Source organism: Lygodium microphyllum, chromosome 7, assembly GCF_053477565.2.
Source record: "Lygodium microphyllum isolate KBCC chromosome 7, Lygodium_microphyllum_v1.1.10, whole genome shotgun sequence".
NCBI lineage: Eukaryota > Viridiplantae > Streptophyta > Polypodiopsida > Schizaeales > Lygodiaceae > Lygodium > Lygodium microphyllum.
This window is the reverse complement of record NC_141141.1, coordinates 26,327,272-26,399,360: the sequence shown is the minus strand read 5'-3', so window position 1 is coordinate 26,399,360 and position 72,089 is coordinate 26,327,272. Positions and strand designations below refer to the sequence as shown.

The window sequence follows — 72,089 nt, the reverse complement described above, 5'->3', positions numbered from 1 at the left end:
TTATTTCTAAACCTCAAATCAAGCATAATGATATCTATAATCATGTTAGGGTGTATCTTAGCAACAGTGTGTCAAGTTAATCTATTTTCTAGTGAAAAGCAAATAGTTTACATTGGCCAGTACTAAAGTTTATGGACTAGTTCCATCACGTTGATCAATTCAAAGAAATGCAGAACAAATATATAGTATTTGAGATATTTTGGCACATTAAAGTGCAAAATGTTAGTATCTTTAGTTGATAAGGATGAAATTTAGACAATAATCAATAGAAACTAATGAGAATCGTCATTTTTAAGGTTTCTTTAAGATTTACAACACTAATCATGATTAATGGGATAGATGTTTATATGAGGAATCCATGTACAAATGTTTAAATATCAAAGTGTGTAGTCTTGAAGTCAAATCGAATATACTAAATATTTGATCAGATAATGATGACTACCTTTATCCCCTTACAGATTATGGAAAAAGTACTTCAAGATTAGGAATTATTTGCCACTATGATTAGTCTTAGGATGGTTTGAGGATCTAGTGATTATGAGATCTAATCAAGATTAGGATGACTACATAATCGCCTAAGTATGAGTTGTGTAGTTAATGAAAAGATGAGTGAACATAGCACTATACCTTGAGAATCAATGACTTGGTTATTCAACTAAAAGTTTAAGCACCAAATGAGTTTGATCCTCGATGGTTCAATCAAGAGACATATTAATTAGGTTGTGCACATCATGTTTAGCTTGACTTAAAGGATATGGAATCTTATCTACATGTGCTTGTATGTACGCTTGTGTGTGTGTGTGTGTGTGTGTGTTTGTGTGTGTGTGCGCGCGCGCGTGCGCGTGCGTGTGCGTGCGTGCGTGCGTGCGCGTGCGTGCGTGCATGCGTGTGTGTGGAGAGAGAGAGAGAGAGAGAGAGAGAGAGAGAGAGAGAGAGAGAGAGAGAGAGAGAGAGAGAGAGAGAGAGAGAGAGAGAGAGAGAGAGAGAGGGAGAGAGGGAGAGAGAGAGAGAGAGAGGGAGGGAGGGAGGGAGGGAGGGAGGGAGGGAGGGAGGGAGGGAGGGAGGGAGGGAGGGAGGGAGAGAGGGAGAGAGAGAGAGAGGGAGAGAGAGAGAGAGAGAGAGAGAGAGAGAGAGAGAGAGAGAGAGAGAGAGAGAGAGAATACTTAATGCCACATTTCATTTACCTATGGTCGTGCATCATAAGCACATAAATCCATTTAATAGTATATCTTAGTTGATGAAACTTTATAAAGTGTGCTCATTTTCATGCACACATGGTTGGATATATTTTACATGCATGCACATGTGCACGTACATGTATGTCCATACATAGGTGATGCATGCATGCACATGCACATATGTGGGTAGATGTATGCATACTAACATGAATACAAATCCTTACCATATAAAAAAGTAACAAGCATATTCGTATATATTTACAAGTGTAAGAGCAAAGATGAACTTGCTCGTGGCATTGGATGTGAAACTTCTTTGCGAAAATTATTCCTTTTGTTGAAGTTATTGCCATGTTTAGAATGACAATTTATTATAACCAATTCAAATGGGGAATTTCACCCATCAACAATTGGTTAGGCAATGACATAAGCATAGTTCATTTAGATAGCCCGCATTAATGCTCACATATTTCCTACTTTTGATTTAGCTTTTATTAGTCACATGTCACACACATACACACACATGTGGGTGCACATGCACACACACACAAAATGTGCATGTGATGCCACTGGGCACAAATCATAACTATTGTGGGACCTACATTAAAGGTGCATGCAATGGATACATGAACTATTTTAGGCCCTTTATTAAATGTGCCTGTGATGCCGTTAAGCACAAATCAAAATGGAGACATAGTTTCATCATATGATTTGCCCACTCTTTGTGCTTCATAATCCATCATGTTGAGAAAAACCTTCATTGGATGGTCACTAAGAGAATCTATGACTACTTCATCAAGGCATTATTGCTATTTGCTTATTTTAGGGAATTGGTATTTTTTTCCATGAAGAAAGCACTCATGCACAGAAATGGTAGCTTGCTCACAAATTTGCAAGGTGAGAGCATCAACTTTATTGATAAATGTCTACTCCTTTGCAATAGCAACAATTTGGATTCTATGCCACAAGGCAATAAAAGATCATACAATCCCATGGTAGCAAAAGAGGGCATGCCTCCTCCAAACCAAGAAATCTGGGATACATGAATCTTATTTTATATGAACTCTTAAGAACCCCACATCTACAAACTTGAAACACAAAGATATATCCTCAAAAGATTGCAACAATACCATTAAGAAATTACTATAGTAGATTTTTTTTATAATGCAACCTCATGAAAGGAGCTTTCTTGTTTCAAGAAAAAGTTGGAAGATTGCATCACGTATTTATTTGCCCTTGATGTATCCCTCCCTAGTACAGTTGGTCCTCAATCTCCTTTGTTTGGACTTTTCTCCCTCGTTGAAACAAGCATTGTATGATCCCAAAGAATGTTTTTTGGATAGAAAAGTTCACTCTTGCTTTTGTCATCTTTATGATCCAAGGTTCATTTTATATGAAGAACATAAACATGTGGTTAGTAGAAGGAGTCTTGACATTATCGAAGATCCCTTGATAAAAAATTTGCTCAATTTGTGTGTAAAACATATACCTTCTAGTCCCCCTAATATTCATGTTGCAAAACAAGCTTTACTTAATGCCTCTTTGTCATTCATCGAAATCGCTAACTTACAAATCCCTAAGCTAGTAGATTCTTTTTCTCAATTCATCCAAAACAAGCTCGAGCATTTAAATTGTTCTCAAAATCTTCAAGTTGAAAAGGTTATACCATCCTTACTTACAAAACAATTTTTCATAACTAGGTCTAATAAAGTACCTAATAATCCCTCATTCATATGTAAGAAATTTTAAATACAACAAGATATGAAAATTATTAATGGGCTAGATTTTATCCACACATCCCTTCTTCAGGGGGGGCATCCAAAACATTTTGCAAGGTCTCAAGGAAAGCTTGAACCTTCATATCCCATCTATTTCCTCTTCTCTTCCATTCCTCATGGTTGCAAATTGTAAATTGCGCACACCAAACTTTACATGGCTAACAAATGCCTCTTGCTATCTTTATTTTATGATTGAGACTTTATGTTCCTCACCACTAAACTCATGCAATGGCATACTTCAAGCCATAAGTGGGACCTTCAACCAAATAATTTTCTTAACCATAGTCTTATGTATCTAAACCTGACAAAGCATGTATCTTATTCACATGCAGATTTACAAGTTCAATCCATCACACTTAGCTCATATAAAAGAAATCATCTTCAAGAGACAAAGGCATCTATGCACAAAGTTTAATGTCTACAAGTATAATGATCCATCACCATTTGTGCTCTCGTTTTGGGAAAACTATATAGCTTGCCCATGCTCAAGAGGTGACTAGTCACACCCTCTCATCTTCTCCCAATCTTAACAACTATTAGGTTGAGCTCACCTACAAAATCTGCTTTGAACTAGCTGCTCATATAGCCCCTTCTTTCATCTATACATACACTACTTGGATGTCCAGTTTCAATTAGATTTCCTCTCAAGTGGCTACTGTGGACCCTTCTTCTCACCTACTCCTTCACATACAAATTTACAAGTTCAATCCATCACACATATAAATGAAATCATTTTCAAGAGATGAAGGCATTTATGCTTCTTCTACTTCAAAACTAGGTTCCATCTACATGATGGGGAGGGGATAATAATTGAGGTGGTCCACTAACACTTGCAACTTTTTAATGGTTCTTAGTGGTCGATTGTGGTTTTGAAAACCAATGCTCAAGTTGTTACATAGCTCCTATGTATCATTTATACATACTCGTCAAATTGATGATGGTTCAATCTAACTTATGTGATTTGCACACTATCCCATCAATAACTTCTCCTTGCTGATTTAACTCAATTTCTTGATCTACATAATCCATTTCTTTGCTTTATATCAAAAAAATTTAGGTTAACTAAAATTCCATTGGTAACATGCACACAGACGCTGTGTGTGTGTGGTACATAAAGGGCATTAGAGATGTAAAAAAGGCACCCTAATAGATCTAACAATGCTCATATGGGAGGCTTTTCACTACATAAAGGGTGCCATAAACATTATAAAAGCACTTTGTGGAATAAATTTGTTGTCTTACATCCACAATCTTTTAAGATGTCACATAATGGGTCATGGCTCACTACCAATTAACTATATAGAAAATAAAGTAAATTTTATTGGAATCTATGTGAACATAAAACAAGTTTCATAGCCCCAATTCTCTACTAAATGTCTTGATTTTATCCTTTCTTATTTCATATACTACACTTCGTACAAGTTTGTGTAACTAACATGTGAGAAGCTTTACTTGTTGCTTTTGAAACTAGTCACACAAGCTTTCTTTGCATACATCTTCAACCTCAAGTTCCCACTTGAAAGCTTTGATGTGAAACACAACCAACTTGTTGCTTTTCCCACTTTACTTAGGTTCATAAATAGCTCAATTGGTCATTGCATATTGGTGGAAACAAGGTATGAATCATTGGTAAGGAATTGAAATCAAAGCAAACGAGGTAAACTTAAAAAGTGTGAATGTTGTGATTCACACAATATAGAATCATATATGCTACCAGTCAATGGTTCAGCACTCTCACAACAAGTAATATAATGGACCAAATCAAGCAAAGCTCCTTATTAGATGACATAATGTCTTACCTACTCTCCTTTTTTGTTGCTATTGAAAGACCTGATGATAGATCAATCCTAAGAGTACTACTTCTTGAAATGGATGTAATTAAGGTAAGCTCAAAATAAGAGTATAAGATAAGTGCCCTTTAGGATATGTCTTCATTATCACATGGATGATGGACAAATGCACTTATCTAGACCCAAACATGCCATGACACACAAATTTACTACTCATTAGTAAATCATGTAGTGGGAAAAATCAAGTTCTAACATTGTCTACCTACAAGTTGTTATTGATTGTGTCCTCTAGATTAAGTTTTCACATCAATGATGGAAAAGAAAAAACAATCTATGAATGGGAGAAAGTATGTGTAACTTTTTAAAGTGTCAGTTTCACAAATAATCATACATGAATGATATGTTCATAAATGTCATCACAATTCTATATAGACAAAAAATTGTGTAAGGTCCAAATCAAGGAACTCATCTCACTAGATCAAATTGTCCTAGAGTGACCCACTAAGAGTCCTCCAAGTTCTTATTGGTTGATATTGGTTGGTCATAGAGCATTGTCAAGGCAAAAAGACTCTATATAACAGTATTGATTGTGTGAGGATTTGATAATGGAAAACCAAGTACACAAGTGCCTCATATTTGAGGCTTATTGCTTTCATGCTTGAAGGCTCAATAGTAAAGTTAAGGTGATCCCAAATACTTGTAGGTTTTACTCATATTTCAATTTTCAAATGTTGACACTCCCCTTAATGTATTCCAACTATTATTGCAAAGATTGAAGTGCATTCAATATAAAAGTGAAGGAAAAAAACCAAACCCATTTTAAGAGGATAATCCTATGAATGATGGCAATCGATAGATACACCATTTTAGATCTTTAAACACGGTATTGTTTGCTCACAAACAAGAGGTTTAGGTTAGGCACTATGTCATTCTCTTATAGCTTTGTTGTTGATCGTAGTACTATTTTGAGTGATACATTCAAACTAAAAGTGAATGTCTTAGATGTATTTCTATTTTGACTCATTAGGTGAACCTTAGATCTCACAAATCCTCTAGTCGAGATTTTGTGTGCATTTCCAGATGCAGTTTCTACATATAGCAATTTGCCTCACCTATCAGACATTGTCCACTATAATGCACAAAAAGGAACATAAGGCACACTTGTAAGTGATGGATTACTAACACCTTGCATGATACACTTGATCCAATATCCATAGCATCAAGTAAGCCTATGTTGATAATAGTTGACTTATGCTTCTACATCCTACAAGTGAGGGGAAACATTATAAGGAAAAGAATGCTTTCAATTGAGAAAGCCAAAACATAATAATGCCATTGTTTTCTCACCAACAAGTTGTATAGGTTTAGCTAGCACAATATCCACTAGTAGCTTTTGTTTTTGTTTTGTTTTGTTTTTTTTTTCAAGAAAGGCATTAAAGTTGTATTAAAATAAGATAAAAAGCAATATGTACACACTTTTGGGATCCAAAATTTGGCAATAAGGAAGAGCTAGGATATCATCAAGATAGTCAACTTTTTTGTCCAAGTAGGCTAAAGGGAGGATTGGTGTATACAAGGCTATGGGATGCATTATAAGCTTTCAAATTTTATGGGAGCAATAGAGAGAGGGGTTTGGGCTAGAGTGGGGCCTATTGCCATTAAATGGCCACATAGATTAGTAACAACAATCTGCACACTGAATGATGGTGAGAACATGATACAACTCCTCCACTTTGATTTGAGGAGCATCTTCATTTGTTTCTTGGTCAAAATGGGATGGACCCTTGCCTTTATTCTACTACACTTGGTCCTTGGCTTGAATCACGAGCCCACAGTGATTGGCCAAGACTTGCAAAATAAACTCTTGTTTTAAAGCACAAGTAGAAAACTCAAAAATACATTTAAATATTGAATCATTATGTTGCCATGGCCCATAGGCTATGGGCTCTTATGAAGGTCCAATAAATAGTAGGTAGCCCATTGGATTCACCTAAAAGGATTCATTTCTAGGTAAAAACATTCAAGTGAAAGGCTTTGACAATGTCTTGCATGAATTAGAGGATTTCTTTGTTGTACCTACAATGAATGAAGAGGTGAGCAATAGTTTAAATTTCTTTTGGGCGTAAAGGTAGTGCCTAGCCACCCATGTATCAGTTACACTGGCAATACCCACATACTTGCACACTTCTATACTGCAAGTGGTGGGCAACCATCACTGTCACTTCATTCTTTATTCTTTCAGTGACATTTGAATAAAAGGAAGGCCGGTCACACATTGTGATTGTTGGAGTTCCCACATATTGTGTGTCTCTCTCTCTTGCTCTTGCTCCTTCCACCATAGCTCTTGCTTCTACACTATGCTTCCACTTCAAGGCTCACCTCCCTTCAACTGGTATCAAAGCCATTGCATCAGATTGAGGAGCTCAAGCCCGGTTGCTTCAACTTGTGGAGAAAAGCTTTAGTTCACAGTTTCAATGGCAGCCATGGATTCTTCACCTCAAGGTATGCATTGAGCTCCATCTTCTTCCCCACCTTCTTCCCGACTTCTTTCCCCCTCTTGAGGCTTGATCTTATAGGATCTTCTTAAAGGTCATTCATCATTGTTCTGAGCCCTACTATGGGTAGCAAATTCAATACCAATATCAACATTACTTGTGCTTATTTGTTGTTCCTCATCTATGATAGTCTCAGCTCCATTCTCCAGTTCCTGGCACTCCTCTCAACACTTGGCAATCTTTGGAATCTTTCTCGACATCAATCTTGTCATCTTACACCTCATTCAAAGCTCCCGAGATTAGCCATTGATTCACACTTTGTGACAATTTGATGTCATACAATTCAAGATAGCACTTCACTCATTGTCTAGAGGTCACTTATGCTTCTTGGGATGTCTATTTGATGCCAAATCATCTAGGGATGTTATGCCAATGTATTGGAATGCTATGGGACTGATTTGAGCACTCCTTTGCTTAGTTTTACAAAGGTATTTACTTCCATAATAACCCAAGATGAAGCTCATTTAATGAGCGAAATACATGCCTATTGCTTCCATGTGCTTACCGACTACTTGGATTGATATACCGATGCATATGGTTCATGTTATATGCTTAGTTATGCTTCCAGATTGTTTTGAGCTAAGATTGGAGCTTTGAATCTTGACATTGATTGTCATTCACTATTATGTATGGTTATTTGATGCTCCAGTCAAGTGCTTTGCAAGTTACTTGGGTCAAATGCTCCCATATATATGCTACTTGGATCTTGGATGTATATACGCCTTCCACATGATGTTTTGAGCTATGTTCGCTTGTTTGGCATTCGATTTTTGTTCCAATGGGAACCACTTCCTGACTTTTGGATATTACGTTGAGCATTTGGTTATGTAGTTGAGCTTGAGGGTCTATGAGACCGTGGGACTTGGTGACATGTATATGCTCTTGTCATGCTTTATGTACATAGTTGATGCTTAGTGGGATGACTTGACATTACTTTGGGCCAACACCTCTATCACTGTCATGATGTTGTTAGTGATCTAGGTATCTTGGTTGGTTATTTATTAAGCTTTTGTTACATTGCTTAGTCTATTGTGCCTCTAGTTGGACTCTTTTGTTACATGTGAGATCCACTCTATGCATGATGGTTATGCCTATGGGATGTATCTCAATCTGACACACTGATTCTTTAATAGTTCTCAATGCCAGTCACATATTCACTCGCTACTAGTTGGAGCTATTTCTTGGTAGTTATAGTTTATCTTATATCAGTGATTGCCCCTCCTTCACATTGATTTCTTATTGATGTAGTTCATCTTCAACATGCAATTACATGATTGCCCCTCCTTCACATTGATTTCTTATTGATGTAGTTCATCTTCAACATGTAATTGCAGTTTATTGCAGTATTTACTCAAGCAATCACCTTCATTTGACTGTTCTTTGCATTGAGTTTGTGGAAAATTCACTACTTGCTCAATATCTTTTGATAAGAAAGGCTCCAAAAATGGCTTCAATTTGATGATGGCCTAGTAAAATAGCAAGAAGAATATTGTTCCTTCTAGAATCTTGTCAGCAATACCAAAATGATTATTATGGTTTGTTGTATAGACCCTACCCTATGACTAGAATCTAACTATAGTCCTATATCCTATTCTTTATAATTAAAGCCATGCTTGAAAATTACAATAGATTCCTTTGTTTTTAGCTTGATTTGAGACTAGTTTTAGGGTTGTTGTCTCTGATGGGTAGTTCGCATGGGAATTATGGAAAAATATTTGCAACGTCTATGATAAATAGAGCCCTGCTTCTCTGATGTATTGGCTAAGGAAACTCATGGACCTTCGCATGAAAGAATGCACTTCTATGTCAAATCACTTAAATGAGTTTCATTCCATTATCAGCCCTTTGTCTTTGCAAGGGATTGAATTCAAGGGCACTCTTCTTCCCTAATCCCTCTTAATTACACTACTTGAATCATGGGATACCTTTCGCATTGCTATATATGCCAATATATCTACTGATAGATTACAATTGTAGGATGATGTAGAGGGTGCACTCTTGATTGAAGATGTTAACAAAAAGAATATTGATGTTTTCTGCACCTCTCATGCTTTGATAATTAGAGGTAATAATGATAGGAGTAGTAATGATAGCCGTGGTAGAGAGACTCTCAACAGTCTTGCTCCTAGTCACGTGGATAGTCTCATAGCAAATCCCGTGGCCGTAAGTCTTCATTGACTTGTCACTACTGCGGGAAATCAGGGCATATTCGGTTACATTGCCATAAGACACGCGATGGCAAGTACAAATAAAATGGCAATTATAAAGTACAAGACAAAAATGATGATCATAGTATTGTCCCTAGCAAGTCCAGTGTTAAAGATTGAAAAGATTAATATTGTGCAGACTGATTTTGATTATGATTTTATACTTTTAAATTCTTCTCTTGATACTTCACAGCTGACTGATGCTTTTTCATGGTATACTTAGTGTCGGTTGATAGATTCAGGGGCTTCTTTTCATGTGACCCTTCATAGAGAGTGGTTTCACTCTTATCACTATTTGACTTGATATGTCCATTTTGGTAATGACCTAGCATTGGAGATAGTTGGTATGGGTGATGTCTAGCTACAGTTTCGTTCAGGTTGCATGTATACTCTCCATGATGTACATCATGTACTGGCTCTCACACGAAGAGCCTTATCTCTTCTATTAGCACTTTGGATGGTACATATTATGTAGTTTCTTTTGGTGATTCCTCATGGAAGATTACCCATGGGAATAGTATCATTGCACATGTATCTCTATCCCTTGCTTGTACCTCGGTCAATTGACCATATTTTGGCAGTGCATGTAGTTTCACTCCTATCGCAATTTAATTGGATCTATCCATTTTGGTAATGACATGGCATTGGAGAAGTTGGTATTGGTGATGTGCAGCTACAGTTTCATTCAAGTTGCATGTTAACTCTTCATGATGTACATCATGTATTGGCTCTCATGAAGAGCCTTATCTCTACTAGCACTTTGAATGATATAGGTTACGTAGTTTCTTTTGGTGATTCTTCATGGAAGATTACCTGTGGGAATCTTGTCATTACATGTGGTGCTAAGTCCAACACTCTCTATCCCTTGCTTATATCTGGGTCAATTGACCATATTTTGGTAATGGATATAGTTCCACATGTATCTCTATGGCATTTTCACCTTGGGCATATGTACTTAAAAGGAATGAAAATGCTTACTTGTTTGCAGCATCTTCCATCCCTTGACTATAAGTGCTTTCAGTCTTGTGATCATTGTTTATATGGCAGGCAGACACATAATACGCTTAAAAAGCTAGGTATGACACACATGCGTATGCCATTGGCTCTTGTTCATTCGAATGTATGTGGTCTCATGCCCTTCAAGTCATTAGGTGGCGTGAAGTATTTCGTTACCTTCATTGATAACTATACGCATAAGGTTTGGGCATATCCTATTAAGTAAAAATCATAAGTCTTGGCTACATTTAGCATTGGCATTCTTTGGTTGAGAATCAGTTTGAGTATAAGCTAAAATGCTTACAGTCAAATAATGGGGGTGAGTATGTCTCTAAGGCCTTTGGGTAGTTTTGTGATGAGAGGGGTATTAAGCATCAATTGACCACCTCGTACACCCTACCCCAAAAAGATATGGTTGAGCTCATGAATAGGACAATTTAGGAGCAAGTTCACAATATGCTTAGCTAGGCATGCTTACCGCAACATTTTTGGGTTGAGGCAGTTACTACTGCTTACACTTGATAAATTGGTTCCCACATATACTCCTCTTCATTATCAAGATATAGAGAAGATATGGTCTAAAAAATCTTCCTCGTATGCTCATTTGGGCGTCTTTAGTTGTGAGAATTTCTGCCATGTATCCAAGGATAAGCGAAATAAGTTAGATCTTAAGTCTAGAAAATGTATCTTTCTTGGTTATGGAGATATAGGTGAGATGGGCTATCACCTATGGGATCCGTAGGCTTGGAAGGTTATCTGTGCCCATGATGTTGTCTTCCATGAGAAAAAAATGCGTCCGGATTCCTTTTGTTTTTCCAAGCTGAAGTCAACATGTTTCAACCCAACACATTGAACGAGGCTCTCTTTGGTGCATGATGCTATAAAGGAACAAACTAAAAATCAGCGACAATTTCCAGCTTTCATAGGAAATAATATGGGTAACAACAACTCTCATTTTAATTCTTTTCATGCCTCCAACTTTCAATTTGAAAAGAATAGTCCTAATTATTGACCTTGGATAATCAATTTTTAAAATCATGTAGGCCAACCTACTTCAAATTCTAATCCCAAGATTTTTAATATGCCTTCTAATTTGGCTGTCATTTGAACCTAAAAATGTTAATTCAACAATCTCAAATACCAAATCTAAGAATGTAATTTGTTATAAATACAATCGCTCTAGTCACATTACGAGTCATTGTTCTATGGGTATTACTTGTGATTGGAAAAAGTCTATTGCACATTTAAATTATCTTGGAGTTAATGAAGCAACTGAAGACCTTGAAGCAATGCCTAATTTTGATGAAGCCACACTCATGGGAGAAAATTCTAATGGCGTTAATGAGCTTGCTAGTAAATTTTCTATCCATGCTTTATTGAAAATGAAATGTAAATTCCATAATAATGAAATGACTATCTCACATATGATAATGGTAGTACACATAATTTTATTTCAAAAAATGTAGTCAAAAAATTGTAACTAAAATTTGTTTTGTCCATTTATAAAATTAAGGCAATATTTTTAAGGCAGTGATATAATGGAACTATAGAAGTACATGCATTAGAAATTTGCATTAGACCCTATAGGAGAAAACAAAACTTTCTAGCAGTACTATTACAATCTATCGATATAATTTTAGGTATACCTTGGGAGCATCAATTTAATTCTAACATTGATTATGACATGAATTTTATGCATATTCAACATGAAGATAAAATTCTTTTTCTTGAAGGACTAACGGTGAGCACCTTCAATGGTTCTCCCTTGTGTGCACATTGATGGGATGAGCACCTTGAATGGTTCTCTATTTAGCACAGGGCACATTCCTCAGAGTGAATTACTTTTCATCTTGGGTAGAAGATCGATGGGGATGCCTATCCTTTCCAAGCGTGAGATTTGCAAGTGTGAATGAGGGTAAAGCTATACGTGGATGATGCCATAATATTCATATCTCAAGTACTAACATGTATGTGATTTGATTATTTAAGGGAATTCCAATGATTATTTAATTTATTATGACTAGCTGCATTTATTTAGTTAATTATTTTTAAACATTATTTTTTTAAATTTTTAGCAATTAATGTGTAGAGCAAGATGAATTGGATGTACACAAGTGTAATTTATTCCATAGACATCTTTATTGAATTATTTAAATAGATGCATTGTAGTTTAAGGCATGCACACACCCTCTTTGTAAATATTTATTGATATTTGAGATTCTAGGAGATATATCAAAGATATTCTATAAATATTTTATGGCTCTCAGCAATTGTGGGTTGTGCAATGGATTGCAACTATCTTTTTAGTGAACTTAAGCTCTTTTATGAAAATAGTGATTGTAAAGGGCTTTTCTTTGGACAAAGAAATATTCATTTTAATATTATAAATACAGCATGGAGGAGATGACTCTCTATGTGCAAGTACAGATTGCACCCAATAATGTGTCGCTCAATTTTGCTTTACTCTTATTAAGTCTATTTTGAGTTTTATGAGCCATGCTTTCACTTTTATGAGTAAAACAGAGTGAGGGAGAGTTTCTTTTTCTCGCTACACGTAAGCCTCACATTCGATCTATACAATAGTACAACCAGCTAGATAGCTTTCAGCAACATCTAATGCCCTAGTGGCCCAGGTCCGTGATGCTCCATAGGATGTACAGACCCCACAGCTAGCTTTAAGGTGGTCTACTAGAGATAAATGACAGCCTCCTGCACAATTAGGTTCCTCTATGGATTATGTTATGTTGATAGATGTTGGTGAGCCTCTTACTTATGATGAGCCCATGCGCTGAGGTGATAGTCACTCTTGGGAGAGGCCCATGCAATTAGAGTATAAGTCACTGCCGAAAAATCATACGTGGGATTTGGTTCCTTTGCCTAGTGGTAAGCGTGCTTTGCAATGCAAGTGGGTGTACAAGTTGAAAAGTACCCTTGGACACCCCAATCCGAGATACAAGGCCAAATTGGTTACTAAGGACTTCAAGCAAGAACATGGTGTAGACTTTGACAAAGTCTTTTCTCTTGTTGTGAAGATGACTACCCTACACTTGGTACTAGCTTGACTTGGATTTTTATTAGACGGATGCCAAGATGGCTTTTCTTCATGGGGACTTGCATGATGAGATTAACATAAAGCAATCTAAGGGCTTTGTAGAACATGATAGGGAACACCTAGTGTGTATATTGAGGAAGAGCCTTTATGGCCTTAAGCAGGCACCTAGGGAATGGTACCACAAGTCTGATGCCTTTGTGCATTCACAAGGATACTCCTATAGTGATATGGATCCATGTTTATACATGAAAAAGGCTTGTGATGGCAGCCTTATGATTTTGCTCATCTATATGGATGATATGTTGATTGTTGGGAGTGCTCATGATAAGCTGGATACCTTGAAAGGTCAACTCAAGAAGAGCTTTGAGATGAAGAACATGGGACATGCTTGACATATTCTTGTGATGCTCCTTATGCATGATTGCTCTAAGGGGCTCCTCTACTTGTCATAGAGAAGGAGTACATCTAGAAGGTCCTTGAGTAGTTTTATTTGTCGAATGTTAAGTTTATTGGTTGTCCTTTACCTTCTCACATGAAGGTTATTCAGGTCAATTGTCCACAATCTAATGAGCAAAAGAGTGAGATGGCCAAGATCCCTAATGCATCCATGGTGGGTAGTTTGATGTATTTCATGATAGCAACTCATCCTAACACAGCATTTGTAGTGAGAATTGTGGCATGCTATATGGCTACACCTAGCCAATGGGATTGGGATACTAACAAGGGTATCATGAGGTACCTAAAGGGCACACTAGCTATGTATATTTGTTATAGTGGCTAGGATACATGAGTCGTGGGGAATACACTGACTCTGATTATGCAGGATATGCTAATAGTAGGAAGTCCACCTCTGGCTATGTCTTCACCTTTGCTAGAGGTGTTATTTCTTGGATGTCTAAGGTGTAGAAATGCACGAATCTATCTACTATAGAGGCAGACTATGTTGCAGACAACACTGAGGCTTGCAAGGAGGCTCCCTCATTAGACCATTTGGTGATAGCCCTTGGCATTACTTATATGGTCCCTACACTACATTCGAATTTTATGAGTGCTATTCAATTGGCCAAGAATCTGATCTTCCATGCAAAAACAAAGCACATTGAGGTACGTTACCACTTAATTCAGGAGGTCATTAAGGACAAGTCCATTGAGCTTGTCAAAGTCTCAACTAACCAAAATCTTGTAAATCTGCTCACTAAAAGTCTCTCAACGGAGCATTTTGCCTTCCTTAGGAAGTTGGTAGGTGTTGGATGAGATGCCATCTTTCCTCATCCTATCGTGCTTATGTATATTTGTACTTTGTCACTTTTTTCTTTTTCTCTCCTCACTAGGGTTACACTAACATAGTATCCACATACCCACACACTTGTACACTGTAGGTGGTGGGTGCCCATCATTGTCACTTCATTCTTTATTCTTTTAGTGACATTTGAATAAAGGGAAGGTCAATCACACATTGTGATAGTTGGAGTTTCCACATCTTGTGCCTCTCTCTCTCTCTCTCTCTCTCTCTCTCTCTCTCTCTCTCTCTCTCTCTCTCTCGCTCTTACTTGTTCCATTATAGCTCTTGTTTCTGCTCCATGATTCCACTTCAAGGCTATTCTCCCTTCAATTTCCACCTTACATCTAGGGCATCTCATATCCCCCTTGCCAATCTTAAGGGCTTTCCCACTTGTTCATACCGCCTTATGTATTACCAATCACATCAAAAGTAAATTTTTAGGGGGGATGATCAAAGATTATAGGTGTGACGCATGAAACTCCCATTGGAACTTATCCCATGATAGATGCCAACTGTCATTTAGTTCATTTATGAGTATAGTGTTGGGTGTGTTAGGTTTGGAAGGGGTAAAAGAGGGGTGCCATTTTCCTAGACTACTGCTTTGGAATTGAATTTGTTTCTAAGTTGGATCAATTTCACCAAATGGGGATTCCATTGGTTGACCCTTTGGAGGACCAACGAAAGCTCATATGCAATTAGTTTATAATTTTTGTTTAATTTTAGTTGGGACTATCCATATTCTATGTGCTTTGTGGTTAAGTGGTATGAATTGCTAAATGAGTCTTCTTTTTGGCCATCCATGTAGGAAAAATAAGGCAACAAAAATAATAAATATATTCAAGACTTTTCTTCAATGAGTTCTTCCTTTTGCCCTATAGAATGTGGACCCTTCCAATTCCCCTCACTTAGAACCAACATCAGAATTGATATCATATTTGGAATCATAACAATGATCACTATGAAGACTTAGTTCTAGCCTCTATGCTCTTTCTCGTTGATGGGAGTGAGTCTCATTGATCTTTCTCTTAGACCAAATAGGCTTGGCTCAAAATGGTAAAATGCAAGTTCTTATTTGAATCTATAACCCTATCAAGCTTTGGATCATGGGGTAGGCAATCAATTTTAACCCATGTGGAGATTTTTGCTTGAGACTAAGTATGCGAAGCTAAAAGTGGCAAATGGGAAGCTCCTCTCTAGACTTGTAAGTTAAAATTATTGTGTGGTCTTGAAGGGTGGTTGATTACTTGGTATTCATAAGCTTGAAACAAGTGGACTAAGGAGGGAGTTTTGGATACAATCTTGTCCCATGTTTTGGAGAAAGTTTTGACTTTGTTTGGGATCCTTTGTAAAAAGAGCAACTCTTAAAACGTTACTAGTAAGATGCTAGAGATATTATAGCTAGCCTGGCTTGCAATGCTACTCAAGGGATTGGCATCATTACAAAGCTCGCAAAGATATACCATGTATTTATTTTTACATTAAGAAAAAGTAGACTATGAAGAGAGCCTTACATGGCACCTAATTGGACTTTGAAAGGTGGTCTTTTTTGAATCTTATGGTCAGCAAAAGTCCCCTAATAATAACCGCAAATCTTTTTTGCTCCATTAGGACCTACATACCAGTGTTGTTCCACTAATACAGATAGACTGATGAATGCTGCAAATCAGATATTCTGTGTGTACCAATCTCCCCAGAATTCCAGTCGCTGAGACTTGACTTGCAATCAGTAGCGCCAGCAAGGCATGGAAGGCAAAGCTAAACCTGACTGAGCAGACACAGAGGCAGAGTAGCAGCAGGCTGAAGGGCAGAGGGAATAGGCAGGTGGAGACAGACAGACAGGCGGAAGGGCCGGCATGGCTTCTCACTTTCTCCTACTCATGTGACAACCGCACTACACCCTCATCAGGGCATGGCCTCTCCCTCATCTGGGTCCCCCCTGCAGTCCCCCTGCCACCAGGTTTCGTCCCCTGTTCCTGCTGTATGGACCCGCGAGGAGGACAAGCTCTTTGAGACTGCGCTTGAGTCGCTCGACTTGGGCTCACCCGATTGCTGGCAGGGGCTTACTGCTTTGCTGCCCGGTAAGGATGCAGCTTCTGTGAAGAATCATTTCGACGCCCTGGTGGAGGATGTTGAATCCATTGAAGCTGGGTTGATAGCTTTTCCTGCGTACCCAGACACAGAGGAGGTGCCGGGTGCAGAGAGCTCCCGGGGCAAGAAGGACGGTAATCCGCGCCTAGGCCAGGCTGTGCCAGGGGCCACAGCAGTCTCCATTGGAAGTGGAAGTGGGAAAGGTCCTTCTGCAAAGTCATCTGAGATAGAGAGGCGCAAAGGCATTCCTTGGACAGAGGAGGAGCACAAGTAAGTCATTACTGTTAGGATGTTTTTGAAACAGTTTTGCGATTTAGTATGAAATTTAGCAGATAGTACTTTGAACACTATCCAGATTTATGATTCAAGAAAACTATGCGTTACAATTACACAAGACATTTTGATCTATTTACATTAAGCTAGCTGCACAGAGGATTGTTTACCTCTTACATTATCACCACAGGGTGGACACCAGTCGTCAAGAAGATTATCACCATTTAGAAATTAACAAGGGTGGACTATTTTACCTTTGGTGACTATTTAACCTGTTAGCTAGCTGTTTGGAGGATTATTTTACTGGTTACATTGTCACCACAGGGTTGACGCCAGTCTCAATCAAATGGCTTTTTATTTTCTTATTGGAAAAGGAGAAAGGGTTGGGGGGGGGGGGGGGTTCTGCTTGATCACTGTGCCACCTCTCCAAGAAGAATCATTTTGAGGTCGTTGCAATGTCCAAATTGATTCATATAAATATTTTCACTGCTAGCATTTTTGATAGGTAGTGTCAGACACCTGAGAAAAAAATTATGCTTATGAAAATGGTGAGACAGAGTATTATGATTGTCCCATTTCACCAAAAAAGTGCATTAAATAGGTGTCAGTGCTGTCTACATAATGGTAGATTATGGACAAGGATGAATGCAGACTGAATGGGGGACAAATCTACATGATAAGAGGCATCAGGCACAAGTAGGTCAATGTGTACCCAGCACAATTTGCACCAGAGGCTTTGGAATGGATGGCTATTGTTTTTCTCTGTAAGGTTTAAGGCTCAATCAAATTTCAAAACTGTAGCATGTTTTCTGCTGAATAACAGGTTAGAATTCAATGTATTTTCTACAAGGTTGAGGAAAGTTGAAACCACTGGCTGAACTGAAGGCACAAAACTGCTCACACTTTCAGTGGTCTGCCCTCAATGGATTGGGACAGGTGATGACTACTGGAGCCTGATCAGGTGGACATGTTCACTGGCATTAACTGCAGTTGAAGCACTTTAACACAACTGCAAAGGGAGGGAGGGAGGAAATTAACAATGCATGGGGTCACAATAATCCTCTGAAGGGTCTCTTTTGTGATAGGGCCAAGGGGAGGACTTGCCTGTTTTATACTTGGGGATGTTTTATATATGATATGGGCCATGACTGAAGTGACACCACAGTGAAGATCCTCCACACTCACATTGGAAAGAGCAATGCACCTATTCAGATAGAATTGGTGTGACTGTGCAGGAGCCTCACTCCCTGCAATATTCCCTCACAAGTTGAGTGTAAGAAACTATGATGCAACACAACTATACTGAGTGCTAGTGTAAGCAACTATGATGTTACATGACTATGCTGAGTGCCATGGCCCACGCCAGTGGAAAGAGAATTTGAAGGTGGGACTGTTATAAAGTGAGGTTATCTTCAAATTTTCCATTTTCCATTGTAGATCATAGATATCTAATATTTGAAACTGCTAGAGATGCAAAACTGCTGAATGTCATGCTCGCTGAGCCAAGTGTGGCAACTGCCAAGGAGATGGACATCAAACATAGACCTTATGTTGAGTGATGGCTTCAAAGAAACTGAGAAACACTGAAGAAGAATTAAATCATGCTGAATGAATCATATTGGTACAATGGAGTAGAGCTTGAAGATAATTGTAGTATCCTAGTTGATTAGGCAATAGCACTTGGAAGGAATTTGCACTATGAAGGGAGTGGAACACAATCCTTCAGGCAGAAGTGTTGACGACAAGGAAAGAGTTGCTCTATGAAGGGAGAAAAACATAATCCTTTGGGTAGTAGAATGTTGGGATAGACATTGGAAGATGAAGGACAATAGTAGAGGGAACAAAACATAGTCCTCAGTGTTGAAGATGAAGGATATATTGAAATCTCTCTAGGTCGATGGCTTCTTTGGGCAGCCCTTTATGACTAAGAAAACACAAAAATAGAGGCATTTGATATAGGGCTGATAAAGAGGATGTAACTTGTTGTAGATGGTTTGAATTTGTTGCAAATGAAGCCTTCATAAAGTGATTGATGTGAAGTGATACGAGGGTTTGCAATTAAAAAATATAGAATGTATGAACATGACTACAACACAAGAACTTAGACAAGAACGCAATAAATGCAAGAATACAAAATACAAATATATGGAAGGGTGCACAAATCCTATTCTTTTTAGGGAGTTGTTGCCAGATGGGTTTGGTTTCTTTAGTATGTTTGGCTTTGTTTCAGGAAAGGATGTCACCCTTGTTTTGAGTTGCCTTCTCGGCTTGAGAGTTATTGCCACCTCCAATGTTCCCCTTTGCAATAGTTACCAAGGCCCCCTTTGAATAGGAAAATGGGGTCTTCTTGTGGACTTGGTCATGCATATTGGCATAAGGCAAGAACTAGCATTCAAACTTATAGAAGGTTATAATCGGGGCAAAAAAATGATGTGTTGCATAAAGCGGAAGTATTTAGAAGGCAACATGTTTAAGAAGAATGTAACCTGATCATCATATGACGTTGGGGAGTCAATAGGGGCGAACTTGGTGAGTAGCCACCTATATTTCACCAGCTTCGCTTTTAGGTTATCCCCTTCCTCAACAAAACACTCTTGCAACTCATAATCAAGATTGATACATTGGCTTGATCTCGTGTGGCATACAGGAGCAGCAATGGAAGTGTAAACATATGCTGTAATAGACTGCTAAAACACAAGACAAAAGAGAAAGGGAAAGAAAAAACACTGAAGAATACAATACAAATGAGAACTTAGATGTATGCTCAAGAAATGGAATCCGTATATCCAACACGAGACAGTCGCATACAATAGTGAGTCACTGGCTGCATGGGCATTGGCACTGGCTCCTCTCTCCATAGAGTCTCCACATGTGTGATGGCAAATGAGTGACTGAGTGAGGAGGAGGAGCCTGAATATATAGGACAAAAATATGTCCTCAATATGATTAGGTCGGCTAGCAATAAATCCTCAATATGACCATAAAATGATACAAATAAAAATGCCTAAATAATGTGCCTAGACTTTGCATGCATAGACTCACACATGAGCTGATATATCTGCTAACACCCTCTCTCAGATCATGGGTTATCTGATACAATACAATGGTACAATGAGAATGAATCATAAAGGCACTGGCTCCTCTCTCCACAGAGTCTCCATACGTGTGATGGCAAATGAGTGACTGAGTGAGGAGGAGGAGCTTGAATATATAGGACAAAAATATGTCCTCAATATGATTAGGTCGGCTAGCAATAAATCCTCAATATGACCATAAAATGATACAAATAAAAATGCCTAAATAATGTGCCTAGACTTTGCATGCATAGACTCACATGAGCTGATATATCTGCTAACACCCTCTCTCAGATCATGGGTTATCTGATACAATACAATGGTACAATGAGAATGAATCATAAACCATACAACATAGAACCACCAAGTAGAACCATGGATAACCAAGCAGTGGGTGATCAAGCCACCACCAAGGTACCTCGGAGAGAACCTGATGTCGATGTCAATCATACTAGCGCCGGAAAATAGAGAAGATCATAGCATATCTTTGTGTCTATCCCAATGTCTCTCAGTAGCATACATGACCATCTTGTCAAAAATGCCTTCGGAACATATGTGACCATGGATTCCTAGCCTTTGGCTAGACCGCCAAAGTGTCCTCTCATGTGAGCTCATGACTAGGAACCAATCCCACTCTCTGTCAAACAAACAACTCACCATGAACCTGGATGTCAATACTAGCTCTAGGATTTGAAGCTGCTAGACTTTAATAAATGCGTCAGGGAAGTCCCTCTTTGGATCGTGTGCATCTGTATAGATGTATAGAGGAGGCGCGGCTGCCCCATCTCACCATCCTCTCATACTCCCTCTTTGGCATTGGAGAATCGCGAGGGATGTCGTCGTCACCACCACTAGAAAGCAGCAGAGGAAGGGGCCATCAATCCCTTCTCGTGATCCGAACAAGCTGATTCTTTCCGCGCCTTGGACTTCTCCTTGATCGGAGGATCGGAGTCTGATGATGACTTGTCGGAGGAGTCCCCATCCCGCTTCGTCATCTTTTCCTTCTTCCTGAAAGCCGCTAACTCTTTGCAGTCCTTTCGTAAATGATCTTTCTTCCCACAATGGTAACACTAGGTCTTCGACGACTTCTTCGAACCCCTCTTTGAACCTGCAAGAGCCTCATTAGAACCTGACGAAAGCCTCACTTGTAATTGCAATGATGCCTCATGCTCAAGCAACATTGAGGTCATATGTGTAAAACTGACAGGAGTCGATGATGTTTGCGCCCTCAAAGCATTCACTACTCCATTGAACCCCGAAGGGAGTTTGGAGAGTACGTGTCCAATAAGATGAGCCTTTGGAAGGTTAGACTGCATTTGACGAAGTTGGTCCTGGTTTTGGGTCACACGAAGTAGAAAAGACTGGATAGTATCTTTGGCCTTGAATGGAATTTGCTAGAGCTGTCCGTAAAGAGAACCGCCCTCATGGTGGAAGGTGCCGTGTATAACAGTTGCAACTTTGTCCATACTTTAGAACATGTTTGGCTGGTAGGACTTCTTTGGAAATACACCGAAGTAAGGCCAAGTAAGCACATGCATCGTCCGAATCCCATGTAAGCACCGCTTCCTTATGGTTGTCTTCATCAAAGTCAGCTGGAACAGGAGAAGGTCACTGAGGATGTTCAATAGCTTCGCAAATCGCGTACCATAACCGCTTTCGTATAAACCAAGCCTTCATTAGAGCACTCCATGTAAGATAATCAGGTCCATGTAACTTATGATCATTGGATGTGCACGGAGGAGCCATCTGTAGAGAATTTAGAAGAGAAGTAGGCGGTACAGATGCTGACATCAGCAAAAACACATGAAAAACAGGTCTGCTGGTTGGAACAGAAGTCACCTGATCAGCAATGGTCAAAATAGTCCTAAAATCAGCAAAGAAAACACAACAGGAGCATAGAACTTGAAATCTGATACCATGTTTGAAGTGGAGCAGCAATGGAAGCGTAAACATATGCTGTAATAAACTTCTGAAACACAAGACAAGAGAAACGGAAAGAGAGAATTGAAGAACACAATACAGATGAGAACTCAGATGTATGCTTGGGAAATGGAATCCATATATCCGACACGAGACAGTCGCATACAACAGTGAGTGACTAGCTGCTTGGGCACTGGCATTGGCTCCTCTCTCCGCGGAGTCTCCACGTGTGATAGTAGATGTTTGACTTAGTGAGGAGGAGGAGCTTGAATATACAGGACAAAAATATGTCCTCAATATGATCAGATCGGCCAGCAATAAATGCTCAATATGACCATAAAATGACACAAATAAAAATGCCTAAATAATGTGCCCAGCCTTTGCATACACAGACTCACACATGAGCTGATATATTTGCTAACAACATAGTGGTCAAGGAGGCTGCTCCAATAATGCTAGGCCCTAGGGAAAAGTGTTGTAATTGAGAATTTAAGGAAATAACCCCTACATTAACTTGACATTGGTTGTAGCATTGCGAGCTTTCTATTGATGAATGTGGTCAGGGTGGGCCAGCTGAGGGTTGAGCATAGGCTTCTAGGTCCCAAAGACCATGAGACTCAACCACTTGTTGCATTAGGTTAGGCCAAGTGGTGAAATTCGACTATTGAAACAAGTCTTATTCGTGAAGGCATTCTTGGCTGTAGCAATTGGAGTGGTAATGCTAAAGAAGGAATAGTAGGGGCAAGACAGGTAAGATCAGTCGAGTGGGAGAGTGGAGTACACTTAGGAATGAATCCAAGAGTGCTCACCATGCATGCTAGATGCATGCATAGTGGATTCAAAGGTGGGTTTGGGTATGGTAGGTACATGAGGAGCCCAAGGAGGGGAGAGAGGGACTTTCTAGGTAGTAGATGAAAATTCCTTTGCGGGAGTGATCCACTGAGTGTGTGATGGCCCGTTGCGCACCATAAATAGAGGATGGATAGCCTTGCCTTTGAGAGGTCCATGGAAAGGGTGGTGAAGGTCCAAGGGGAGTGAGGGGTTTACCCATCATAGACTTCCTAGGGTAGACATGTCTAAAGCGCTGTTGCTATCAATCCTGTAGGTTGCAAACGTAGTATAGGTTAAGCCCCCAAACCAATTGCGGATGTGGATAAGGGATAATATTAATGGATGGAATTCCCACTAATGATGTACCGTGGTGCAGAGTGATATTCATATGTGGTGGTTAGCTATCATATGGTGTTGAAAATGAAAAAGTGCTAGAAATAGAAACAAATGTTCCTAATCCTAGTGTACTTGATGTTGGCCCAAGCATGAAGTAATTGCGCGATTGATTGAAAGAGAGTGAAAGATAATCAATGAATTAATCAAAAAGCTTGGAACTTTGGTTGAGGAAGTGCCTCCATGAAAAGATCTGCCAAGTTGTCTTTAGTGGGTATGTAAGACAACTCTATTTCTTTAGTTGGCATTCACTCACGAACATAACGGTAATGAACTTTTTGTGCAATGGCCAAAGCACTCAGGCTGTTAGTGTAGATAAGTGTTAGAGTTGTTTGGTGCACATGAAGATATGCAAGTAACTTGTGGAGCCAAACACACTCCATTGTGGCTGTGAATGCTGCTTTGTACTTAGCTTCACACTTGGATGTAGAAAGTGTAGTTTGTTTCTTGTTGAACAAAGAAACAAGAGATGTATCCAAGAAGCAACAGTTGCCACTATGAGAGTCGTGAGAATTTGAACATCTAGCCCAATCATTGTTAGAATATCCGTGCAAAGAATGTGAAGAATCAGCCTTGTAGAAAAGGCCAAGATCTTGGGTGCCTTTAAGATACCAAAAGTCACGAAGGGTTGTGCATAAATCTGTTCAACTGGGAGAGAACAAACTAAATATTGGGCATTGTGTGATACGTAAATTAAGCATCCAACAGCCTGTTGATATAAAGTAGTATCAAAGGATTTGCTTACATCATCGGAAGTGAATCTGAAATCAGGCTCCAAGGGAGTAGACACATACTTGTAGTTCTCAAATTGAAAGCACTAATTGTAAATTAGTCTTAAATGGTGCAATTTGACCAACGTTGGTCCTAGTGACGAGCATGTCATCAACATAAAGCAAAAGAATAATACAATCAGATCCTTGATGTTGAATATAAAGGGTAGCCTTTGTAGGGCTATTTTGAAATCCAAGATGCAATAGATGAGAATGTATGTGGGCATACCAAGCTCGTGGAGCTTGCTTTAAACCATACAAAGCCTTCTTGAGATGACGAACTTTGTGCTTAGAGCCTTTGACTACAAATTCTGGAGGTTGAGAAACATATACCTCTTTAATGAGATATCCATGGAGAAATGTCGTCTTGATGTCCAGGTTGTTGGGATAAAGGCCCTTTTGACCTCTGTGTGTAGCACACACACACTATTCAATTATACATGTGAATGCACCCGTAATATGCCCTAAGTATAAATACATTTTATTCTTTGTGTACCAACACATTGTTGGTACACTTAAATCTAATTGTACTTTTACTCTCACTCTCTCTCTCTCTCTCTCTCTCTCTTCCCGGCAGTTACTCTCACTCTTCTTGAACTGCTGCACACCTAGCTGAGCTCCAACAACTGGTATCAGAGCACAGAGTGCATGCTTCCCGAGATCAAGGTGCCCATGAAATTGACATTCGGCATCAATAAATGTGACAAAATATAGGAATTCGCCAATTGATTTGGTCCCCATAGGTCCACAAACTTCACTGTGAAGGAGATACAAAATAGATGATGAATGAACATGAGAATCCTTAGGAAAGGAGAATCAATGCATCTTATTGAGTAAACAACCATCACAAATGTGATTCGATGGTAAGTGAATTTTTGGAAGACCTTTGACCATATCCTCTGACCAAAGCTTCATCAATGGTTGATAGTTAATGTGGCCAAGTCTCTGATGCCATAAATGTGTATCATGAAAGGATTCCTTTGTTAACAATAGGATACCTAGCAAGTTGCTGATCATAAGTATCGAGATGATAGAGACCTTTAGTGAGGGTGCTTGGCAAGACAATGGAAGAAGAAACTTGATCATCATATACGTGCATTGGTGGCCATAAATAATGACACGAAACCCTGCAGAGTTGCAATGGCTAAAATGGAAATAAGATTCTTCTTGATGCTGTGCACATAGAGAACATCATGCAATGCCAAAGGAGGGTCCAAGACAGAGACAACCTGCACATGATCAACACCTTTAATTGCATAAGAGACATTCTTAGCACGCATGACTATACCCCCCGTAGATACATCAAAGAGAGAAAAATAATGTTGACAAGAGGTGATATGCTTAGATGCACCATTGTCGAAATACCAAGTAGAAGCTGCATCAATGATAGAAAAACAAGCATAATGAATAGAAGGATTATGCTGACATTGAATGTAAAAGTATCATCCTTAAACAAAGTATAGTTCGTGGTCTTGTATGTGAGAATAAGATCAGACTCTTTTTTCTTATTCTCTAATGCAATGCACTTATGACATTCAATGATGTCGTTCCCTGCCTTTTGGCAATAATTCCTCTTAGGTTTGTTGATTGTATCCTTTGAAGATCTGGAAGATGATGGACGAGCATGGAAGGATGTCTTTGATGGAAAAGAAGTGGAAGAAGAAGGACGACCGGCATGAAAGTTTACTGATTTTTGACCAACAACCTTGTTTTTTACCTTCGGTTTGGGTTTTCCATGATGATGGGTGGAAAAGGCTTGTTTGGTCGCCAGAGTAGCATTGCAGTTGAGTCAACTTGGTTCTTCCTACAACAAAAGAGAGACAAATTGATTGAAATTATAGGTAACTTGGTTGCCCATAGATACCAATTGCAAGGTGGTAGCAAAACCTTGATATGATTGTTGTAGACCATTGAGAGTGATAGAAACAAGCTATCTGGGACTTGTTCATCAATATTTAATAACTGTTCAATAAGATCTTTGATGCTGGTGAGATAGACATCCATATTACCTCTTTCAATGCGAACGTCTTCCAATTGCTTATGTAGATAAGCAATGTGTGCTTCATTGCGCACTCGATATAATGATGCAAGCCTTGGACATGCATCTTTGGTTGTCTTGCATGATCAGATGTGTGGAACGATACCTCGCTTTACTAATAAAGCAATTAGGGTATGTGCTTGGGTGTCGTGGCTATCCCATCGAATCTGATCTTGAGTGGGAGGTGTTGTGGAAGAGAAAGACGATTCAGTATCATGAGAGCCACCTCGCGATGTGGAGGCAGGTGGTGGTGTGTTGGACTGTAAGGACACATCTTAGAGAGTTTGAGATCGAGCAGGAGCGTATGAGTATGACGGCTGGAGAGAGTGTGAGCAAAGTGAAAATTCAAGACGATAAGAGTGTACCAACAATGTGTTGGTACACAAAGAATAAAATGTATTTATACTTAGGGCACGTAAGGGTGCGTTCACATGTACAATGTGTATGTACTATATACACGGAGGTTACCGGGCCTTTATATCCCAACAACCTCCCACTTAAAGGTCCGATATGAACCTCTAGGTAACCAACTTCCACTAGTCCAATGCAATGCTCGTGTTGAGCTCTGCTTAGACTTTTAGTGAGAACATCTGCAGGGTTATCTTGTGTTTTAATTCTTGGTCAATGTGATTTGACCATCTTCCAAAATCTGTTTGATGAAGTGGTATCGCACATCTATATGCTTTGTGCATGAATGATACATGGCATTCTTAGCCAGACACACTGCACTCTGGCTATCACATCCCAAAACTGCAGTACCCATAGACATGCCGAGATCATCTGCAAGTTTTCTCAACCATATAGCTTCCTTAGAAGCTTCAGTAGCTGTTATGTATTCAGCTTCAGTGGTACTCAGTGGGACAATGTTTTGCAACCTGGAACACTAAGAAACAACCACATACCCGCTGGTGGACCTACGAGTGTCCAAGTCACCTGCCATGTTTGCATCACAATAACCCTGCAAACTAAGTGTACCTTGCCCATAGTAAATACTTTTTCTTTGTATACCCTTAAGGTATCGAAGAATACACTTGACAGCCTCCCAATGTGCTTTGCCAGGATTTGACATAAACCTGCTAACAACTCCCACTGCATGAGCAATGTCTGGACGAGTAGCAACCATAGCATACATAAGAGAGCCACAAGATGATGCATAAGGAACTCCCTTCATAGCATTTGCTTCCACGTCATCTTTCGGGCTATTGGCTTTGCTAAGCTTGAGATAAGGAGGTAAGGGTACCCCAAAAGGCTTAGCTTCAGCCATGTTAAATCTGTCCAGTACCTTTCCAATGTACTTTTCTTGAGATAAAAACAGCAATTTCTCCATTCTATCTCTACGAATCCTCATGCCCAAAATATGCTATGCATTCCCCAAATCTTTCATGGAGAAAGCTGATTTCAGCTGATTTTTGAGAGCATCCAAGCTAGTCTTTCTTTTCCTAGCTAGTAACATATTATCCACATACAAAACAAGTATTATGGGACTGCCATCTGTATCCTTTTTCATGTACAAGCAATGATTTGCATGGCTGCGTGTAAACTCATGAGATAGCATAAAAGTATCAAACTTTTTGTACCACTGCCGTGGTGCTTGCTTCAGCCCATACAGGCTGCGTTTTAGCTTACATACCATCTGTTTTTTTCCAGGAACTACAAAGCCCTCGGGCTGTTTCATGTAGATTTCCTCATCAATGTCACCATGCAAGAAAGCTGTTTTTACATCCATTTGATACAACTCTAAATCCAAAATAGCAGTAAGAGCAAAAAGCACACGTAAAGTGGTCATCTTCACAACAGGTGAGAAGACCTCTTGGAAGTCAATCCCTTCCTTTTGTGCATAACCTTTGGCAACTAGCCTTGCCTTGTACTTGGGTTTTCCATCAATTGTCTTGACTTTGTACACCCATTTGTTTGGAAGTGGCTTCCTTCCCTTTGGTAATGACACAAGATCCCAAGTATCATTTGCATATAGAGATTTAATCTCTTCCTGCATAGCTAGCTCTCCAACATCTACTTCTTGGACACTTTAGAAGTAGAAGTGTATGTACTTGCTGCTACATTCAGCAACCTTGCTATTGGTTGAAAGCATTCAACCCTTTGTTGCAGTTTTTTATTGCTGAAGGTGGCTGGTAGGGCATCTACATCTGACACATAGAATCTCTTTAAGCTTTGTACATCAATGGCTTTGATCTTTGGAAAGATCGTATGTTGGGTATACTCTTTCTAAAGGATTGTGATGATGCTTTGGCAGAACATAAGCATGTTGCTTTGCCAGGTGAGGATTGGGCTAAAATGAATAAAAAGGCCATTACTTATATTAAAATGGCAGTCACAGATGATAACTTGGTTGATATGAATGGGCTTGATATTGCCTATGCAATTTGGGAGAAACTCAAGACTACTTATGAGAATACAATTTCTGTCAATCAGGTACATCTCATGCGAAAGTTGGTCAACTTGAAGCTTGATGAGTATTAGTGTGCCTCGGAGCATTTGAATGCTTTCACTGGTATTTTGAGTCAGTTATAAGATGCAGGCTTACTAGCTTTTGATCCTAATTTGAGGGCTATCTTCTTGCTCATGACCTTGTGCAATTCATGGGAAGCTTTGGTTGTGTCATTGAGCAATAACCCCAACTTGACATTTGATGGTGTGGGTGGTTCTATTCTCAATGAAGAGATTAGACGCAAGGCAAGTGGGGAAAACAGTGGATTGGCCTACAGTGTAATAAGAAGAATTAAAAAAAGATCTAATGCTGGATATAAGAACAAAAATCACAGCAAAAGCAAGGAAAAACAACAAGATGTAACTTGTTATTAATGTGGTCACAAAGGGCATAAAAAGCCTGACTGCAGGTATAAGAACGCAAGAACCAGGCTAATGCAAAAGGCAAAAAGAATTAAAAGGATGGCAGCTCTAGCCCTAAAGAGACAGAAGAAGAAAATGTAGTATCCAGTGCTGTTATTGAGGAAATAGAAGAGGTTAAAGATGCTGATTTACTGGTTGCATTTTTAGATCCACATGCTATGACAGTGGAGGACATGTATATGACTAAAACGGATGTGATAGATGCCTCGTTGTCAGCTCATTATGGTTTGTCACAATCGTGGATTGTTGATAGCGGTGCTTCATTTTATGTAACTCCATCTTTGGAGTGTTTTTCTTTCTATGCAGAAGGTAATCTTGGAAAAGTCTACCTTGGCAACAATCATGCATGTGATATTGAAGGAATAAGCATCATATACCTTGCTTTTGAAAATGGTCAGGAATTGATCCTTCATGATGTTAGGTATGCACTTGGCATCAAGAAGAGCTTGCTTTTTGTTGGGTAGCTAGAGAGCAAAGGTTACTTTACTACTTTTAGTGGTGGAATGTGGAAGATATAGAAAGGGTCTATGCTAGTCACTAGAGGTGGTAAAAAGGGGACTCTATATTATCTCTACTACAAGGCACTTCCTGGAAAGTTTGTTGCAGTTTGCTGAAGTGCAGTCACACATGGAGTTATGGCACAAGCGTCTTGGACACATGAGCCAAATGGTTTGCAGGCTCTTTCTTCACTTGGAAGAGTTGATGTGAAAAACTCAAAGCTTGACTTTTGTGACGACTGTGTTCTTGGTAAACATGTAAAGAGTCCATACCCTCATGGAGCCTCTAGGAAGGCATGTATCTTGGATTTAGTCCATTCTGATGTATGCACCATGCCAATAAAAACTCATAGTGGTTTCTGTTATTTTGTGTCTTTTATTGATGACCATTTTAGAAAGCTATGGGTTTACTTGCTTAAGCAAAAAAGTGAGACATTGGATGCTTTTAAAAGGTTTTATGCATTTGTTAGTACTTAAAAGGGTTTAAAATTAAAATGCGTAAGAAGAGATGATGGGGGAGAGTATGTATCTAAAAAAGGCAAGTTTGGACTATTTCAAGACATTTCGACTTGCAACCCATATATCTACTATTTGGGTTGTTTTGGCTCTTGCCACTCATCGTCAGTTACTAGTTTATCAGATGGACATCAAGTCTATTTTCTTGAATGGTCTCCTTGAGGAGGAGATTTATGTTGATCAGCCTTTTCGAGTGTAGGGAAAGAAGGATCTTGTCTATAGGTTGCAGAAGGACCTTCATGGCGTGAAGCAAGCTCCAGGGCTTGGTATCAACGGATTGATTAGTTCTTTCTACAAAGTGGCCTTTATCCTTTCGATCATGATTCCAACCTGTACTACAAGGTTGAGGGTGACATGTGTACCTTGGTCATCTTATATATGGATGACTTGATTATTACAAGAGAGTGACTTATAGATGGGGATTGGTCATGAGAGATTTTGCGACAAGAGTTTGACATGATGGACCTTGGGATCCTACACTTCTTCCTTTGTCTTGAGATTTATTAGTTGACATAGAGAATTTTTATTTCCTATAACATGTATATATCAGAACTTCTTTTGGAGTTTAGTTTGGTTGATTGTAAGCCCATTTTATGCCCCATGGACCTTGAGTCCAAGATAGTGATTATTGGAGATCCCCTTCTAGATGCGACTCGATATAGGTGTCTTATTGGATCATTAATTTGGCTCACCCATACTAGGCTAGATAACTCTTTTGTGATGGCATTCTTTTCTTCTTTTAAGAAGGCCCCCACTTAGGCTCACTGGAGGGTTGCACTATTTATAAGGGACTCAATCCTATGGGATTATGTATGGAGACGAGGCTACTCTTGTTGGATGGAGTTACTCAGATTGGGCATGTGATGTGGAGTCTAGATGCTCCACTATAGGTTTTGCCTTTTACCTTGGATCGAGAGCTATATCATGTAGTAGTAAGAATTAGCCTATCGTGGCCTTATCTTCTATGGTTTAGTATTGAGCACTTTGTTCTATCGCCCAGTAGTCAGTCTGTCTCTGTTGCTTATTGGTGGAGATTGACTTTCATCAAATAAGACCCACATAGTTGGGCGTGGATAACTAGAGTGCCGTAGTTTTGGCGAAGAACCTTGTGTTTCATGCTTGCACAAAGCACGTAAAGATTCAATACTATTTTCTACAGGAGAAGACCATGAATTTCGAGTTATTGGCCTCCTACTATTCCATGGAGGACAATACAACATATCTCTTCATGAAGCCTTTACCTTAGGCTTCTATGCTTTATCATATGAGTTCCTTAGGTCTTGAGACACTCCTAGGATTTGAGAGGGGGTGTTAGCTTGCCATTTTGTCAATCAGACTTCTTTGGTTGTGAGCTTCGTTAGAGTCTAACAGAGACATTGGAGTTGACAGTTCTAGAGCATTAAATTAGACTAAGGTTATATTGGGAATTGGTATTGGATATAGCTTTGGTGTGGGTAGAATTACTCTTATTTGTGAGATGAAGTGATTTTGGGTGTGGGCCTAATATCCTTGGCCTTTGAGCAACAATTGTCATCTACATGGCCGGGTTTCTTACAAAAGATACCAAATCTATTCTTTTTAGGCAAGTAATGCAAGAAGGGTCTTTGTGATGATTGGACTCTACCACTCCCTTTTTGTGGTCCAGGGTCAGGATCAATTGGGGAGGGCGGCATTGGATCTAAGAATCTAGGTGATTCCTTTCCACTCCTTGAGTCCAACAAAGGAGATGGCTTAGTAGTACAAGAGGGAGGTTTGTGTGTTTGAGCAATTAGGGAGGGTGGTATAGTGTGTAAGTGCCAGAAATGGGTGCAACGCTTGAAGCATGGCAATTGGGTGTAATAGACTCCACAATACAAGAGAGGAGAAAAAAGAAACACTATGAAGAAAGAAAAACACTACAAAGAAAACTCATAAGAAAGAGATGTTTGGAAATGGAATCCATAAACCAAGACAAAGAGGCAATACATCAACAACAGTGAGTCACTGGTTGTGTGGGCATTGATATCGGCTACCTTTATCCAACAAAGCTTGCTTTAGGTGTATGGTGAATGAATGAATGAATTACAGAGGAGGGAGTGCCTAGCTTATAAATAGATTGGAATCGTGATTAGGTTGGCCAGCATTCGAGGGCCCCAAAAATATAGGTGAGCCAGCCATAAAGTGATCAGGTAGCCATAAACATGCTCAAATAAACTAGTGCCCAGAGCCACATCAGGAATTGTAATGCACAGCCCATTGGAACATGCATAGACTCACTCATGAATTGCCAATTTTCATTAACACCCTCTCTCAGATCATGGGTGATCTAGTACAATACAATATACAAGGACAATGACTCATCATAGTACATACAACGATGACACTCAGAGAGGACCTTGGATACCCAAGCAATGGGTGGCTAACCCATCACGAAGGTGCCTTGGAGAGAACGTAATGTGGATGTTGTAGGCCATCTCATGGGCTATATGCTGATGCCCTTTGATGCATTGTTTAGGCTCCCTTTGCATTACTCTAAGCGACATTGGGATGAGGGTTTCATTTGACGGTTAAGCCATGCAGGGTTAGGTTTTACTATAAAAAGGCACTTCTTACGTTATTAGCACACAAGTGTGGCATTACTCATTGTGGTCACCTTGAGCATTGTACTCTTTTTTAGTCATTAATACATGGCCTCTCATTTTGTGATCGAGTATCATTGTGCATTGATTTATTTATTTATTATCTTTTATCTCAATCAAATAATCGTGTAATTACTTCACATGTGGGCCAACAATGGTATCAGAGCAGCTTATTTCCATTGCCATTACTTGCAACCACCTTCTTTGTAGGCATTTCCGTTGAGCACCACACCTCAACCGATCAGTTCCGTCATAGCAACAAAGTAATGTGTTTCTTTGAAACTTACGAAACATTTCTTGAAGAAAGAAATGTTTTTGATAGTAAAAAGCGTGTTGTTTCGACAAAAACTGTTGGGCAATGTTAAACATGATGATGATGATGATGTTGAACGATGACTCATGAGGGCCCAAGATTTTGGATGAGAGATTGACTTTTTTGGGATTTTATTTAGTTATTGGACTATGTCAATCTAGTATCTATTCCTATCTTGAGAGTTGATTATTGTATGACTTTAGTCTCATTTATGAGTTATCTTTGATATATTATGATTCATTCTAGATTTTAGCATTTTATTAGTTTGTTTTGGAATGAGAAGGATGTTGCAACTTGGACTTTGTCCATATTGGGCATAGGCTATTTACATGTTTATTTCAATTTTCTTTGTATGATATATTTAAATCATAGTGTTTGAGTTCTAAACCATAGTATAGCTTGTCCAAAGACAAACTTTGACATAAGTGACAAGTCAATAATGGATCATGGATATGTAGCATATTATTCTCAATTGACTCTCGTGTATTATCACTCAAGCTCAATTGGTTTTTCTTTGTTTATGAGAGAGTTCCATAGAGGTTTAGAACCTCTTTCCCTAGTTAAAAGTATAAAAAATTCCTATATAAAAAAACCCGAGTACGAAACACTTTCTTGACGTTTAATTTCTAAATGTTTCTGACGTTTCTTGCTGCTATGAGTTCCATGGCTTCATGGTTTATGTCTTCATTTGTTCTTCTGCTGCACACACTGGACAGTTTTATGCTGTGTAGTGGCTCTGACTGTTGTTATGGGATTTACACTCATAGGTCTGAAGTTTATGTTCTCTTCCAATGGGTGCTCGTGTCTCGACAGTTGTTCTTACCTGGATTTTGAATGTTAGAGGAAAACCCCAAGAATGTCTATGTTGTGCAAGCTAGTCTTCCCTCTGTTAGCAGATGTAAAATGTATAAGATGGTGGATAACAAGATCGATTGACCTGACATGTGACCTTCCTGAACTATTCTGATTTTGTGAATCTTGAACTGTGGAGCCACACCTAAGTGGCTTCACTGCTTTAGAATAATGTTGATTGTGTCAATAGAAGATCCTTATTCCACAGCTGAGATGTTCCATCTTTGGATCTGATCATAATATCTGGAGGGTAGGTTCGAAGATCTAAATCTTTGGAGTTCTGCAACATCTAAACCTTGTCCATTATGATGCATCTAAAAAAGGACAACAAACACCATCTTTAATTACCCTAAAGTTTATGGCACTAGATATTTCAAAACAAGGTGGACATTTACAAATCTGCAGATAGTATAATATGGTTGTTATGGTTGTAGCAAAGACTGAGAAATCTGGTGACTGCACTAGTGCATCACATTCTTCTTTTGAGTTGGATTGTAGTGGTCAATAAGTGCATATGATGTTAATGTCTTGTTTGAAATTGCTAAAACTTTAAAAAAAAAAAAGATACTTATTGTCGTTCAACTGAGCAGAGTTATTTTGAGCTCCCTTATGCTGTGCAGTATGTGTAAGTTTTGATGGTGGGCTAAATAATCTAAGCTATACACTCTCTTAAGCTCTGATAAGTCTGGAAAATATGCTGGAGGCTTAAATAAGCTGTGATTTATGAGTTTGAAAAGTATGGATAATGTGCTCAAGGATTTCTTTTACCTATCATGCAAGCAAACAAGAGACTTAGTGTTAAATTAATTTTTAGTTTGTCTTTCATTGATGTTAATTGTCTATGTATTATCAAATGAAACACTTTGACATTCCAACACGTGATGCAGATTTTGCTTGATTTCACTAATGCTGTTGGATCTATGCTGGCAAGTGTTGGATCTTTTTGGGAGTTGGGGAGACTTACGTGAGCTATAATCTCCTTTTTTGAACCGTGAATCCTTGCATTTAACAATTAATGGTTGGGTGCTTATGCAGGTCATTTTTACTTGGATTAGCCAAGTTTGGAAAAGGTGATTGGCGAAGTATATCTAGAAATTTTGTGAGAACAAGGACGCCCACTCAGGTGGCAAGTCATGCACAGAAGTATTTTATCCGGTTAAATTCAATAAAAAAGGACAGGAGAAGGTCCAGCATTCATGATATTACCAGTGTTAATGGAGATGCTGCTCAGTCTGGGCAGGGTCCTATTACAGGTCAAGGGATAGCAGGCCATTCATCCAGCTCTGCATCAGGACTTTCAGAAGGCCCAGTTTTTGGCGCAGCTGTTGGGCAACCTATATCTGGGTCATTGGGCTCTACAGTTGGTACACCAGTAATGATCCCCTCAACTGGATTTACTGGTCCTTATGTGTCGGGTGCTCCCTTGCCAAGGCCTCTAATTCCTGGTGCCCCAGTGGGTGTAATGCAGGTTCCCTATTCTCTAGCACAGCCTGTTCCTCAACCTCCTCAACAGGTTGGCCGTCTGTAGGTAGGCAGAAGAAGCTTGCCAACCCTTCTTGTGTGTTTGGGTCTCTTGTTTGAAGCATTATGACATTTTATCATCTGTCTAGAAGGTACGCAGAGAGCAGGCCTGTCCCCTGTTTCTGGTAGAGCTTTTACCAGTTGCAGCTTTTCTTATTTGCAAATTAGCTGGTTCTACCCACGACTGGAAGTAGTCTTTCATTTCAAGAAAATTTTAGGCTACTAACATTTGACCTGGTAAAGAACAGATGATTTCCAATGAGTGCCATCTGTGCATTGTTATAGCCTGCAAAACTGCGTACTTTTCTGTACATCAATTTAGATGTACTTGGCACAATTTTTTCCCCTCCTGATCAGCAGAGGAGGTATTCTGGAATAAGAGTTTTGAATTACTTGTTGAATAGAGAGGGCTGGGGCCTTGAGATAGGCCAGATCTTTTTATTTGTATGTCAACTGTGAGTAGGGTGTGAATGCCTACTGTCAAGGCTCATTATTAGATTTGCTGTTTAGAATAAAGCTAAAATGCTGCAGGATGGGTTGTGCTGAGACAGGACTCTGAATTACCTCTTAAGATACAATCAGTACAAGAAAAATGTTGGAACACTTAACATGCTGCTTATTTTACATCTGTAAGACTTGTGCATGACACTTTGAGGGCTTAATTTATTTCGTGTGTCAGTTCCTGAACTCTGGTAGCTTGTTACATGTTACTTGACTTATGCACAACAGTTTGAGGCTTTCAGTTCTAACTTCTGACTTTGCCAGCTATTTATGTTATACTGCTTTCTAATGGCGTCAGTGCTGGTGAACAATGGTTCCATATGATGAGGGACTGAGGAAACAGACTGTTGACAATAGTCACAACAGTCCACAATGGTTCCATATGATAGAGGGACTGATGAAACAGACTATTGACAATAGTCACAACAGTCCTCATTGTATGATACACAAAGCTAGAAGAAATGTGTTTAAAATGGATAGGCTTAGAAAAGCATATTTTAAAGGGTGGGTGGCTATCAAACTATTCATAGCACAGCTACAGGCTTAATGGAGGAGGTACTTAAAGGGCATCTTTCAGTAATCAAAACACAGAATTAAGATATGATCACAGGTCAATGCAGCTTATTAATACCACATTTGAGTTTAGATGTTTTAGCTTGAACCCTGGACTTTGGTCTTCTACATGCACATCGCTTGAGTGTGCGAGTGCACACAAAACCCACCACACCACAACACCATCCCGCCAAACCCAACCACTTTGGGGCTTTGTAGCTATTCATTGGTGTTGGAGCCAAATGCACCTATATGAAGATAGTGGTGTCGTCAACTAAGACCCTCTATGTTGTGCCTTTCTTTCATTTGTGTAATGCACAGTGGGTGAGGGGGAGAGTGAGCGAGTGTAGACACATTACACTTGGCATGAGAGCGATTCTTGCCTGAGCCTAGGCATGGTCATAGAAGAGAGATTGAAGGTCTAGCGTCCAATAGCTGAAGAGCGACATTTCCCATAACATGCAATCTAAAGTTGAGGTGTAGATTTCCCTAGTACCCAATAGTTGAGCAATATTTCCTACCCCTACCATAAGAGATGAAGAGAAGAAAATACATGGACTTGATTGGAGAGAAGCCGAAGAACAGTTGGCTGGTTTGGAGAAACAAATAGGAAGCATGCTGTCCATCATGCTCCCTATTGAAGAGTATGCAGAAGGCCGAAGGAAGGTTGACAACGAAGTACACAAAGAATGGATGAAACTACAATTAGAGGAAGAAGAAGAGAGGTGGAAGGGTTAACAAGCATCAGCTAGGAAGATTGAAGAGGCAGCTAGAAAGGGGGAGAGTAGAAGAGAAAGAGGAGCAATTGGAGTCCTTCAATGAGAAGGACAGAAAGGAGGAGCAGAACTCAACCATTGACAGTATAGATAATGAGAGCTTAGAAGGTATCTCAACCAACCAAATATGAGATGAAGAGAGGTTGATCTTGAAGAAGTGGATAGTGGTAGACAATTTTTTGAAGCATGCTAGATGAGAGAGGGGCAGCGACTATCTACCTAGAGAAGGATGTAGCTAGTTGATACATCCACCTTGGTATGAAGGGAAGCATTTAGAAGATGGGGAAGCAATCATTGCAAAGATTGACCTTGAGTTCATTCTAGGGGTTGGGTGGGTTAGGTACATCATGGTGGAGATCTCAAGTCTCGTCTATGGGAGGAAGCTGTTTCAATTTTTATGGAGGAGAAGAGCCACAAACCCCACGCATCATGGAGATCCCAAATGGAAGTGAAGAGACCTAGAAACACCCAAGAGTGGGCATAGTGAGTGCTAGCTTGCAATGCATGGTCACATAAGTGGTTGCAATATACATATTATGCATGTGCGACCCACAACTTTGTCACCCTAGAATGTGCGATAAGGCATGGATTGATGTTATCCAAGGCACCAAAAGGTCTGACTGTGACCTTGGCTCAAGGGAAAGCCAAGGAGGTGAAGCAAATATTTTTGGTGTTAGTGGAAGTAGGGTAGTGGAAGGCCAAGTTAAACTTCCTAATGATACCTATGGATAACATTGAAGTCATTTCGGGCCTTAAATTCATTGGGTATTCCACGGTGGATTCCGTGAGGATTTACGGTGGATTCCGTAAACTTAGATAACCGGGGCTCATACGCAAAGAGGATTCTTTGTGCGAGAAGTTGATGGGGACGCCTGTCCTTTTCGGGCGTTTCATTAATTTAGTGTGTACATGGGTGATTCCATAGCGGGTGATTCCGCAAAATGCATATTAAATTAATAAACGTTTATGAGTTTAGAGTGCGCACTCGTAATAAATTAAGGTTAGGATTTATTTCTAACCAGTTGATTTATTTCTGTAGCTGAAGATTGTTAGGTATTCACTTTTGTCGGTTTAATTGTGTTATTTTACTAACGATTGTGAATGCTTCAGTTGATGTGTAGAGATAGCAGCAGTGGCGGAGGAAAGCATCGGAGTCTAGCGGGTTTTCGACTCTTGGACTAGATTTTGATAGGCGCCACGCCTATATTTTGTTATGTCTATTGAGACATCGATTATTTATTATTATTTTGTATGCGCTTATGCGCCTGGATATGTTATTTCTATTCGGACATTGAGATTGGGCGTGCCAGACACTATGGGCACCGTTCATTAGCTTTATTTTCCTATTTTTGGTAGAAAGCAAACTCAAAAGCTAAAAGCTTGTCATATTTTTGTAATTGGGCTATTATTGAGCATGAAGATTGGAAATATACATAAAATACATGCTTTGTGAAGCGCTCACACAAGGCATGGGGGAGATTGAACCCAATTTGTCTCTTGCCTCTTGTCGTGCATGCTTTTACATGGATTTTTGTGCTAAAAAGTAGAGTACTTTGTTCTTGGGGACCTTCCGGGATTCACCACGTGAGCTATCTGCGTCCGATCTTTGAAAAGTATGTGATAGCAATGTTTGAGAAGGGAGTGAATGAAATGTTGAGAGAGATGCAAGGAGTCGTCTATATCCTATGTGAGCGACTACAACTACCACAAGTAAAACCCTAGTGAAGGTGCAAGCAAAAGAAGACAAACCAAAGGAGAGAAAAGTAGCAACCAAGTTTAATGGGATCCTCTTGTGAAGTTGCAAAGTTGGAATCAAGCAACCCAAGGGCCTTGACTCAAAGTGAGGTACCAAAAGGACTTGTGGTTAGTGTAAGTATCATCATTTGGCCTAGGATAATGGTGTGTAGCATCAAGTAGATGAAGAAGTCCATGAAATAAGAAGCAGGGGATGCTTATGCATGATGAGATCCTTGGAAGCATGAACATCCAAGTTCCACGTAGGGAGCAATGAAGTGGAAGATGTGGTCTCTAGAACTTCCTAGGGGACTACCTCTCAAGAGAGATGTAGATAATAAGATTGAGTCAATTCGAGGATTAATACCACCAATCAAGGCTCTGTATGCAGAGTTGGAGCTAAAGAAGTAACTATGTGAAGAAGAAGAAGGATGGAGGATTGAGGTATTCATAGACTATAGGGCACTCAACAAGATCACCATCAAGAATTAGTACCTTAGCTTCATCGCCGTGCAACGTCGAGTTGTGCTTGGAAGTGTGTTGATAGCGCCAGCCCTCACTAGCGAACTGAGATGCTTTGTGCCTTTGGCTTGTGATGTATAGAGTTCCCCTTTATGAATGTGGGCTTTGCCTTCAAGATGGACCACTCTGTGAATTTTGGTGCTGAGTTGTGTTGAGGTGTGCATGGAGTGCATGACGAGTTGGGAAATTGTGTTGCGACACGACACATTGCGGTCTTGCGAGATGCCTCCAAGGGGTCGCAGGCATGCCCCGCGGGGGATTCCAAGGGCTGGATTGTCACACTCTACTCGATGCCCCTAGTGAATGATCTTTGATAGGCTACATGGAGCCAAATACTTGAGTCACATAGATCTTAGATTTGGCTACAATCAATTTACATAAATGAAGAAGATATCTAGATAGGCTTTTGCACTAGGTATGGGAGCAATGAGTGGCTAGTTCTAGAATGCGGACTTAGTAATGGGTCGAGGACATTTCGTGTGTGGATGGATCAAGTCTTTAGGGAGGATATAGATGTGCTTGTCATAATCTACATAGATGATTTGTTGGTTTATAGCAAAACCTTAGGGGAACACAAAGAATACTTGAGAAGAGTCTTTGAGAAGTTAAGGCAATAGAAATTCAAGGAAAAATTAGAGAAGTCCGAGCTCGTTGTCAAGGAGTTGCGTTCTTGGGATTCATGGTAGAAGGGATTAAGGTGGGACCAAAGAAGGTAGACATGGTTAAGAACTAGCCTATGCTCAAAATGGTAAGGAAGTTTGGGAGTTATTAGGATTCATCATATTCACAGGTTTATGAGAGATGACAATATGGTAATGGCTCCACTTTCTCGACTAACAAAAGGGGAAGGAAACTTCAAGTGGAGGGGAGAGCAATAAGTGGCATTTGACCTCATGAAAGAGTGCATGAACAAGACATGAGTGCTCAAAGTGACAACTTTACGAAGCCCCTTAAGATATCAACAAATGCGTCTGACCATGGCATTGGGGGAGTATGATGTAGGACGAGCACCCAATTTCTTAGTATGAATCAAACAAATTCACAAAGGTAGAGACATGTTATAGTACACATGAGAAGGAGATGCTAGCAATAATACATTATCTTAGGAGATGGAGATATTATGTCCAAGACAAACACATAGTGGTCTTCATGGACATTATCTAAGTAAAATACTTCAATTCCCAACCAAAGTTGTCCATAAAGTACGAGAGATGGCTAGATTTTTTCGGGGAGTTTAACATTGAAATCAAATACAAGTGTGGTTTCACAAACAAGATAGAAGATGCATTAAGTTGCAAGACACACTTCAGAGCAATTAAAGCATGCTTAGTAGTAGTTTTCAAGAGTTGGTGAAGGCTTGATTCAGTAAGTGAAAGTTGACAAGATGCCTCATGGAATCTGCAATCTAGAAGAAGACACTCTCTTTGTAGTCAAGAGACTATACATCCCAAATTGTGGAGTTGAAGATAATTTTGCATGAAATGCACAATGGGAAGTTGGGAGGAAACAAAGGGAAAAGCAAACCTTAGAAGCCTTGAAGATGCGGTTCTTTTGGCCCAAGATGAAGGGAGAAGTCATTGACTATGTGAAGTCGCTGACATGTTAGATGATGAGGGCCCCTTGCTTTAAGTCGGCATGCTTACTTTAACAACACCCATACCAAATCTCCCATGTGATGTCATAAGCATGGATTTCATTGTGAAACTCCTTGAATACAATGTTACATCATTATTTTTGTACTGGTAGACCATTTTTCCAAGCAAGCCCACTTCATCCTAACGAAGACACCACTCATTGCCAAGGAAGTGGCCCGCCTTTTCTTCACATGTTTTGAAGTTACTTAGGGTTCCCTTGGCTATTTTGTTAGTTTGAGATAGAAGACTCATGAGTGATGTGGAAGAAAGTCTTCAAAACCACAGAAACCCACCTACAATTTTCATTATCTTCCACTCTTAGACAGATAGGCACACAAAGTGGGTGAATCAAGGCATTGAGGTCTATCTCAGAAGCTATGCCCAAGTGGATCAAAAGGATTGAGCCCTCTACCTAGATGTCTAGAGTTCTACTACTATAGCTGAATAATCCACAAAGCTATAGGTTCCATTCCTTTTGAGTTAGCTGTGGGGAAGGAGGTCATCACCCCCTTGGCTTTGGCATTAGGCATCATGCAAGTAGAGGTTCAAGATTCAAAAGAGTTTCTAAGTGGAGAAGTAGAAATGCAATAGCTAAGAAGATCTTGGAATATAGTAAAGTCAGCATGGTAGAACAAGACACCAAAAAAAGTAAGGAAGTCCTCTTTAGTAAGGGGGATATGGCCCTATTTAGTTCCAAGCATATGCCATTAGCGAAGAATATGACCCCAAGTTCAATCACATATATTATGGACCATATTTAGTTACAAAACCCATCAATGAAGTCGCCTACAAATTGGACTTGTTAGAGAGTATATGTGTGCATAATGCTTTTCATGCCTACCTTCTGTGATGGTTCCACCTGGACACATGATGGGGATGGTATGTACATTTACTTCATTCCAATGACCCATTCAAGGCAATCCTTCGATGTTGGGGATGCCGAGATTACCCTAAATACCTCACCAAGTGGAAATGGCTCTCTCTCAAGGAAGCCACTTGGATCTCATAAGTGGAGGCTTGTGGATGCAGCAAGAAGTCTTCACCAACTGGCTCAAGGAGAACCATGCCAATATTGTCAATGTATCTTGAGCCAATACTTAGATTGTAATAGGTATATAAAGCATTGTATCTTTTCTTAGGCTAGTTTGTAAAGGGTTAGCAAGGCATCGTTATAAGAAACCCAATGCTCAACAACTTGCAAGGGACTTCAAGCTCTTTGAAAGGGGGGGGGGGGAGGGAGTGTGAGGTCCCCCTCCCCCCTTTTCCCAATTTTGGGACTTTGTAGCTATGCATGGATATTGGAGCCAAATGCACCTATATGGAGATAGTGGTGTGCTCGACTGAGGCCCTCTACATGTGATCTCCATACTTTGTGGGCCTCAGTTGAGCACACCACTATCGAGATCCATATAGCTGTGCTCAACTGAGGCCCTCTACTTGATACTCTGTGGTGAACCTCACATGTGCGGTGTCACAAGGTGAGTTTGAAGGTGTGGCTATGTTGTATCTTCTTTCATTTCAGTAATACAAGAGCATACCTTTGTTCTTAGATCTTTGTGTTCTTCTTGTGTTGTTTTGAGTGGGTGAGGGGAGTGTGAACAAGTTGAGAGGTGAGTGCCCCCCCACCACAAAAAAAAACTGAGAAAGCCAGATTTGACGATGCAGCTCCCTGAAATTACACTGCTGTCGCAGGGAATAAGGACGACAAACTCTCCCATATTACACTGAAGTCTCTATTGTGCTTCCTCCCCCCTCGTGCACGCTGAGCCATGCTTCTATATAGCCTTTAATCCGCTGGATTTTTAATCATTTCCTTAGATTTTTCTAAAGCTAAGAAGATGTTCTTAGCTTTCCGCTCATGCTTTTAAGCACGAGAAACTTTTTCCCAATGTCAAAATCTCAACTTCTTCTTCTAAAATACTTTTAGAATACTTTTAAAAGTATTCTAATTTTGTTTTAAAATGCTTTTAAAACAAATTCACGAGCCTTAGGTACATTCTTGTGCCCAATATTCTTTGAGATGTTCGAGTATGTTCTTCTCGGAACGAGTTAGATTATCCAACATTTAGTATGGTCCCTGTACTACCCACCATATTCCAAAATCAATCTCGAGACTGCTAAAGCTGTCAGGCCATGCCAATGTGAACTCGTACCATTCTCTAGAAGTTTTCTAACTTATTTAAGGCAGATCCAACTTTCACAAAGACACGTGATATATTTAGCCCTCCCCCAAGTTTGCCAACATTCAATGTGGAGCGGTCCACCTTGATTAAAGATGAAGATAATCCTACAAAGAACCAAGAAGTTTCAAACGAGCTTTTGTATCCCTGTAGGCATATACATACCAATAAACACAATTTCTTCCTTTGACTTGGTCTAAACAAAGCAATAGATTTGACCACACCTCAAATCCCATACCACTTTCTCATCACAAGTAGTAATCCCATTGGCTTTATTGTGTAGCCTTCCTTGATACCTTAGACACCACACATTGCTATATACATTCCAACAAATACTTTGCCAAATACTAGGAATAGCCTCCTCTATTAGCATACCTTGGTTCTCTTTCATAATTATATCGTATGCTGCCTTTTCCAACATAAACATAGTACCAACATCCTTCACAGTATCCTCTAGTGCATACGCTAGTTGAAGATGAGAGGCTTCAAAAGAGACATTCCAGACAAGTGCTTTGCCCATACTATCACCCCCAAGTAAAGCCTAAAAGTACATATTATTAAAAAAGTCTTCATCAAAAGTAGAGGAAAAGATATCAAGTGGACATTCTTCTCTATTCACACCACTTTGCATCAACTCTTGGCATGCAACATGCTCAGCATCATCATCACTGCTTTCCAGTTTATCCAAAAACATATTGTCGACATAAGAAGCATCATCCAACTTCAAGTAGTACTCAATGTCAAGAATTCTCACATTCTCTAGCATATAGGTTAGGTGCTCAAGTCTACTTCCTTCAAATACACAATCTTCATCGGCTACCTCTAAAACCAACTCATCACCAACAACACCAGAAACATCACCACAATCATCATGCATATCTTCATCATGATGACTAACAACATTACTCAACACATTACCAAATCCAAAAGAAACATTAAGATCCCCCTCACTAAACGAGGAGTCCAAACCAACATCTTCATCATCATATAGAACACCTCTTGAATCACCACAATAATACTTGCAAAAAAATGAACTTTCTCCCATAACAAAGGAATTATCCATTGACGTATATCCTTCCCTCTCATCTACATACATACATTTCTTCTCTTCAACATTTTGATCACTGTGTTTCTAGAATACCCTATATGCAAAATCCTGTACTCTTTGCCATATTGGATCCAATACATCTCTGTAATCCTCATAATAGCATTCCATCTCTCTGATGTTATCGAGTCAACATTGGTACAATCCTTGAAACTTCATGTATATCTGATCACTTATACGAGAACCTGTAGGACAAACGAAGAAGAAACTCCGTATAAAAAATGAGAGGCTTTCCCAATTGTTGATAATAACATTTGATACACAACTGATAACTTCCAAAGCATAGTCTTCGAATCCCTGCAAAAAAAAAAACCCACCTTATCTTCATTATCTACAATATGAATTCCTTGCACATGGTGCTCAACATAATCAACCCAAGCATTAACATCTTCATTCAATCACCCATGGAAAGTAGCCATCTTGTGATCAATGACTACCAAGTAATAACACCAAACCACTACCGGTGCTCCTTAGTGGGGGGGTACAAAAAAGATGTCACACGAGCAAAGATAAGAGAAAACCCCAATCACAACCCAAAGAGAAGAGAAGAAAGGATCATCGGTATAGGTAAGTGGCTTAGTGCTAGCCTCAAGCCAAATCAATTTTCTTGCTACAATAAGTTTTTTAAACCCTTGGACCCTCTGAAAGATAAAGCAACTAGCAAAGACCATCTCATAAACACCACCCATCCAACAACAACATATTCTAATAACACACTCTATATACACTCTAGATCTCGATATCAAGTAGCACCGAAGCATCTCAACATCAAATAATAAACTTAACTCTTGTCTTCTACAAAATCTAATCACTCCATGCGCATCAATAATCATCATAATATTATCTTATGTTGAGCACAAGTGTGTCAAAACCATAGTAATGGATTAAGCCATACTAAAAAGCATGACTCTCCCTCATGAATGAGTTGGCAAGTTTGGTGCATTCATAAACACAGAGTGATGTTGCATAGTACATCTACCTCATCTCAAAGACCTTCAAGATGATCAGATGGCTTCTTTTAAAAAGTGCCTTATAAAGAGATAGCTCGTGTGTGTTGTTATATGCTCAATGAAGAATTATGGAAAGCATGATGGATTGTCACTATCAGTGCCACCTCCTTCTCAAAAAGCCACTCTTGACAATTCAATTCCTTGAAATTACATTGTTGTCATAGTGAATAAGGACGACAACTCTCAACTCATACATATTTTGGTTAAGGAATAAACAACCCATTGTGGCCACTTCTAGCTGTGAAGCCAAGTACAAGTCAACCTTTACAACTACAATTGTGTGTGTTCAACTTAGATGCCTTGTGGCTGATTTTGGGTGTTGAAGTCATCTATCACCACCATTTTCATCGATAGAAAAAGTACATTGGTAGGTGCATGGAACCATGTGTTTCATGCTTACACTAAGCACATTGAGGCACATAATCATTATGTCATAGAGAGATGCTCTATAGATCAGATTAACTTGGCCTTTGTGCGAGACTACATTACAAAGGCTTTGCCTTGTGAGAAGTACAAACATTTTCAAAAAGCTTTGAGCTTACTCCCCTTTGTGGATTGATCATAGTACATTGAACTTGGTAATTCCTTGTACATGAGTGTTAACTCTTATTAACTACATCACTTATTGGGGAATCTCTGTAATAATCCCCCTAAATAATTAAAATTATTGCAAAATTTTTTACATCCCCCTATCGATGTTGCCAGAGCTGGCGGAAGGGAGGGGAAGCTGAAGTAGGTCTAGAAGACAATGATGATGAAGTAGGAGAAGATGATGATGATGATGAAGGCGACGGTGATGACGAAGACGACGATGAGGAGGAGGGGCACACGTGTGCCACCTCCCTCCTCCCCCCACTATCCCTTCCAACTCAATGATGGCATGGCGGCAGCCATTTTGCTCCCATTGATGCACACAAAAATTAGGGGATTTTGTATAGGTTTCTGTTCTTGGAGCATTAAATTTTTTGCACTAGAATTGGCATGCAAGAGAGAGAAAAGGAATCAATAGATGTTTGCACTCGAGTGCATTAAAAAATGATACGGACTATCAAGGATTGACGTTTTTCATCAAAGAAATCATGAAGCAAACTTGCATCTAGGAAAGTTGCGTCATATGATTGCAAGGAAGGATCCTAAGTATCTTAGTTAATAAAGAAATATTTGCATCCATTTTTTGCAAGAAGTAAGTGCATCCATGAAAAGCAATACATTCTTGCTTCATTGCATGTGCAAAGAGTTAAGTTCTTCTTCGCTTGCATAGGTAGAGTATTCATTTTCCGCTTCACTTGCAAAGAGAAAGGAATTGAAGGAGATAAAAGTGTTCTTCTTTTTTTTTCACAAAATTGCATTTACACCCCATGATTGTAATGTGCATGAATTAGGATACTTGCGTTCATTGAATCATAAAAAAATATATCTACAATAATGAATACTTGAAAGACATACAAGCTCCGATCTGCTTGAGGTAATGACACGAATAATTTGACTATTTAAAATTGTCCAAGTAAGAAGGTCAACTCACGTATGTTATTCCCAAGGATTCCCGATCAATAGATAAACCTTAGAGCGATATTTGTGACCCAACTATCAAGACGATGGAAACACTCCGACCCATGAGACCACTGATTTCTCCTTCCACACTCATTGACGAGATCATAAATGCCCACAAACATGCGACTATTCATAGCAATCTAGAGTTTGCTGTCATGAAAAAATAAAACCCCATGATGGTGGTGGTCATCCAAACTACGGTAGAGTTATTCTTATCGTACATGAGGTACTTGATAACGACTTTTGCAAGGAAATCAAAGGAGTGAGATAATGAGAATAGGAGGGACCCTAAATAGAGCCTAGAGTGATATAGGATGACTTAATTCCACTTACGGGAAAACCCTAATCCTAGAGGATTGGGCAGTGTTTCGTGGGGATAATAATGGGAAGGGTAGCGCCTACTAAAGGCGAGTTGTAATTCTTATTGCAAGGATAATCAAGGGATGAAGCATAGATTACTCATCCAAGAGCAAGAGGACTTGTACCTAGAATACCTCTGTCATGCTAGAGATATGAAAGATAACATCGAGGATTTGATGAAAACACATCATGGCTAGTCTCACCAAGGCAAGAGAATCCGATGGTTGAATGCTAAGTGCTCAAAAAGGAATTGCACCTTAGCAGGTGTTTTGAGCACCAGCCCACATTATTGTTTGTGCTTGTGAATTTTAGGAGCATTATTTGTGAAAGGATTATTAGACCAAAGCTCTCATAAGAATCTTGTATAATGAATCAGGTTAAATTCCTGGAGGGCGTCCCAAGCCTCCCTTGGCTGGCCGCCAACCCCATCCAAGGGGGTTTTGAATAACCGTGATGGGAATGTGGATCGAACCTATCACAAGAGGTTTCTCTATGGATTAGTTTGATCGTAGGAGGATGCTTGGATGTTGGGGGGACTCTCGCTCTAAATTTCCTTCCTCCGAGTCCCACTCAAACAATCTACGTGACTTGATATGGATTCTCGGGGCCCTATTACTAGTGCAAGGGCAGAAACTTGGAGGGATAATAAGACACATCCTTACAGATTTTGGGAATCGTTCTTTGGATGAGATTTGTATCTGAGTTGAAATGTTAATATAAAGGTTACTTTCAAGGAATCTGTCTGAATTGTTTTTGTGTCAGTGCATAAAATTACATAAAGGAACATGTGGCTAATGGGTTAATTAAGGAAGCTCCTTGTAAGTGTTACCACTAATGTGCTCTTAGGTAAGTAGAAAACTAAAGCTATCAAGGGAAGTGAGTGGAAGAAACCCCCGACAAGTTTGTCCTATGGTAGGGTGGTCCCAGAGAACTGGGAGGCTTCTCAACATTCAAATCATGATGGCATATTGACCTTAGATAATGCAAGGTAGAACACTGGCTCCTATTGTTATAGGGGACTGGAGTGGGACTTTACCTTACAGGCACAGAGGTCAAGCGATGCATCCCTCTTGTTTCCCATTATATTTGAACCAAGTGCGATATGAGTCCGCCCCAATTTAGATGCTCTGTGCAAAGTAGATTGTCTGAAGAGCGATACTAGAAGGACGTAGAATGACTTGACCATTAGAAATCCAGGAGGATTGAGTTCGATCCTAATAGGGTTGGCCGATACACTTCGTTGCAGAGTAGACTCGGGATTCACTATCCAAAAAACTATGTGACATTCTGTGGGAGTGCTAGACAATGTCTTTTGGATCACATTCCCAATGGACTACTGAAACATATCGTGACCCAGGCACATAATAGTTGGTATCATAGCAAAACAATGAATGAAACAATCAAGATAAGACTAAATGAGGAAGAGAGAAGTGATGTTTCCACTAGAAAACTTTTTTTTTACTTACTTCAAGATTTTTGCTGCTTCCAGACCTACGAGGCATGGAGTAGGTTCCTCATATTTCATATCATATTGAGGATGGCTATGAATTCTTCAAATTATCGTAGAAGAACCGCCATGATGGGAATCCTGGATCACCTCTACAACCCTTGACCACTGTATGGGGAAAGACGTTGGACTTTGAGTGCTGGTTGCTGCTACATAGATTCCAACCAACTTGCCTATCTTCAAAACAATCTGAAGAGGCTAAAATGGTTGGAGGACTTGAAGATTATCAAGCTATTCATCTTCCATGAGGCACGTGTGAACTCAATCCTACACATCGGACGCCAGCACGTAGAACAGACTTGCTACATCTATGAGGAGGTGGTCAAAGTCTTGCCAGCAGATAGAATTAAAGTAATGGGGCAAACCGAATGTCATGGCTATCAAAAATGAGGATTTCCTGAACTTCCCATGACTTACCGCTTCCTGAGAATCCATTCCCCAAACCCATATTACTATTTTGTTCCTGTAACTAAATCCAATAAGGAATTATTAACATGGTGTTGATGTATCTCTTGAAAGAAAAATCATCCCAGTCTATCTCTATCTATCCCCGAATAATTATACTTGAGGCTTATGCTTCTTTATGGATAAATGAGAATTTTATGATTATCTGACTTGTTGCATAGTATTGATGAAAAAATAATCTACGCATTGAGATAAGTTGTGAAGAGATATGTAAATGTAATCCTAACGTAAAAGTTTAAATTGATTAATCAGATACAACCCCAAACGCAAAATCAGAATAATCGTGTTTTTGCACTAAGCCCGACAAAGGCACAAGAGAAGAAATTTCTTCTCAAACAAATCAAACCACCGGAATTTGATGGGAAAGGGAAGACTATTGAAGTCGATGCCAAAGTATGGATTGAATCCATGGAGGATTACTTTAGTGCAACAGGAACAGCACCTGCAAACCAGGCTATGATTGCCAAGCTCAAACTCATCCGCGAAGCTAGGCTCTGGTGGAAGCAATGGTGTAAAGATCAAGTAGTCTCACGGAAAGCACAGTAACTTGGGTTAAGTTAAAAGAAGCAGTACATGAAAGGTACATGCCACCTACATACAGAACTCAGAAGATGAATGAGTTCTTTAAGTTGAAATAGTTGGGCTTGTCTTTGGAGGCATACTACTCAAAATTTATCTCTTTGTTAAAATACACCCGGACAATGAGTATTTCACAACAAGTCTCTAAGTTCTGTGATGGGCTAAATCCACCAATGAACACTTGATTGGAATCAATGTATCCTTCGGATTTACAAGATGCATTGATAAGAGCGAGACCCATTGCCCGAGAAGTCCAGCCAAAATCCAAGAATAATAGACCATGGTCTCACAAAGACCAGAATCTAGGGATGATGAAGGCTCAATTTAAAAGGATGCAAGGACAGAGTCAAGGCCAATGGAAGAAGCCGAGGGAAAATGCAGTTAGTGACTTTGTCCCCACTCAAAGAAATGACCGAATTCTGTGATGTTTTTACTACAAGGAACCTGGGCACTTCAAAAGAGAATGACCCAAACTTGACGAAGACGATCGTCAAGGAAAATTCAGTGGGGGCAAGCTAGGGCTACCCATGGCTGCGGTCGTGCAGCAAAATCGGAAGGGCAAAAACTTCCAATATCACCATTAAGGAAATCAACAAAGAAGAAGACCCGTCCATGGAAGTTGAGATTGAGAGGGCATCAGTTCATGCCGCTCTCCATAAAGAGGGGCCAAATTGCCAATTTTCAATGATCCAAACTCCATGGGATTACCAAGGTAAGAAATTCAAAACCCTAGTTGACTGTGGCAGTACTCATTCTTTCATTTCACCAGCTTGTGCATGAAGGTTAGGAATAACCACTATAGCTGCACCTATTTTTCTTGTCAAACCAGCAAATGGGCGAGAAATTACTTGCACTAGACAAACTGCTAAGGTGGAATTTCTACTCAAAAAAGAGCCCACATATGTTAAGTTCAGAGTAATGAATCTAGGAGTCCATGAGTGCCTACTCGGGATGGATTGGCTAGTCCCCAACGATGCTCACATCCATTGTGGGAAAGGCCAAGTTTCCTTTTGGGATCCTAAATGTGAGTTAGTTATAACTCAAGGAGAAGTGGGTAAACCAAAGATCCAGCTAGCCAAGGCAAATCAAATAGCTCAAGGAATAAGGAAAGGATTACCCGTCTATCCGATCAAGCTAAACAAGCAAGAACAGGTAGAGGACTCCAATTAAGAACTGTCATGGTTAAAAGAGTACGCGGATGTATTCCCAAAATAATTGAGAGAATTACCACTGCCTAGGGAAGTGGATCATGAGATTAAGCTGATACTAGGTGTTGCACCAATTGCAAAAAGGTCCTACAAGATGTCCATTCCTGAAGCTATTGAGTTAAAAGAACAACTCAAATAGCTATTGGACCAAGGGTACATACACCCCAACAATTCTCCTTGGGGGGACTCCAGTCTTGTTCCAAAAGAAGAAGGATGGTACACTTTGCCTTTGCATCGATTATAGAGGCCTGAACCAAGTAACCATAAAAAATAAGTATCCTATCCCAAGGATAGACGAGTTACTTGATCAATTGCAGGGAGCAAAATTCTTCTCCAAAATTGACTTGAGGTCAGGATACTACTAGATATGTATCAAGAATGAGGGTATTTCTAAGACGACATTCAATACTAAATATGGTCATTTTGAATTCACAGTAATGTCCTTTGGATTGACTAATGTCCCTGCCACATTTAATAGGCTAATGCAAGACATTTTTAGACCATATCTCAATGATTTTGTACTTATCTTCTTTGATGACACCTTGGTTTATTCCAAGGAAGACAAAAATCATGAACCCCAAGTTCGCATCGTCCTTAAGACCATGAGGACACACAAGCTCTATGCTAAAGAGAAAAAGCATGCCTTCCTCAAGAGACAAATCAAATATCTTGGATTTATTGTGTTAGAAGAAGGAATTTCTGTAGACCTTACAAAGGTTAAGGATTCCAAGACTGGCCTCCACCAACCACTGTCAAAGAAGTGCGTAGTTTTCTTGGACTAATAGGTTGGTACAGAATCTTCATTAAGGACTATGCCTTAATTGCAGCACCCCTCACAAATCTATTAAAAAGGCAGGTTGCGATAGTGTGGACGCCCACCGAACAATCAAGTTTTGATCAACTCAAGCATAGCTTAGTGACAGCACCAATTTTGAAACTCCCTGACTTGAGCAAGGAATTCGAAGTTGTTATGGATGCTAGCTCACTTGCACTAGGCTGTGTACTAATGCAAGAAGGTAATCCTATAACATATTCTTCAAGGAAACTAAAAACCCATGAAAGGAATTATGCTACTCATGACCTAGAGTTGTTAGCAGTTATTCATGCTCTCAAACTTTGGAAATGCTATTTTCTTGGCAACAAGTTCTCCTTGGTCATGGACCACAAGAGCCTCAAATGGATCTTCACCTAGGTTGACCTCACTATGAGGCAATATCGTTAGATTGAGGTTCTGCAATAATATGACTTTGAGATCAGGTATAGGCCTAGTAAAGAGAATGTGGTCGCCGATGCCTTAAGTTGCAAGGCGTTCCTCAACTCTCTTATTATGAAGGAACCCTCAATGACGGAATCATTAGCAACTATGGTGTCAATGCCTAGTAACCCTATCCTTGAATTAGCTAAGGAGGAAGCTAGCCATGACCCAGAATATCTGAAGATAATAAAGAAGATTTTGGAAAATGACAAAAACCCCAGACTTAAGATTAAGTATCAAGAATTCACTATCGATGGAGGACTTGTGTATTTTAGGACAATATTATGCATTCCCTCAAGCAAAAAACTCAAACAGAGAATACTCTAGGAAGAACATGACTCCCCCTTTTCCAAGCCACCCCGAATATGTTAAGACCCTCAACACGGTCAAGAAGAGCTACCATTGGGAAAGACTTAATGGAGATGTACTCAAATATGTCACAGAATGTTTGTCTTGCTAGCGCATTAAGGTAGAGCATGTCAAGATGCTTGGGAAGCTACAACCTCTTGACATTACACAAATGAAGTGGGAATTTATCAGCATGGACTTTGTTATTGGGTTACCTTCAGTTCAAGGAGGATATAATGCAATTATGGTTATAGTAGATATGCTCACCAAGGTTGCACATCTCATTCCAGTCATGACAAACGATAAAGCTTCAGATATTGCCAGATTATTCATTAAGGAGATACTCAGATTCCATGGGTTGCCCAAAAGGATCATTAGTGACCACGACTCCCTCTTCACATCTTACTTCTGGAGAGGGTTATTTGAGGCCATTGGGACTCAACTATGTTTTAGTACAGCCTATCACCCTCAAACTAACAGCCAAATAGAGAGAGTCAACCAAGTCATTGAAGATATTCTTAGAGCATATTGTTGCCGCAAACCCAAGAAATGGATCCAATATCTACCATTGGTAATCACCTTCATAAATATGTTCACTCTCCCTGATTATAACAAGAGAGAAATATGGGCCTCATTTCTTCCCTGATACAAACACTCTAGAAATCATCACTACCATCTCATATGCAATGTTTGTAAAAGACAAGATCATATAGAAAAAGATTATCCACAAAGAGATAGATTTGATAAAAATCACTCAAGAGGGAAATATCACTTTCTTAGTATTGGAAACTATGACACAGAAGATCAATCAGACACCATCATCAGCCTAGCTACAAGTGTTTGGGTACCTCACCAAGACTCTAAAGAAAAATATACATGGTTTCTAGAATTTCGAGCTACTCATCATATGACCTTCCACAAATAATAGTTGGTGAATTTCAAAGAGATGTCTACTCCTCTCAATGTAGCCATGGGGGACAACAGCATCCAACAAGCTAAAGGCTATGGTACCATTAAAGTGGATCTTCCATTCAACCACATCATTAAGGTACACAAAGTTTATTATGTTCCAAATCTCAAGAACAATCTTCTCAGCATCAATGAACTCACTTCTCAAGCCTCTCTCACTTCTCACTTATTTAAGGAACCATTGCATCTTGCAACTACTTTCACCTTCTCTCAAACTCACTTTTCCAAAATTAGGCACACTTTACACTCTTGGTTATTCTAATGGTTCCACTAACTCCACCTCACTCTCAAGCTTGTTGAGATGACAAGCTCAACACATGCGGATATTAATGATGGACCGCTTGGTTAGATGGGTCCACACGTCTACACTTAGCACGTAGGTGGTCATTATGACTCTCACATAGCCACTGACTCATTACTTATTATATTCAGGTTGTTACACCTATTTATAGCTGGCATAGTTATAGCACCAGAGTCGACTAGTGTAGTCGGTTATGTATTATTTGACTTAGTAGGCCACTTTCCTTTATGTTGTATCTTATCTATACTTTGTGTACATTGTAAAGTGTGTGGAAGAAGAAGAAGAAACCAGCAAGAAAACGTTTTGGCATCCATCTCTCTTCTTGTCTCTTGAGTAAGCTTTTCCTTGTGCATTCTGTGTGTGTTCGGCGCAGCATCTTAAGCAAGTCCCCCCACCACGTGATTCTTGACATGGTATCAGAGCCATGCCACTGAGAGAGGCTGATTTCAAAGGCTGAAGTGAAGGAGAAGAAGAAAGGTTCGAGCAAGCAAGCCACGGGTAAGAAGCTCTCCCATTCTTCCACTCTTTCTCTTGGACAGTGCCTGTGGAGGCACCAGAAGGAGGGCAGAGCAAAAAAAGCTCAGATTACAGTGAAATTTGGTGTGCACGAAGAGCGTTGTGTATTCTGCAGATAAACCCGATAGGGCTTGCCGCAGTTATTTTGGCCATCTGAGGCCGTTTCAGGCCCCGTTTTAGAGCCGCAAGGTTGCGGATAGCAGTTTCAGGGTACATTGTGACTTCGGCTATATTAACCAAAAGTGGGTGCACATGTTATATATTTCAGATCTGTAAGTTCGAAGGTGTTTACCAGCGAATAAACATAAGGTTTATCTGTAAACTGGTTGCAAATTGCATGTATTGTTGAGCAGACAGTGAAAAAGGCTGTCTGGTGTATTGCTGTGCACTACAGGTCGAGGGTTGCAGAAGATTTGCTTATGTTTGGTATTAGTTTTGAGATAATGGCAGAGAACAGTGGAAACCCCATCATTGAGAAGCTCGACAAGAACAACTACCCTTCATGGAAGTTCCGTGTCACAAACTTCCTTATTGGAAAAGGCCTCTACAAGTTTGTTTTAGGTGAAGAAAAGGAGCCGGAGGTGAGTGATCCTCCAACTACAGAAGAGACAAATGCACGGAAGGAATGGAATGCAAAAGACAAAAAGGTTATATATTGGCTGTTTGCAGTAATTGACAATCATATGCTGGGATATATTAGAAATGCAGAGAATTCATATGCAACTTGGACTATACTTGAAAGTATGTTTTCCATAAATACAAAGGCATGAAAGATTCAAGTCAAGAAAGAGTTGAATACATTGAAGAAAGGGAAGATGTCTATCAATGAGTATGCACTGAAGGTAAGGAGCATTGCAGATGCCTTGGCAGCGATTGATGCAATGCCTGATGATGATGATTTAGTGTCGTCTACCTTGGGTGAACTTAACAATGAAAAGGCTTGGAAGTCTTTTGTAACTTCCGTATATGTCAGAAAGCCATTTCAAATTTCGATGAGTTGGTCTCCCTTATGATCACTGAAGAGATCAACATGCAGAGTGAGACATCTGAAAAAAGTGGTGAACAGGTCCAAGCTTTCTACTCTAGTTCAAGAAGGGGGCATGGCAGGTTCTCTTCAAGAGGCCGTGGTACAAGACATGGTAGTGATAACCAGCAAAACAGATTGAATCAACAATTTGGCGATATGCAGGTTTCAGGAGGTCATGGTAACTTTAGAGACAGGGGGAGCTTTAGAGGAAGAGGTGGATGGTAGAATAGAGGCTCTAACAACTATGGTATTGTGTGTCACTACTGTGGCAAAATAGGTCATATTGTAGCCCAATGTTATGCTAAGAAAGATGATATTCGCAGTGGTAAGTTGCAGCAAGGAAACTATGCATCGTCTTCATGACAGAATGAAGACAAAAATGAACGTCTGTTTGTTATGCAGCATATACTGAATGCTGTTATAGGAAAGGGAACACATGATGATGTTTGGTATGTTGATTCAGGTGCATCCAATCATATGACTAGCCATGCAAAATGGTTTGGAGAGATGCAGGATTTGCAAAATACAGGTTATGTGCAGACGAGTGATGATTCATGCCACCCAATTTCACATATTGGAAAAGTTCCCTTATCCTTGCATGATGGTAAGATAAAGAGTCTTTCAGATGTATTACATGTGCCATCTATTAAAAGAACTTGGGGTCAGTCAGTCAGATGGTAGAGCAAGGGCTGCAAGTCAGATTTAATGCAAAGGGCTGCTTTGTAGAAGACTTCAATGACAAGTGCAGATTGGTTGCAAAGAGAAGTAGAGTTGGACGTATGTTTACTCTGGATGCTTGAATTCCTACTATGAATGCTGCTATGTATGCTAAAGGAAAAGATGTTGTTGCAGATATTGAAATTTGGCACAAACGCATTGGACATGCAAATGTACAAAGGCTGAAATTAATGCAGTCCAAAGGGTTGGTTACAGGTTTGCCTACATTTAGAGTTGCAGAATTTCATAAAGTATGCGAAGCATGCCAGTTTGGTAAGCAGGCAAGACAACCCTTTTCACCTGACAAAGATGTAAGCAGAAATATCCTTGATGTTGTGCATACAGATATTTGGGGGCCTACACAAAATGTATCTCTTGGAGGCAGTTCATACTTTGTCACATTCATTGATGATTGTTCTAGAAAGCTGTGGGTATATTTTATGAAGGAAAAGAGTGAAGCATTTGAGCACTTTAGAACTTTCAAGGCTGCAATTGAAAGAGAAATATGCTTGAAAGCAAAGTGCTTGAGGTTAGATGGAGGGGGAGAGTACCTCTCGAATGAGTTCAGTGATTTTCTGAGGTCTCATGGGATAAAGAGATAGTTCACATGCAGGTATACCCCATAGCAAAATGGGGTTGTTGCAGAAAGGAAAAACAAGCATATTGCAGAAGTTGCACATGCCTTGATGGCTGAAAAGAATACGCCTAAGCATTTTTGGTTTGAGGCTGTTTATACTGCTGTTTATATTATGAATAGAACTCCCACAGCTGCAGTTCATGGGATGACTCCTGAAGAATGATTTACTGGCAAGAAGCCTGATGTATCGCACTTGAAGGTATTTGGCTGTGTTACATATGTTCATGTGCCAGATGACCTACTGAAGAAGCTTGATCCAAAGGCAGAAAAATATGTCTTTATTGGATACTCTTTAGAGCAGAAAGGGTATCGCTATTATAACCCTGTCAGATGTAAGTTCAAAGTGAGCAGGGATGTCATCTTTGATGAAATGAGTAGTTGGTATGCATCTAGTGGTGATGCATTGGATGATGATGATGATCATGACACTCATGTGCAGGCTGAAAAGCAAGAATCACGGACTCTTAGTGGACGAGAGACATCATCTGGTAGTCCTTGGTCTGGGAGACTAAGGAGTAGCTCTACATCTTTAGATGCATCTAGTAGCACTACAGGTAAAGACAAAGGAAAGAATAAAGTATCAAATGGCATTGATGCAGTTCTTGATGGAGACTCCAGTGGCTTAGAGAGCTTGGATGATAAGCTTAGTATTCCTTCTGTCAGGATACCAGGTGTACAGAGAGCTCATAGTAATGTAAAGGCTCCATTGAGTGATCCGGTGGTACATAGATCTAGCAAGGTCAGGTATCCTATTAAAAGATTTGGTTTTGAAGGTTATGCAGCTCACCATTATGCTTATATGGTGAAACTAGTTGAGGATGTTGAGCCCACTTGCTTTGAGGATGCTGCTGGTCATACTCGTTGGGATGCAGCAATGGATGAGGAGATGGCTGCATTACAGGCCAATAAGACTTGGGATCTAGTATCATTGCCGAAGGGCAAGAAAGCTATTGGATGTAAATGGGTTTATAAGATTAAGCGCAATGCAAATGGTTCTATTAGTAGGTACAAAGCTAGGCTGGTTGCAAAAGGCTATGCCTAGACATATGGCATAGATTATGAAGAAACCTTCAGTCCAGTTGCTAGGATGGCAACTGTCAGATGTGTGATTGCTTTGGCAGCAGCCAAAGGTTAGAGGTTACAGCAAATGGATGTGAAGAATGCCTTCTTGCATGGTGATTTGCAAGAAGAAGTGTATATGGATCAACCAGCAGGTTATGAAGATTTAGAGCATCCCACGTATGTGTGCAAGTTGAAGAAGGCGCTCTATGGGCTCAAGCAAGCACCTAGAGCATGGTCTAACAAGATGAGAGAGCATCTTGTCAATATTGGCTTTTATGTTTCTGATGCTGATCACTCACTTTATGTTAGAAAGGGAGATGCAGGTTTGGTCATCATAGTCATCTATGTGGATGACTTGATTATCACAGGTGATAGTGATAGTGGGAATGCTGAAGTCAAGGACTGTTTGAAGAAGAAGTTTAAGATAAAGGATTTAGGTGAGCTAAGGTACTTCCTTGGCATTCAGGTGATCAGATGTGATGATAGTATATGGCTGTCCCAAAGACAGTATGGCTTGGATCTGTTGTCCAAGTATGGTATGACAACATGCAAACCACTTTCAGTCCTGTTGGAGCAGAATGTAAAGTTGAGTGCTGATGTTGGGGATGAGATAGGACCCTTCTATGCTCAGGAGGATAGTGGGAAGTTTGATCTACATGACCATTACAAGGCCAGACTTGAGCTACGCTGTTGGTCTTGTGAGTCAGTTTATGCAAGTACCTAGAAAGCCACATTTGGATGTAGTCAGACGCATATTGAGATATGTGAAGTCCACATTAGATTGTGGAATTTTCTATGAGGCAAGTACAGATGTATAGGTGTTTGGATACACAGATGCAGAATGGGCTGGTAGTATGTCTGGTAGAAGATCTACCAGCGGATACATGTTCTCTCTTGGTAGTGCAGCAGTTACTTGGAGCAACAAAAAACAATCTACAATTGCTTTGTCGAGTACAGAGGCTGAGTATAGAGGTGTTGCTGTTGCAGCATGTGAGGTAGTATGGCTGCAAAAGTTATTGGCTGATTTAGATGTGCAGGTGGAAGGTCTAGTTGTCATTTATTGTGACAACATGAGCAATATACAGTTGGCTAGGAACCCTGTGTTCCATGCCAGCACAAAACATATTGAGGTACACTACCACTTTATGAGAGAGAAGGTACTAGCAGGTGAGATTGACTTGGTGTATGTTAGTACACAAGATCAGATAGCTGACATCTTCACGAAGGCATTGGATACAGAGAAGCTTCAAAAGTTTCAAAGCTTACTTGGAGTTACAGAGATGCAGTTGAGCTTGAGGGGGAGTGTTGAGATGACAAGCTCAACACATGCGGAGATTAATGATGGACCACTTGGTTAGATGGGTCCACACGTCTACACTTAGCACGTCAGTGGTCATTATGACTCTCACATGGCCACTGACTCATTACTTATTATATTCAGGTTGTTACACCTATTTACAGCTGGCATAGTTATAGCGCCAGTCGACTAGTGTAGTCGGTTATGCATTGTTTGACTTAGTAGGCCACTTTTCTTTATGTTGTATCTTATCTATACTTTGTGTACATTATAAAGTGTGTGGAAGAAGAAGAAGAAACTAGCAAGAAAACGTTTTGGCCTCCATCTCTCTTCTATTTTCTCACAAGGAAGTCAGAAGTGTTTTCTAAGTTCTAAGAGTACAAAGAAGTGGTGGAGAGTAAGCATGAGTTATAAATTAAGGCTCTACAGATGGATAGTGGAGGAGAGTACACCTCCAATGAGTTTCAAGATTACTGCAAAGCCTTTGGAATTCATCATGAGCTTACTATGCCGTATTATCCACAACAAAATGGAGTTCTTGAATGAATGAACCACATTCTATTAAATGGAGCAAGAGCTATGATATCAGTGGCACAAATTGGCAAAGAGTATTGGGAAGAAGCAATTGCCACTACAACTTATCTCCAAAGTAGTTCGTATTCTACTTCTCTTCACAATCATATTCCTTATGAATTATGGTTTGGAAACCCTCCTAACTTATCACATCTCAAGATATTTGAATGCACAAACTTTCTAGTCAATATCAAGCACAAATCAAAAATCTCACCTACAGCCCCACAGAGCTCATCTTCACTAGATATGGTGATCTTTGTTGTAATATTTCCATGCAACAAAAGTTAGTTGGTTAGTTAGTCAAATAATAAGTTAGTAAGATTACTAACTAAAGAATAACTAAGGAAAAAATTAACTAACATGAATAACTAATAAGTTTTATTTAATAAAAAAAAATTATTTAGAAAAATCAAGAGTCGTAAATCCGATATTTTTTTCGGATTGAAAAGGACCGTAGCCACCCTTCACGTAAATTACAATGTGAACGAGGCTTATGAACTATATTAATCACTAATATTAATGTGTATAGTTTGGATGGTCCAAAAATATTAGATTTTAGGCAAAACTAGTATATTTTAAATATTTTAGATATTATCCAAAAAAGATATGGAGATTTATAGAACTGGATGTCATTTAAAAGAAAAGACAAGTGATGTTTTAGTTAGTTTTGGAGATTTTATAAAAAGAAAAACTAAAGAGAGGATTTGCAAAATCGCATGCACTGCGATAACACTCTACAAATAGAAAATAGCACTTGGAACATAGAAGAGAAGAAGGAGTGAACTAAGAGCTTTCTAAGCAAGTGTCTTGGAGTTTTACCTCTCTTTCGGAGCCAATGGAACCATCAGATTTATGATCTGAGCATCAGATCACTAATCTTTCCAAGATTCCCCTCCACAAAGAGCTCCACTTCTCAGCCACAAGGCCTCTTCTCTAATCCACTATAAATATGAGGTATGGGGAGGCACAAGAAAGCATAAGAAGGCACCAAGAGGCTGCGAGAGAGAGGTAGAGAGAAGAATACTCTCCAAGAGATTGTGAGAGAGAGCTTGAGAGAGAGAGAGAGAGAGAGAGAGAGAGAGAGAGAGAGAGAGAGAGAGAGAGAGAGAGAGAGAGAGAGAGAGAGAGAGAGAGAGAGAGAGAGAGAGAGAGAGAGAGAGAGAGTCACCTTGAGAGGCTTCAAGGAAGAGAGTTAGCTCATTTCCCTCTATCTTGATTCTCAACTTAGCCATCTTCTCTTACACTCTCCTATCTCGAATCTATCCCACCTTCTTAATCTCTTGAGTGTACTTGCGGCGATGGTCCGCAAGCGAAGAATGTCACATGCGGATGGCAATCCCATAACCAACAACGAAGCTTCAAACGAAGGCATCATCATCAATCCAATTGTGGTACCGGTCGTAAGTAATGTATTTCCAAATTGATAGATGCTTGTTTTGATTCTCGTATGAGATACGTTAGGCCCATACTATGATGCACGAGTATAGATCATTTCATCTCACATATTCGTAAGATGGAGCTTGTGAAGTGCATATATCAAGGAAAGTTAATTGCACCTAGTTGCATGTGGCTTATTCGTTGATAGAGAAATTACAAGGAAGAATTGGTCTAGGGTTATGAATGGCATAATCATAACATTAAAAATTGTGCATATAAGTGTTAAATACATTTTATATAGAATCGCTAGTTGATCCCAAGGGGGAGAGCATATATGCGATGGTAATGTTATCACTACTATTCTTGAATTGTTTGACAAGAGTACAATTGGTTTTTTATTGGTTGATCTAACAACATTCTAAATGCTTTTACATTCAACTGGTTGTTAGTTGTTGTTTGGATAATTGTTTCAAGTGCTTGTGATTTATGCTAAATACATGGCAAGGGTCTGTGATGACAAGTTGCCATGGGAATAAAGGAATGTTTTTCTAGAAAATGATATTAGGGCCGAATGCCTTGTTTGTGCTTGATTCTTAAAGGATTTAATTAAAGAAGGATATTTTTCACGGGTGGATCACCTCCACGATCGCACCGCGGATTAACCCAAAGAGGGCACTGCTCGATTCATGGGCCGAAGGTCGAGTGGTGAAAAGGCTAACCACAGGAATGATATTTCGCTCCTAAACATCTTGCGGGTTAGTTGGAGCTCTGGATATCCCTTGCTAGGTCTAGAATGGAGTTAAAGACCTCTGTAGACCCCAATGTATGGGCATGTTGGGAGATCCTATTCTAGATAAATGATTGAACTTGCGGTGCCATGAGATTTGGACCGATTACTTCTGCAGGGTAGAAGGGATACTTCTCTTGGACAGAAGGGATACATAATTTCTCCTATATGGGTTGGAGACAAAGATTAACTTGAAGATAAGTTAAGGAAGTTGTTTGAGCTTGTTTGTCAATAGATTGCTTTTCTCTGTTTTCATGTTTGTGCTATAAGTTATGCGAAGGAATGATGTTCCCTAAAAGGCTTAATTAATGAAGCTGGCTTTAAGTGTCACACATAAATGTGGTAGGACCTAATTAGAAAACTAAAGCTATTAAGGGAAGCGGGTGGGCAGAACCCTCGACGGGTCCATCCTATGGCAAGATGGTCCCAGAGAATTGGGAGGCTTCTCAAAAGATTTTACCGTCGTTCGACCTTTAGGTATTGTTAGGTTAGAACCTGAGTCATGCCGTTTTAGGGGACCAGAATGGGACTATGCCCTACATGCAGAGAGGTTGAGCGGTGCACCCCTCTCGTTTCCCATTTCTTTGAACCAAGTGCGGCATGGGTCTACTTCATCTTGGATATCTCTGCATAAAGTAGGATGTCTAGGATCCGACGCTAGAATGTTGATAGGAGACCTTGGCCACTAGGAGCCCAAATTTCAGGTCGATCCTAGTGGGTTCGACTATGAACGTTCCGTTGCGAGGCGGATTCAAGAAACCCTAGGCGACAAAACCCAGAATATTCCATGGGAGTGCCGGACAACGACGCTTAGATTCGTTTCTCGAAATACTACTAAAAGCGTGCCTAGATAGCCGATGGGTAGCCACCTTACACTTGTGGCCACAAAGCCTATAGATTTGATGCTTCAGACAACAAAGTCTTCATCTATGGTAGGAGTGCTATATTTCTTGAACTCAATATCTTCCCAATTTCCTTAACCACCACCAATTCTTAGTCTATTACTCTCTATCCAGCTACACCCCTCAAATCCACCACCTCTCCCATCTCATCCATTGACAATCACACTTCAAATAGTGGGTCTTGCACATCCTCTTCCAACTTCAATACTCAAACCACTCCCAATACACTTATCACATGGGACAAACCTCTTACACATGTCCAAGAGAACTTAATGCCTGTCTCGAACTCAAAGGTTTACTAATGGCCAAAATCAAATAAATTCTTCTTCTAGCTCATCCTATAGGTTACGACTTGCATTTTAGCATGCTACCAACAAACATATTTCAACCCCTTCTTCTCCTCTCCATTCTCTTGGTAATCTTCCTCACTATTCTTTGAGTAAAGCGAGCCAACCTTATCATAAATAAGCTCAACTGGTCAAAATCCATGGCACGTGAACATCCACATCAACAAGCCACATTTCTAGCAACTATCATGCCTACTGCCCTAGCACAATCTTCAGTTTCTCTTATACAAAAATTCCACTCTCCTACTCACTATCATAACAACTCACAAGCTTAATACTCCTCCTTCTCTCCTTTCCAGCTTAGCAGTGATCCACACAAGGAGCCTATAACAACACGCCAAACAAAGTGGGATGTACTCAAAACTTCATTTGCTAATCCATCCTCATTGTCTTCAACTCCAAAGAAACCCCAAATATCATTTTTATCTCCTAAACTACTCAGTCAAAACCAGTAGGTAATCTAAGATGTAAAGAGACTTGCTCCTCTCTACAAGAGTTCTTTGAAGATTAGCACACCTAACTTCAATGTCTTCCACAAATAGAATCACATCCCCCATAGCCCTCATTGTTACCAACATTCATCCTCCTTCACCCATTTCCTCTTCCAAACCCATTACTCTTTTCAGCCCATTTGACTCTAATGAAGATGAAGTCATGTCATTACCCACTCCATGCTTTAAGATCTTGGATGATCTTTCGATACAAGCTAATATTGCAATCGGCCAAGCAAGAAATCCACTCCATGAGAGCATTCCTAAGCCACCAAATTGTCCTTCCATCACTCAAGCACTCTAAATTAATGAAGCTCCTTATTGGAAAGATGCCCATGACTGAAGAGTACAAGGCTCTCCTTCAAAATCACACTTGAACATTGGTCCCTCTTCCTCTTGGATAGTCAACAATCGGTTTTGCAAATGGTTTCTTTGGAAGAAGCTCAAAGTGGATGGTACCATTGACAAGTACAAAGACCACCTAGTAGCTCTAGGTTTTGAAGAGATAGAAGGCCCGCATTATGGAAGTACCTTCTCTCTAGTGTTATTCATGACATCTTTATGGGTATTAGTTTCCATGGCTTCTCAATTCAAATTACTTTTAAATAATGTAGTTGTTTAAATTGCATTTATCCATGGCCACTTAGATGAAGAAATTTATATTCCTAGCCTCCTCACTTTCTAGATCAAAATTTTCTAACCATGTTTGTCTTTTAAATAAATTTCCATGTTTCTTAAAACAAGCACCCAAGAAGTGGTATAGTAAAATTCATACTCACTTAGTATACCATGGCTTTAAAAGCTTAAATACAAATCATAACATTTATGTCCACATTCAAGGCAACATAGTCATTATCCTAGGGCTTATGTTGATGATATTCCTATCCTAGCTAACTGATATTATGCAATGTCAAAAGCCAAATACACAATGTCCTCACAATTTTCAAATATAGATTATAGTACTATGCATTATTGTCTTGACATTGAAATAGATAAATCACATACAACATCTTCCACAAAGATAACATCATGAATAACCAAAATGTTCTTAGTATGCGAATGATATAACATATACTCTTTGATTCTAGAATTGTAACCAATAAACATACATTACGTGTCTTTATCATTCAACTTCTTATGATATTGCATAGGTACTAATTTGTAAGACAAGCAACCAAAAGCACGTAAGTGACCAGGATATGGATTCTTTCCATTCCAAGCCTCATATGGAGTGACAAACTACAATGCTTTGGTGGAACACCTATTTGACATAAGTTGTGTACAAAACAACATCAAGCCAAAAATCATCTGGAGAATCTTGACTTTGAATCATACATCATGCTATCTCTATGAGAGATCTATTGTTTCTCTTGGCTATACCATTTTGTTGAGGTGTATAAGTCACTATACATTGGTGATTTATTCCAATTTAAGCCAAAAATGCATTGAATTCTTTAGACATATCCTTTCCCTCACAATCAAAATAAAGAGTATCCACTTTAGATTTTGAATAATTTTCATCTCTGCATACAAAATATTTTAAGCAAAAAAATGTTTCAGACTTAGCTTTCAAAAAATAAAAACCATGCATTAAATCATAAACATCAATGTTTATAAGCTATATTCTTCAAACCACTCTCATTGAACCATCTTTCAAAAAGGAATCATGTTGCATTTGCCCAATATAAAGATCTTTACAAATATCTTCTATAAGTGCCTCAAGAATAGGTATTGAAGAAACCATGTTAGATTTTCACAAATATTGCAAACTCCCAAAATTTAGATGATAGAGTAGTGAACAAACTATGTGACACCATTGTCAAAGTACCATACATCTAGCTCCACAATAGACATGTAAGAATCATGTAAAAAAGATTCATAACTAAATTGCACACTAAATGCCCCCTCTTTATTCTACACAATAGTTACAAATTCTCAATTAGAAGAAGAGGTATCTGCAATTGTCATACTAGCCTATTTCTTTTTAGCCTCTTTTTAGCCAATTCAAGATAGTCATTTATGACATGATCTTTTGTCTTAGAAAAACACATACAAAATAATTTATTGTCATTTTACTTCTCATCTTTATTAGCATCCTTGCAAACAAGTTGGCTATTCATTTACCCTTCTTCTGACTAACCACAAAAAAGCTTGATATGTAATATGCATAATGGACTTGTTTTATTGAGATTAGTCTTCTTATAGCTTGACTAACCACAAAAGCTTGATATGTAATATGCATAATGGACTTGTTTTATTGAGATTAGTCTTCTTATAGAAAAACACAAATCAACTCCTCAAATGACAAACTATAACTCTAATAAGAATCAAGGGAACCTTTGAGAATAGTTTGCAACATAAGTGAACTCTTTGGAAAAATCTCATTTGCAACAATTAACTACTCCTTGAGTTCTTTTCTCTTTTTAAAAAAATTAATCATATATAATGCTTCTTACTAGCAAAGCATTCAAATGACAGCCTTCCAAGCATTTTATGGGCATGACTGCCACACTCTATTGAATTTTTTAGATCCTACCTTAAGGGTAGACGCTTCTAAGAAAATGCTAGAGGAAATTGATAAGCAGGTCAAGGCCATCAGAGAAGACATTAGAGCCGCCAAGGATAGGCAAAAAGCCTATGCAGATCTAAATAGAAAAGAGCGACTCTTCAAAGAAGGAGATATGGTTTTTATTCATGTATGACCCAAGTGGAGATCCTTATCATTGGGAGAGTTTAAAAAGCTAAGTCCAAGGTATTGCTGACCCTACAGGATCCTCAAGTGCCTAGGACCAAATGCCTACACACTCCAACTGTGGAAGCTTTCGCTCAACCGTCAAGACCCATGGACCGCTTATTGTTTCAAGCGTTCCAAGTCGAGCACTAATGGCTACCTCTCATATAGCCAACGCGCCATCCATATCTAGGGGTGTAGTGAGCTTACCTCCATGCTGATCGAGTTACCTCCTCTCCCATGCACTCCAGTAGCTCCACGATCCAAGTGCAAGCTTCAAGCACACTCCATCCTCAAGCCCCACGCTCCAAGCTCCATTACCGCGAGCAAGAGAAGAGAAGAGAAGAGAAGAGAAGAAGAGAGGAGAAGATGGAGAGCTTCTCCTCCCTAGTCCCTCACCCTCACACTCTCATACTCCCTCTCTCAAGCACAAGCTCAAGCAAGCAAGAACAATAAGAGGAAGAAGAAGAGGAGAGCCACTTTTGGCCACACACAAGAATGAGCTTCTCATTCGCTTTTTCAACTTTATATACAAAACCCTAAATCCCTTTTGGGCGGTCATCCCCTTTTCCCCTTTTTTACATGGCCGGCTGTGGCCTAGGCCATTTTTCCCATTGTCCTTCTATCTTCCTAGCTTCCTTTCCACTGCCCGTCTACATTTACAAATTGCACGGGTGAGAGCCCGACGCTCCTTGAATTAAAGCATGATGCGCTTGCGCTCTTTTACTAAAGTATTGACTTGCGCTTTTCCTTGCACGCCTTTCTCCCTTATTTAGGACTTTTCTCCTTGTGCGTCTTTCTTTTCCGTTTCTCTTTGCCTTGGCCTTTGTCTTTGTCTTCTGCTTTAGCTTTTTCGGATTTTCCACCTTCATTCGTTTGAGGGTTAACATTACCCCCCTCCTAGACGAGTGCCAGTCCCATGGCACTCACCGTCGTAGATAGCAGGCTTTAGCATGCATCGAGGACGTGGGTGGCAAGGACGTTTGTGGTTGCCATGGCGGAGTGTTGGTAGTGGTGGGGAGGAAGATTGTTGGGGGCACATTGATGGTTTAGGTGGTTGGTGGTAGGGCTATTCTTTGTGGGGATTGCACTGATGGAGCACAAGTGGCAGTTTGTTGGGGGTTTTGCATATGACGATTCTTGGCGGGCTTGGTGGATGATAAAGGATAGGAATTCAGAGGTGAGTGTTGATGAAGAGCGAACAACACCTTCGTTGGAGTCTTCAATACCTACAATTGAAAACCTCTCATAGGTGGTCTCTCCCTAGGGGTAGTGCTAGTCTTCTCTATCGTACACAAGACATAGTTTAATTAGTTTGGGAGACAAGTCGAAATCTAAGCAAGCTGAGAGTATTGTCCTGCACTTGAGGACCCAAACTATGTATATATTTTGGTGCAGATATTATGTGAGTGCTCGTGCATACTTAGATATTACATAGTTAGAAGACCGTGGGCTGGTTTCTCATAACAATGTGGATGAAGCAAAGTTGTTCATGTTGAGAAGAAGCACACATGAAGATGTATGTGACATCCTTTGCATTGTGATTACACGACGTAACACAATTGAACACAGGGACACTGCACTATTGGTAGCTAGTAGCTATTGGACCTGTGTGATGAGGACAGTGTACTTTTCATGGCCATTCGTGCAGTGCTTACCACAATTGATTGCAATGGTATTAAGGCAGAGCGCAAGAGGGAATCGTGTGGGTGGGTCAAGGTGATAGGTTTAACCAAAGGCGAGACAAGCTCCCTAGGTATGTCTTGCCCTTGATGTGCCCTGAACTATTGTGGGTGATGCTAGGGGGCCAGGGGACTAGGGACGGAGCTAGCCGACCAAGGTCACTGGACGCACCTAATTTGAGGACCCTTAGGTGCTGTGCTGTGATCATGGGTGCTTCTTATCATTTCGTTCTTTTTTTTTCTTTTTCTTTTTCTGTTTTCTTTTTTTGTTTCTTTTTCTTATGCTTTTTTCTTTCTTTCCTTTTTTTTTTTGACTTTGCATGAGTACAACCATTGCAATATGTTGAGGCTATCAGTCTTTCAATGGGTTGGGGAATGTCAAGCTTCGAAGGCTCAGGAAATGGATATTATAGTGCCCTAGTCTCATTGTTACAGAAGTAGTTGTTGAGATGGGGAGATACACTTGAGAGACTGCAAACCTCTTTGCAACACGCGATGTTGGTACAATTGAGGTAACAACAATCGTGAGCCCACTGTAGAGCTTGACCCAGAAAGAGAGCGTAGCCCATGACTATGCTTTGGTTCGTGCGATGTGGGCACTCGCAAGGGTGATTTTTCGCGTTCGGTAGCATGGCTTTGTCGCGGTTCTTTGTGAGGTTGGTGGTATTGCGGTGGCTTGGGCATTGAACACGTTTGCACGAAGATCTGTGTCATTCTGCATCCACTTATCACTTCATGAGAGTATATGCGAGTCGCATTCGTCAAGTACAACGAACAAATGCAATCATGTCAAGATATAACTTTTTCAAAATCCTATGATGCTGATTGCGATGCCTATTCTAGTGCTTGTTAAAGACGTGGCATATATTAACGATGGGTAAGAGAAGTGTGTACAAGTGGGGAGCCTGCCCCATTAATCACCAAAAGACAAAAAGTTATGGTAGGATGGCTTGTTAAGTTGCTTGTATATCATAGGGGCTACTCGATTTGCACAAGGCGGGGTGAGTTCGAGTGGTCAGGCAACTGAGGCTCTGCTGGTGCGGGGCTCCTGTGAGGCTGGGCAGGGAAGATGTTGGTAGGGACCTGAATGGTGTAGTCTTTGGCCGCCACTGTTTCCAAAATGCTTTTGAACAACGCATCAAATTCTTCCCTGTCTTGAGCTCCCCTTTCTGCTTTTGAGCACTTGGTGCCCGAACGTCTGTTGGGGGTTTGCACAATCGGTGTTGCCACACCTTGTGTGCTTCTTCGAGCCTTTACTCCCCTGACCTGGGGATTCTTTGGCCTACGTCCAGGGCAGTGTTGCTTGGGACCTAGTTTCTTTGCATACCTTTTGAGAGTAGGCACGTAGTGCACCGGCGGAGGAGCTTGTGCTGCATGTTCCCTTCGACAGCAGATAGCATCTTTGCAAGCCAGTTGCCCTAGGTTCTCCATGTCTTCTTTGTAGGGGGACCTACAAGATGTGAACCAAGGATTAGGCCTTGATACAGGATAAAACCATTTGCATGGAAAGGATTATAGTGTGGGTTATCAAGCGCATATGACAAGAAGGGAAGGGGTGAGGCATGCCGTGCTTGTTGTAGAGGGATGGCCCCTGTGACGATGTTCGTTTGGCCTCCAGGCCATTAGCAGTTATTGGCTCATGCTAAGTTACGCGGACTGGTGGTCATGGAGTGGGGCGGGGCTCATCCTTGGAAGGATAGACCAAAAAGGGGAAAAGGTGTGTAAAAAGGGACGGTACCCCATCTACACCATTAGAGATGTTGGTCAGGGCTTCCTATGGTGGTAATGAGGGTTGCATGCCCTCCACTAGGAGATGGGAATGGTGACACAACTTTTAAATGTGTGGTGAGAGGAGGACGTGAGGAGCTTAGCCTGTTGAACCCAACTCTTGTCCCTGCGCTTGACTATTATTGCTTGTGTGTGTTGATAGTGCCTATATAGGGTCACAGAAGTCATTGTTTATTTATATATATATCCATGAATCCATGTCACCTCATGAGGATAAAAGCCAATTGTAGAACTCCAAATTGTACTGGAGCGTGGCACACACATCTAGTACTCGTGGCAGCTTACTCAATACTGATAGATATTTCGCAACATTGAGTAGCATGGAACCTTGTCTGAGGCTACTGGCAACATGTAACTCCTCCTCAGTGAGAACCTTATCAAATAGAGAGTTGTCTTGACTAGGTTCAGCTAAGCCCATGCCCCGAATGGCAGTCATCACTCGAAGGGAAGTTGGTGCCACATAGGTTGGGTCTCTTTGAGACTGCCATTTGGCCAATTGCTCCTCTGAGACTGTCATGATCTGGGCTCCTATTTCGGCCATTGCAATGCAGTTTTCACACCCATGCTATTCGAATTGGGCTCCTCTGAGACTGTCATGATCTGGGCTCCTATTTCGGCCATTGCAATGTGGTTTTCACACCCACGCCGTTCGAATTGACTTCAGCCCTCTGATAGTCGCTTTAGTTGCTCTATCTCTAAGAGATTTGGTTGGCAGAGCACATCATTGAATGTGACAGTTAAGTGCAGTTCGTCAGCTTCCTCGTCAGAGATGAGTCGCATATGTTCATACATGAGCCCGTTATAGTGCTTGTCAAGATGTTCTTGCTCTTCCCAGGATAAGGGAAATGGCAAGTATTCTTCGAGCTGCTCTTTAGGGAACGTGGCCATGTCTGCTAGGACATAGACACGTGTAAACACTTTGAGCTTAGCCTCCAACTTAGTTAAGCATTCTGTGACACTTCTATGTTCAACGAGGGCTTGCTCGGTTGCTATCTCATGCAAGGTTCTAGGAGTTTGCCTGGGCTTTAGCGTAGCTGGGGGCCGAGCAAGTTTGGCCAATGCTAGGATTTCTTATGCTCTTGGGATTTTCATGTTTCTCATGAGGCTTTGTCATCACGTCATGGTTCTCCTTGGATGTGACTGGTATAAATTTGTCACCCTATTGTGACAGCATTGTATCCACTCTTAATTGGTCACTGCGAGTTCTGTTGTTGGTGGATTGAGTGTTACAAGCAGCCATTGATGGTAACGACTGCTTTGATTTTTCAGAGCACACGGATGTGTCTGAGGTTTCACTGCTATTAGGAGGGGCATCAATGGGTTCATTGGTGGATGGACTTGATGCTTTATTCATCAGCTCTCCAGCACTCTTCTTCTCAATGTTCTTGGGGTCCACAACCACTTGCAACAGTTGTTGTTTTCCCTGTTTTCTCCTCTTTTTCTTGGTCAGTGAAGGTGCATCTCTCAACGACTCAGGACCCTGGACTAGGTCAACCGTTGATGTGCTTGGTTGGACCTCAGCATTATTTTTCTCTAGTGTGTCCATATGGGACATAGCCGTGGCCTACTGAATAGCCTCGCCAGGTGTTGTGAGGGCACAACTACCTCCCTTTTTGGAGAGTCTAGCTCTTCAGCCAATTCCCTTGTGTTTAACTCCTCCAGCCTAGGCTTTAGGCACTTTGGAAGTGCTGGAGTTGTTAAGGGAGTTGGTTGCGACACCTCCTCCACAGGTAAACTACTAAGGACATGTTCCACAAGGGGCATTGTCACAGCCAAGGGTTGTGGCTGCTATGATCCCTAATTGGAAGTAGTACCGGCTAGTCTAGTGGGCTGGCTACCCTTGGTGGATTGCGGTGTCAAGTCCTTAGGGTGATCGAAAGTGGTCGTGTCTTTTGTTTCCCTTTGAGCATTCATCTGTGTAGATCGAGCACGAGTCATCGATCTAGTCACATTAGGTTGCACAGGCGTATCCTTGAGCCGAGAGCTACGACTAGTGTCATGTCCCATCTCTTGGACATTTGTAAGCTTAGATGGAGATAGAGATTGGGAGTGAGCAACTGCCCTTGATGACCGCTGCTGTGCTTCCTATGTCCGTTTGGTAAAAGAGGGTGTAGGAGATCTAGGACTCTTAGGTGAACATGGGACTGGCTGAATGATTTGCTCAAGGCTATTAGACGATTGTGCCGTTTGC

General features: G+C 40.1%; 1 protein-coding gene across 1 annotated transcript; it reads left to right on the top strand.

The window, feature by feature from the left end:
* The first annotated feature begins 16,429 nt into the window (after positions 1–16,429).
* LOC148033288 (transcription factor SRM1-like) lies at positions 16,430–36,015 on the top strand. The gene is made up of 2 exons (XM_087681185.1): positions 16,430–17,193; positions 34,922–36,015. Exons 1-2 carry the CDS (start codon positions 16,745–16,747, stop codon positions 35,412–35,414), a joined length of 942 nt encoding a protein of 313 aa, XP_087537311.1. The 5' UTR covers positions 16,430–16,744; the 3' UTR covers positions 35,415–36,015.
* The last annotated feature ends 36,074 nt before the right edge of the window (positions 36,016–72,089 follow it).

What these genes read in the sequence shown, in the direction of transcription:
- LOC148033288 (XM_087681185.1), top strand. Translation starts at nt 16,745, where the DNA reads ATGGCCTCTCCCTCATCTGGGTCCCCCCTGCAGTCCCCCTGCCACCAG. An exon ending in TGGACAGAGGAGGAGCACAA is followed by an intron (nt 17,194 to 34,921) that starts GTAAGTCATTAC and finishes GTGCTTATGCAG; the next exon opens with GTCATTTTTACTTGGATTAG.